Source organism: Papaver somniferum, chromosome 9 (genome assembly GCF_003573695.1).
Source record: "Papaver somniferum cultivar HN1 chromosome 9, ASM357369v1, whole genome shotgun sequence".
Lineage (NCBI taxonomy): Eukaryota > Viridiplantae > Streptophyta > Magnoliopsida > Ranunculales > Papaveraceae > Papaver > Papaver somniferum.
This window is the reverse complement of record NC_039366.1, coordinates 1,529,888-1,601,976: the sequence shown is the minus strand read 5'-3', so window position 1 is coordinate 1,601,976 and position 72,089 is coordinate 1,529,888. Positions and strand designations below refer to the sequence as shown.

At 36.7% G+C, this 72,089-nt stretch overlaps 3 protein-coding genes across 3 annotated transcripts; all 3 read right to left on the bottom strand.

Annotated features, from left to right (window-relative positions):
• Window positions 1-18,588: 18,588 nt before the first annotated feature.
• LOC113309965 (pectin acetylesterase 5-like) lies at window positions 18,589-21,725 on the bottom strand. The gene is made up of 12 exons (XM_026558488.1): window positions 21,431-21,725; window positions 20,859-20,941; window positions 20,406-20,532; window positions 20,206-20,285; window positions 20,011-20,100; window positions 19,792-19,919; window positions 19,644-19,704; window positions 19,498-19,551; window positions 19,308-19,391; window positions 19,119-19,218; window positions 18,800-18,939; window positions 18,589-18,699 (listed from the first exon to the last, which is right to left on the bottom strand). The coding sequence occupies exons 1-12, from the start codon at window positions 21,723-21,725 to the stop codon at window positions 18,589-18,591; spliced, it is 1,353 nt and encodes a 450-aa protein (XP_026414273.1).
• A 6,833-nt stretch (window positions 21,726-28,558) lies between these two features.
• Window positions 28,559-31,946, bottom strand: LOC113313719 (pectin acetylesterase 5-like). Its single transcript, XM_026562517.1, has 13 exons — window positions 31,652-31,946; window positions 31,432-31,527; window positions 31,137-31,219; window positions 30,561-30,696; window positions 30,324-30,403; window positions 30,109-30,204; window positions 29,890-30,014; window positions 29,743-29,803; window positions 29,588-29,650; window positions 29,409-29,492; window positions 29,221-29,320; window positions 28,923-29,062; window positions 28,559-28,810 (listed from the first exon to the last, which is right to left on the bottom strand). The coding sequence occupies exons 1-13, from the start codon at window positions 31,875-31,877 to the stop codon at window positions 28,700-28,702; spliced, it is 1,401 nt and encodes a 466-aa protein (XP_026418302.1). The 5' UTR covers window positions 31,878-31,946; the 3' UTR covers window positions 28,559-28,699.
• Window positions 31,947-53,842: 21,896 nt separating this feature from the next.
• On the bottom strand, window positions 53,843-69,709 carry LOC113309964 (pectin acetylesterase 5-like). Its single transcript, XM_026558487.1, has 13 exons — window positions 69,118-69,709; window positions 58,854-59,072; window positions 56,383-56,465; window positions 55,889-56,015; window positions 55,673-55,755; window positions 55,480-55,575; window positions 55,263-55,390; window positions 55,111-55,171; window positions 54,944-55,006; window positions 54,746-54,829; window positions 54,557-54,656; window positions 54,252-54,391; window positions 53,843-54,130 (listed from the first exon to the last, which is right to left on the bottom strand). The coding sequence occupies exons 1-13, from the start codon at window positions 69,707-69,709 to the stop codon at window positions 54,020-54,022; spliced, it is 1,887 nt and encodes a 628-aa protein (XP_026414272.1). The 3' UTR covers window positions 53,843-54,019.
• Window positions 69,710-72,089: the final 2,380 nt, after the last annotated feature.

The window sequence follows — 72,089 nt, the reverse complement described above, 5'->3', positions numbered from 1 at the left end:
TTTCACTGTAAGGCTGTACCTCTTCCCGCTATATTCTGTATCTATGAATGAGAGGAAGAAGACGGATTAATTTAAAGAACGATAAAATTGTGACCGTAATCCGAGGCTATACCTATGCACCATGCAGGGTCCACGAAAAATAAGATTCCAAAACTCTAAGGGTATTTCTGGACATAAATCGGTATTTACTAGAGTAAAGTTTTAAATCGAAAAATTTATAGTTTCTATTTAAAAAATTGTAGTACCGATACAATGACCAGCTAATAATCCCACCTTAACCTATATACGGCTAGGTTAACAGAACACCTTCTCCCAAAGCCTCCAAAATGTAGGTTAATAGGACCTCTTCTCCCGGAGCTTCCAAAATGTATTTTGAATTTTTAATCTATAAAAATACGTGGAAATATGTATGGAATCCAGATTTGGTTCCTCTGTCTTTCACAAACCATCATTAAGATGGTATATATACGTAGCCAAAAATATTAAATCAAATTCACATTTTCATATCTTTTTGTTGGATCAAATTAGCCTTTATAAATTAAGTATTATTAAATAAGATAGTAATCAAAATATTTCTACTAATAATCGGTCAACCCATTCATTGACATTTTTTTTTTGTAGGTTGTTTCCTTCTTTTTCTCATTTGTATTTCTATAAAATCGTCTAGATTTTTTCCGGTGTTCACGCAATCTTAATTAATTTGTTGTAAACTTGTAATCTCTTTTGTTCTTATGTTTCTTTTCTACGAGTTACTCATCTTCATCCATAACATAGAAAGAAAAACTAAAAAAAAAACGCCTAATAAATCAACTCAACTGTATTAGATTTCGATATGGATACGTATGGTACTTGAAGTTGTTTATGCGATCGAGAACTACTACACAACAACTGACTTCGTCATTTGATCAGTTAAAATAAGTCGTGTGGTTTCGAATCACCTATCTGTTTCTTCGATGTTTTCATTATGGTGAATTCATTACAAATGTTAAGCACTGATCGGTGCCTTCCTATGTTACTGGATTTCTATACGTTTTATTTGCATTTTGATCATTAGATCTTTTGCTGTTTTTTTTTCGTGTTTGTAGGTTTAACTTGAGATAACTATAACCTGTTAAAAACTTTAATCATCACCGGATGCGATGGATTACACCAAGTGAAAACTATAATTTTCAACGAGTTAGAAAATCGAATTTTTCACAATATGCTATTTACTGGGAATCACTTCTTGGGTAAGCAGGTGATAATTCCGGTTTTGGCAATGTTGAAGAATAAACCAAGATACTGTGAAGAAGACAGAAGGGATCAACAAGTATTGTTGATAAGTAGTATGTGTTAAGATGTGGTCAAGATATCATATATCTTGACATTATTGTGTTGTTATTTTGTTGTAACTGCATATATATTCTTGTTTTATATATCCTAGATATTGTTAGGTGTATCTTTTATTTGCCTTATCTAGTTGTGTAAAGTTGTATAAATCAGGCCATTGCCTATCAATGAATACACAAAGAATTATTCTCACAACTACATTAGAATATCTATGCTCATGTTTATCTGGCATCAGATCTAGGAAAGATCTGAGAACCAGTTTCCGATGCAATACAACCCAGAGAAAACATAGTAATCATGTCAAGAGAAGATTCTCAACCTATCAATGTTCGTTTTGATGGAACCAACTACAATCACTGGTCATTTCTTAAAGGAAAGAGTATGTGGAAGTATGTCGATGGTACAGAAAAAGCCCCTACAGCAAGCAGTTCAATTGACAAAGGAAAAGAAATACAAACAAAGGATCCAAAAGAAGAATGGGAGATTAACAACAACATGATTCTCACTTGGATTGGAAATACGGTTATCCCTTCTATAAGCATGCAACTCACCAGTTTTGAGGTAGCCAAAGAAGCATGGGATTTTCTTTCAAAAAGGTACACTCAAGTCAACTTTGCTCAGAGATATAAACTTGAACAAGATATTAGATCTATGAAGCAACCACATGATCAGACTATTTCTGTTTTTCATTCTGAGACGTCTATAGTCTAGAATCAATTAGCACTTATGGAACCAAAATGGACTGTAGATATGGAACTGCGGCAGAAATATAGAGAGGAAACACGTTTAGTTCAACTTCTAATGGCTTTACGTGATGAGTTTGAGTCTGTTAGAGCATTTATTCTTCATCGATCACCTCTTCCAACTGCGGAAGCTGCTTTGTCTAAACTTATTACAGAAGAAACGAGAAAAGGAATCACACCAGAGATATCAGGAGTGTTTGTTGTGCCTACACGTTCAAGTTCAGATAACTTTTCAAGAAACTCAAGTGCTTCAGTGCAACGTGACATGTCTCAAGTTCAGTGTCACAATTGCAGGACTTTTGGGCACTTTGCAAGGAATTGCAATATTCCATCAGCAAATTCCTCACCTTCTCCAATAATACCTGACACACCCACAACACAGTGTGGGTACTGTAAGGAACTTGGTCATTCATCCAGTTTCTGCACCTCACCAACTTCAAGAAACATGAGAAGAATCAATGTTAATGGAGGAAAAAAATCCAGTGCACCGACCAGATTTATGGCATCCCCAGTCTCACCTGCAACAACTTCAAACTCATCTGCATTAGATGTACCTGGTGGTAATCCTGCACCAAATCTTGCTGATATTCAAGAGATGATTAAACAAGCACTCTCAATTGGTAACAATCCTACAGCTGCATCTTCCTTCTCTATCTCCTCGGGTATTTATTCAACTGAATGGTTTCTCGACTCAGGAGCATCAAACCATATGACTTTTAATCAAAAGTTTTTTGAAAGTCTTCATCCTGTCATCACCCTTAAGATTCATACTGCTGATGGATCAACAGTAACTGCAAGTCATATAGGCTTGGTCAATAATTCAAATAACTTTTATGTACCAGATGTGCTTCTTGTACCAGATATTACAATGAATCTTATTTCAGTTGGTAAACTGTGTGATCAAGGTTATAACACATATTGTTTTCCTTTTGGTTGTGCTATACAGGATCTCAAAACCGGGAAGCTAGTTGGGATAGGCCGTAGAGTTGGTCGGTTGTATCTCCTTCAATCTCTTGCTCTCTCAGCAGAATCTAAAAGTCATGTCGTAGCTGCTACTCCCACTGCACCTGTGTCAATATCTCCCTTCATGTTTTGGCATTCTAGGTTAGGTCATGTTTCCTTTTCTCGTCTTTCATATATGATCAATAAGGGTTTACTAGGAGATACGCAGTTAGATAAAGAACCAAATTGCATCTCTTGTAAATTGGCAAAGCAACCAGCTCTTTCTTTTAATCTTATCACCTTTATCTCAACTAAACCTTTCACTAGTCCAGAAGGGGCTATAAATAACGGATGAAATCTGTTATAAAACGTGATTTATCACGGTTTTCATTTGTTATTCGAACCGTTATATATTTGGTGTGACTTTTTATAAATGACAAACAAAACCATTATTTAAAATCACGAGTCTTGTTTGTAATTAAGAATGACGAGTAAAGTTTGTAACCGTTTTTTATTTAGAATGACGCTGGGATTTTGTCATAAATCCCCTGTTTTAATATAAAATATTAATAATTAGTATAAATAAATAAAAAATATGTTAATAATTAATATAAATTGCATTTACGGGTATTCCCAATATTTTTTTTGGTGTAAACTGAGTCATCTAAAGCAAAATTTGAAACTCAATCAGCTGAATCTGAAATGGATTCTGAAATGGAATCTTGCAATTAAAGGATGAATTCAAAAGAGGATGAATTCATTTTGCAATTACAACCGAAAGTCGCACTTAAAAATCTGAACGCATTCACATTAAAAAATCTGAACGAAAGTCGCATTTTAGTTAGGTCTCTTGGTTACAGAATTTTCTGCTACCCAATCATATGACCTAGTGAAACATATCCAAAGTAATCCATATACATCGTATAACACTCCAATTGGATCCACTATTTCATTAGCGAGGCAGTTATATTCGGCACACTGCTGGGTGACGTAGTAAAATCAACAAAATCACTTGCATCAGCTCCCTTCAGTTCCTCAAAAAGAAATACGTAAGGGAGATGTCAAGTAATCCAGTATCCTGTGTAGGCAGATGCCAAAGTTAGTTTAAGAACACTCTCAACAAAAATAAAAGCTATAAAATGTTACAGCAGCAAAGGGTACATAACGAAAACAGGAAGAAACATTTTTTGAGAGAGGTAATGAAAATGTTGAAACAATCTAGGTACGAGCTAGAAAGGGAGACAAACTTATACTCTTCCCCTGTGGGTCATAGACTCTCAAGAGGATTCATTTGTCCAAGTAAGAGAATTATTTACAACTTTTGTGTAGTTTGCCTAGTAGAATTATGACGACTAGAGGGGGATAAGAAACTCTGCATACATGATCGGAAATTCATCTGTGAATCGCACATGAATAGCGACATTGAACTCCTTTGTGGAATTAACCTGCTATCCTACAAACTATTGTGGAATAATATGATACCTAGCAGTCAAGGAAAATTTTTAACAACCATACTACTTGGACGCACATCACTTGACGCATTCAAAAAATGTTACGTGACAGATAAAATCATAATAGTATAATAAGTATTTAGGTATAAATTGGTTGACCTTGCATATTTCATCTCAAATATTATTCATACTCTACCATCAGCAAACGCGTATACCTATTAGTTAAATAAAATTTATATAAAGTTTCACCTGCTGAAAAGAGCTAGTGGAGGTCTGATCATATCTTCATGTGTCTGATTCTGTCTTCCTGCATCTAGCTTGTTTTAAAATAAGATACACCAGCACCAAAGAAGGCAACAGTACTTCAAACTTTGATTCAATAACTTAGGTAGTATTTCGGTACTGTAAAGGAAAAGAATATTCATCAATTTATGAGAAAAACTTCGACCAAAATATACAAAGTTGAAATCAACATACTAAGGAGAGAGGTACCCATGGCTTTCGCAAAAATAACAATTGGCTGATGTGATGGTATGTTTAGCTACATGCCTCGAGAATGTTATGTTCACATCTACAAAAATGAAACTCTTAGAAAGCGCACATTTTTTGGGAATAATACTCAATTTGCTTACATTTTAACCATACTAATTGCAAACATTTTGAAGTAGAATGCAAAAGTTTTATCAAATTTTGGCTTGACCATTAACTTAAGAATCATCAAGACTTGAAGCAAGTTAATGTCAATGAACTCTGGATTTTTTTTTTTTTTTTTTTGCAATTATGTTTATGAGACTCAAACAGTTAAGCAACTAATGGTATTACTAGCACTGATCTTCAATGTCTTAGATTGTCTAATAACCAAACTAACTATCTCACTCTGTTTATGTTTAAGAATCTTCACAGCTACAACTCCTCATCTTTTCCGTTGATTTCCATATTTATCACATAGGTCCAGTTTCACCCTTCTAGAATTACAACACCATCAAAACGAATCAGTACAACTAAAAAACCAAATCAATCGAATGAAATCGAATAGGAAAATCAGTAAACAAAGAGAACGTGATTTGGAAAAATGGATACATACATATCGAGAAGAACATCTTCTACCTCCATTACCCCATCATCTGCAGAAGGAACTATTGTTTCTGAAAATTCAAATAGACCCTTTCTACATTTTTCTGCCATTTCTGAAAACAAATAGGATAAAATCTAAAACCAAACTCAAAAATTAAATCAAGAAAGAACCCCTCAAAATTTCTGAAGGAATCAATTACAGTCCCTAAAGCGAACACATCAAAATCGAAATCAAAATCCAACCCAATTATCTAAAAATTAAAATCATCAAAATCAATAGTAAGAAGAAGAAGGTGGTATATACCTGGTGATGTTGTTGTGGTTTTGCTAAGTTTTTGAGGTGGTGGTATTGCTAGTTGTGGAGCAAGCTGTGGACACGACAAGGAGAATAAAAGAAGATAAGGAGAAAAAAGCTCGATCGTTCATAGTATGTTGCAGATTGGGAAAAAAATTTGATGATGCAAACCTTGTAAATGAAATGATTTTTTTCGACTTGTAGGTTGGTTTTCAGAGAGATACGGCTAGGGTTTCTAATGTTTCTGATAAAAGAAAAATGAAAGCTAATGATACGGGTGTTAAGGACGAGGTGGGAGTCATCTCCAGCAGAGCGGAAAAACAACAATAGGTTTGGGGAAAACCACTTCACTTTTGGTTGGGGTTCGTGAGAATAGGACCAATATAGCACTGCGCCAAAGTTTTTTGGCAAATTAGCCGGTGGCTAACCATTTTCAACCTTATAAAAACGCCATGCTGCATGTGGCTAGTCATTTTTGGGCGCACAACAGAAGATTAGTGGTGAGGGTTTAAGAAACCAAAATATTTATCGGATTTATTCCGTGATTTAATGGTTCATCGTTAAATCACATACCTTGTAAATTACCACGTTTGAGAATGATGATTTTTTTATGTTAAATGATGGATCCCACTAATTTCATGTTATATAACGGAATTTATTTGTGAAATCCTAATCACATAATTAATATGTCATTTAAAAACGTGATTATTAGCCCTTTCTGGACTAGTGTATTGTTGTTATACATTCTAATGTCTGGGGTAAATCTCCAATTATCTCAAAGGGATGTTCTTTGTATTATGTCAGTTTTATTGATGATTATTCGCGTTATACATGGGTATATCTATTCACCTCTAGAGCAGATTTTCTTAAGTTATATGTTGATTTCTCAAACATGATAAAAACTCAGTTTGGTAAAGTGATCAAAGTTTTTCGTGTTGATCAAGGTGGGGAATATATTTCCAATCCATTCAAAGAATTTCTTAAAACCCAAGGCACCATTCTTCAACTGTCCTGTACTGAAACTCCAGAACAAAATGGAGTTGCAGAACGTAAACACCGCCATATTATAGAGACAGCTAGAACCCAGTTAATTTCTGGTTCAGTTCCTTCCAATTTCTGGGGAGAATCAGTCCTTACTGCAGTCTGCACCATCAATAGAGTTCCAACATCTGTCATAGGAGGAATATCACCTTATGAGCGTCTCTATGGTAAGAAACCAAACTATTCTGAGCTTCGAGTTTTTGGTTCAACTTGTTTTCTACTCCTTCCAGAACGTGAACGTCATAAACTTGGACAAAAGAATGTCTTGTGTGTCTTTCTTGGTTATGGTATTGAACAAAAAGGGTATCGTTGTTATGATCCAGTTAATATAAAGCTTCGTGTTTCTCGTCATGTCACATTCTGGGAGAAAGTTCCATTCTGGTCACTTCCAAGCAGCAAATCATCATCTTTTGAGTCTTTCACTTATTCTGATCCATTTCCTAGTGAATCTAATCCTAGCACCTTTCCTATATATACTCCTGAAATTCCATCTTCTCTAGCTATTGATCCACCAAATACTGATGATCAAGACCACTCTACGACTGAACCTGACAGTGCAACTCAGGAACGAGATCCTGATTCTGAAAAAAATTCTTTGCCACCTCGCAATCGAAGACCACCAGCTAAGTATGCATACCATCATTGTTCCTTGTCTTCTATTTTGTCATTTTATGAACCAAAAACGTACAGAGAAGCTGCAGCCATTCCAGAATGACAAGATTCCATGGATAATAAATTAGAAGCACATGCAGAGGCAGGGACATGGGAAATGGTGGATCATCCTCCTGGAAAATCAGTTGTTGGAAGCAGATGGGTCTATAAAGTTAATACCAAGTCAGATGGTGAGTTTGAACGATGTAAATCACGAGTTGTTGCAAAAGGTTATACACAAGAGTATGGTGTTGACTATGAAGAAACATTAGCACCATTGGCCAGAATGGTTACAGTTCGTACATTACTTGCTGTTGCTGCAACACGATGGGGGCTTCATCAAATGGACGTGAAAAACGCTTTTCTTCATGGTGAGTTACAAGAAGAGGTTTACATGCAACCTCCTCCTGGTTTGCCTCATGAACCTAATCAAGTATGTAGGCTTCGACGGGCATTACATGGAGTCAAACAAGCACCTCGTGTTTGGTTTGAGAAGTTTAACAATGCAATTCTCAAGTATGGCTTCACACAAAGCTTCTGTGATTCAGCTATGTTCGTCAGATCGTCAGAAAAAGGAATTGTCATTCTTTTCTTGTATGTTGACGACATGGTTATTGCTGGAAGTGACCTACAAGGTATTACTGAACTCAAATCATACCTCAATGATTGTTTTAAGATGAAAGATCTTGGATATTTAAGTTACTTTCTTGGCATTGAAGTCGGTATGTCATCTACTGGTTATTTCATATCACAAGTCAAATATGCATCTGAGATTCTATAGCGTGCAGGGCTTTCTGACAATTAATTAACTGACACACCTCTTGAACTGAATGCAAAATACAGTCCTACATATGAGACTCTATTGTTTAATCAACCAATTTATCGTCAACTAGTAGGGAGTCTAAATTACTTGACTATTAATAGACCAGACATAAGTCATGCAATTCACATAGTCAGTCAGTTTATGTCTGCTCCAAGGTCTACTCATTATGCAGCTGTCCTCAGCATTCGAAGATATATCAAGGGGTCTCTTCATCAAGGTCTGTGTTTCTCATCCAAGTCTGATCTCACTCTTCAAGCTTACTCAGATTCCGATTGGGCTGGGATATTACAGACAAAAAATCTATTACAGGCTACTGTGTATTCTTGGGAGACTCGTTGATTTCATGGAGAAGTAAGAAGCAAAGTGTGGTTTCTCGTTCAAGTGCTGAAGCAGAGTATAGAGTTCTTTCTCACACCACATCTGAACTCATTTGGTTACGGTGGCTTATTTGTGATATGGGAGTTCAAATTTCTGCCCCTACACCACTGTATTGTGATAACAAGGCTGCTATTCAAATTACACACAATGATGTCTTTCATCAACGTACAAAACACATCGAGATGGATTGTCATTTTACTCGTCATCATTTTAAGAAAGGTACATCACTCTTCCGCATCTCAAATCAGAATTTCAAGTGGCTGATCTTTTCACCAAGACTCACTCTGCAGCTCGTCTTCGATTCTTAATTTCCATACTCAAGATGTCTACTCCACCACCTTGAGTCTGAGGGGGGGGGGGGGGTTCTGTGAAGATATGGTCAAGATATCATATATTTGACATTATTGTGTTGTTATTTTTTTGTAACTGCATATATATTCTTGCTGTATATATCCTAGATATTGTTAGGTATATCTTTTATTTGCCTTATCTAGTTGTGTAAAGTTGTATAAATCAGGCCATTGCCTATCAATGAATACACAGCGAATTATTCTCACAACTACATTAGTATCTCTATGCTCATGTTTATCGGTATGGATCAACTATGAGAGTTGACAGAACGAGGTTGGATCAACTGGTACAGTTGACACGATGTGAATGGATCAACAAGTATTGTTGATACGGTGGTACGATATTTATAAGTTTACTTGGGTTGCAAGTATTACTGGTTTTAAGAGTTTGTTTACGTGCTAGAAGTTTCTTTGTTAGAGTTTGATTATGTTAGGAAAGTCTTTTTACTTGAGAGTCAAGTTTGTTAGTCATATAAATGGGTTGTTGAGCCATGAGTCGAAATACATCAATCAAGAGAAGTTTGTTTGAGTTTAGTTTTGTGTTCTTTCATTAACTCTTTTATATCAAATTTTCAACATCTGGTATCAGAGCACTTGTATCAGGTTATAGGGCTGTGGGTATGAGAGTTTGAGTTAAAGAAGATGATGAGTTTAAGTTCGATTAAAGTACCAGTGTTTGAAGGTAAAAACTTTGAACATTGGAGGTTGCAGATGGAGAATATTTTCACATACCAGGAAGTATGTGATATTGTGAAAGATGGTTATGCTGAACCAGCAGAAGGAGTAGTACTTGAAGGAGCTGCGCTAACTCAATTAACTGAAAACAGAAAGAAGAATTTTAAAGTTACATATATTCTTCATCAGGGCATTCATGAATCTCTCATGGACAGAGTTATCTATATTAAGCAAGTTAAATCAGCATGTGATGGTTTGGTTAGATACTACACAGGGTCTGACAAGGTCAAGAAGGTTAGATTGCAAACTTTAAAGAAAAAATATTAATTATTGCAGATGGAAAGTACTGAAACAATATCAGATTTTTTCTCAAAGATTTTGAATCTTGTCAATGAGATGAAGGCTAATTGTGATACTATAGAAGATTCAACAGTTGTTGAGAAGATATTAAGAAGTTTGCCTGAGAAATTTGAATCAAAGGTGACTGCGATGACTCTTAATGAGTTATTGAGTTCATTACAAGCTTATGAACAAAGATTGATAGAGAAAACAGTTGTTGCAAAACAAGTTGAAGAAGCACTTCAAAGTCAAGTTAGCTGGAGAAGCAACCAAGGAAAACATAATGCTGGAAGGTTTCGAGGAAGATATAATAATGGTGGAAGATCTAATACTGGAAGTTATCAATAACAAAGTGTCCAAAATCTTCACACTTTGCCCCAGAGTGCCCAAAACCTAGAAACACTACTGAAAATAACTATAAAGCAAATTTCAAAGCCAATATTGCTGAAAGTCAAGAAGAAGATGAAACAGAAGAGCAGAAGACTGAAAACATGTTACTAGCATGTCATACCCTAGAAGAACAATCTCAACTTAAGTGGTACTTGGATACAGGTTGCAGCAATCATATGTGTGGCAGAAAATACTTGTTTGAAAGCTTGGATGAGTCTGTAAGATCCACAGTAAAGTTTGGAAACAGTTCAACTATACTTGTTATGGGAAAAGGAAGAATAGGAATTGTTCTCAAGAATGGTTCTAAAGCTTACATCATGGATGTATTTTATGTTCCAGATTTACATCAAAACTTGCTAAGTATGGGTCAATTGTCTGAAAGAGGATATTCTATGAATATTTACAATGGTTTATGCTTCATCAGAGATAGAAGAAGAAGATTGATAGAAAGGGTGGAGATGACGAAAAACATACTATTTCCTTTGAAAATTCAACATCAAAAGGAAAGATGTTACAGTAGCAATGTTCATAATGATACTTGGTTATGGCATAAGAGAATGGAACATGTGAACTTTAACAGTTTGCAAACATTAGCAAATAAGGAGATGGTATCAGGATTACCATTCATTCAAATTCCAGAGTCAAGATGTGAGAATTGTATCTTTGGCAAACAACATAGAGATCCATTTCCAATTAACAAAGCAAGAAGAGCTGAACAACAGTTGGAGATCATTCAAAGTGATTTGTGTGGTCCTATAGAAGTTACATCACATGGAGGTAATAACTATTTCATAACTTTCATTGATGACTTTAGTAGGAAAGCATGAGTATATTTGTTTAAACAAAAGAGTGATGCTTTTCATGCTTTTAGAAGTTTCAAAGCATATGATGAGAAACAAATTGGTAAAAACATCAAGATATTAAGAACTGATAGAGGGACAGAATACACTGTTGTTGATAGTTTCATGGAAGAACATGGTATTCTACATCAGCTAACATCAAGATATTCACCTCAACAGAATGGTGTAGCTGAAAGAAAAAACAGAACCATAATGGAGATGGCAAGAACTATAAGAAGAACAAAAGATTTACCAAAGAATTTCTGGGGTTATGCAGTTGATACAGCAGTGTATCTACTTAATAGATGTCCTACGAATAGTTTGAATAACAAGACACCAGAAGAAGCATGGAAAGGAGTAAGACCAAGTGTAAGACATTTGAGAATTTTTGGGTGCGTTGCATATGCACATGTGTCAAAAGAATTGAGAAAGAAGATGGATGATAAGAGTGAAAAATGTATTCTTGTTGGTTATAGTTCTGTGGCTAAAGGATACAAGCTATATAACCCAGAAACTAGAAAGATAATTATAAGTAGAGATATGATATTTGATGAAGATTCACAATGGAATTGGAATAATGCATCAACAAGGGATGTTGATCCTCATAACAATTGATCAACAAGGGATGTTGATCCACATAACAATGGATCAACAAAGGATGTTGATCCAAATAATATTTAATCAACAAGGAGTGTTGATCCACTTGTTGCTGTCAGAACAGTTCCAATTATAGTTGAGGAAGAAGTTCAAGCTCAAGACAATGTTGAAGAACAACATGAAGAAGCAAGAACTGAAGTAATAACACAACAAGAAAATATAAGACCAAGAAGAAAATATATCATCCCTGCTAGGTTGAATGATTATATTGTATCAAGAGATGATGAAGATATTGATGATGAAGTAGTGAATTTTGCACTATTTGGAGATTGTAATCCTGTAGCTTATGCAGTTGGGTTAGTTAGTAGGTTCATGGAATCTCCTAGACAATCACATTTACAAGCTGCAAAACGAATTCTGAAGTATGTAAAAGGAACAACAAGCATGGGAATCTTCTATATTGTTTCAGAAGATCCAAAGTTGGTTGGTTTTATTGATAGTGATTGGGCTGGAGATACAGAAGGAAGTAGAAGTACATCAGGTTATGGATTTCAGTTGGGAATTGGTTTTTTCTCTTGGTCATCTAAGAAGCAACAAATTGTTGCATTATCTATAACAGAATCTGAGTATATAGCTGCTAGCAACTGTGCTACACGGGCTGTATGGTTAAGAATGATGCTGAAGTAATTGTTTCAAGAACAAACAACACCAACAATAATAGTTTGTGATAATAAGTCGACAATTTCACTAACTAAGAATCATGTACTTCATGGGAGAAGTAAACACATTGATATTAAGTATCATTACATCAGAGAGCTTGTTAGTAACAAGGAGAGAGCTGTGGAGTTTGTTGAAAATGAAGAACAAGTGGCTGATATTTTCACCAAGATTTTGAAGTCTAACACTTTCATTTACTTGCATGGAAAGGTAGGAATGATTAGCAAAGAGTATCTTGCTTTAAGGGAGGATGTTAAAGAATAAACCAAGATACTATGAAGAAGACAGAAGGGATCAACAAGTATTGTTGATACAAGTAGTATGGATCAACTATGAGAGTTGACAGAATGAGGTTGGATCAACTGGTACAGTTGACACGATGTGAATGGATCAACCAATATTGTTGATACGGTGGTACGGTATTCAGGAGCTTACTTGGGTTGCAAGTATTACTAGTTTTATGAGTTTGTTTACGTGAGAATTATCTAGAAGTTTCTTTGTTAAAGTTTGATTATGTTAGGAAAGTCTTTTTACTTGAGAGTCAAGTTTGTTAGTCATATAAATAGGTTTTTGAGCCATGAGTCGAGATACATCAATCAAGAGAAGTTTGTTTGAGTTTAGTATTGTGTTCTTTCAAGTCTTTGATATCAGATTGTCAACAGGAAAGACACAATTGATTCCACGGGTGAAAATAAGATGATCAATAAATTGTAAAATCTGGAAAATAAAAATTATCATTATATTTGAAAAATGTCCTCCTTTTGATAATAAAATAATATGATTTAGCAAAAAAAAAAAAATATTTGAAAAATAGAATTATAAATGAGCAAGCAATAATTGCGGGTTTGATAAAACTTTCTGCTGATGAAAATCACGATTCAATAAACTGTGAAAATTATAACTATTAGTTGTTGTGATAATTATAATTATCGATTAGTCACGATTATCAATAAATTGTGAAAATTATAATTTTCTGTAGCCTGTGATAATTGTAATTATCAATTTTCAATAAGTTGATGATAATTGCCGTTTGCACAAAATGCAAACTATGAAAACTAGAAATCTCATTATCAAATGAGCGTGCACATTGCACAACAACAAAGATTAAAATCAAGTTTCTTGGGAGATATTTTTAGAAGATTTTATTGGTATTTTATGACTCAGAAACTAACGTGATACGAAGGGCTTAAATTTTGGAAGACGTTATTGGTCTTCTTTTATGACTAACAACCTAACGTGATATATGGATTAATTTAGGGATTAGGGAGTTAAACGAGGGGAAGTCAAAATAGTTATTTGATGGAGTTTTTCTAGGAATTAGGATTACTTAATTTTTTTAGCCGGTTTTTTATTGTTTTTTCAAAACTAGTGACAAAACTCCTAGGTGAACAAACTAGTGATAAGAAAAAACCGGTCATATTATTTTTAATAAATAAAAACCGTTTCAAACAAAACTGGGACAAAAACCCCAAGCCAAATAATACTGTGTAAATTTAGTTTTTGTTACTTTTAAAAAAGCCAAACATACCCTTCGACCTTTTCTTCTTCTTCTCTGATTTATTCTTTCTTCTGTCTCCTTCTCCCACCACCATCATCACCATCAGCAACAATGGAACTGCACCAGAAGAACGGCGCTGATTCGAGAGATGAAGAATTCGAGAGACGTTTTCTCTTATTCATTTTCCTAAAACTGAGAAAAGAAGAAGCAGCAGTTGCCGCTGTTTTATCACCTGAAATTGAGAGTAAATATCGTTGCTGTTGATCGAGAAATAGATCGAGAATTGGGAGATGAGAAAAGGGTAATATAGAGATGATGGACTTTGGTAAGATTCAAGATGGGTTGAATCTGAGATTGCAAGAAATTGGATCTGCATCTCGCCTGGGGTTGATTCAGAAATTGAAACTCAGAGTTGAGTTAGATTGAGAAGATGTGAAGATGGGTTCTACTAGATTCTGTTGAATTCAGTTGTGGAGTTTTGGATGAACTGAAATGGGGATCTGGAGAAATTGAGGGTTTGTGTTGGTGCTCTTGAAGAAAAAATTAGGGATTTTCTGTCAATTCGAGAAATGAATGAGGTCGCTGGTGTTGAGGATGGATCTGAAGAATGATGGTGGTGGAATTACGAAACTAAGATGAGAAGAAATCGAAGATGAGCTGCTGTGGTTGCTGGTGATAATGAAATCAGTTATGCGGAAATGGAACTGTAGATGATCGAAATGATGCATTAATGAACTTGGCAAACTACGATTCGATTTGAGATGGGTTCTGGAGTCGCAAGATGTTGTTGCTGGGCATATTCAAATGAGAAAAGAATGAAAAGAAGATGAATGGAGTTTTTGGTGTTGTGTGTTGACTGAATTGATACCTCAGCTGCTATTGAAATTGCAGGTGACGATTGATTGGTGGTACTACAGTTCAGTGAGGTGGTCATGGAAGTGAAGAGAAGGAATTGAATAAGAAGTGCAAGTTGTGTTGAGAACTGGTGTTTAAGAAGATGTAATGTTGATGCTGCTGTTGTTACTGTGGTCTAATGGCAGAGATGTTGGTGCAGTTGTCTGGTGGTGTTAGCTCTAGCGCAAGGACTGGAATTGCAGGTTAAGCCATGGATTGCTGGTAGGATTTAAACCAGTTGAATCCCTGTGTTGGTTGGTATGAAGGATAAAGAAGATAATGGCATTGGCTTGTGAACTGAAATGATGCAGGTGGAGGTTATGGAGCTGTGAATGGGTTAAGAAGCTATGTGTCGCAGTGGTGGAATGTGGAGCTGTAGATGACAAGGAAATGGTGGTTGCTGCCATGGTTCAGCTGGAGCAGTGGAAATCTAAACTTCAAGCACATTATAAACTTCAAGCACATTATAAACTTCAGCTGGAGCAGTGGAAATCTAATAAGAAGAGGATGACAGAAAATGCTGAAGATGTAGATTATATGGCCGTCGCTAGTATGGCAGAGGGGATGGTAGGAGCTTATCTAGCAAATATTATTGAGTTTGTTTCCATTAATATGATGCGTGACGAAAGAACTGAGGTATATATAACCTGCTTTTTTATTTTAATACATCTGTTTGAGTATATAGAATTGGTGATCTCGTAATTGTCTTAGTTATGAGGAAACTGTAGGATTCTTATTTTGTCTAGGTCACGCAAGTTAATGAATGGTAGATGTTTTAGCATTCTCAGTGTACGTTGGCATAGGTTTCAAGTATCTGAGGTGCACATCAATGGAACCCGCAGTATGTTACGAATATTGATACTCTAGAATAGAGCCAGTTACTTGCATATCCTTAAAACACAAACAAAGTTATCTTGTATCTGCTTATCTCTTTTTATTCTTCTCTGACTAAAAAATAGTTGTAGGTCTATATTTTTCAAGCACGAGTTTCAGAAGTTTCTTAAGTTTGATTAACTAATGAAGCTATCGTTTAATGTACCTTAACCAACAGACGATTTAGTCAAATTAGAAGGATCTCTGATGAGTTAAAAAGAGGGATCTGATTTTAAGTTGAAATGGTCAATGAACAGATGGTGCTGTTGTGGATAGACGGAGGCTGAACGTAGAGCTGAGTTACAGCAGATCATGTTGTAAACTAGAGAAGAAATGAAGCTTAAATGAAGTGCAGCTACTGATGAATTCTGATGAAACCAATTATGGTTTCATCTTATTTATGATGAAACCATAATCGGTTTCATCGTATTTATGATGAAACCAAAATTGGTTTCATCTAATTTTTGGTCAGTGGTGGTGGTCGCCGGCGGGTGTTGGCGATGTTGCTGGTTTTAGTCGGTGGTGGTTGGCGGTGGTCGACAATGGTGGTCCTGGCAGTTGATAATATGTATTGTAGCATAGAGCATGGATCTGTGTTGCTATAATGTTGTTGTATAGAGCATGGATCTGTGTTGTTGTGATGTTGAGAGAAAGATGGAGACATTAAGGACTGCTCTTGGGATGAATAAAGTTGATGAAACTTCTTTACTACAGGAAGAAGGGAAACAGGAAACTGTTCTGGAAACAGTGGAATCTGATTATGAAATTAGGTGAAGGAGAGGGTCCAAAAGAAGGTTTAATAGAGAAAAATGATGGCTAGAATTGAAATGGAAAGCAATTGCAGGTGGTGAATTGGATTGTGGAGCTGAGTAGAGTCAGCTAAGAGATGTTGCTGCCGCTACTTTCAGATTGGCAGTGTGCAAGTGTAGCTGCTGGTATTGTTGATATGGTTATTGCAGTGATGGGTTTGATATGGTTATTGCAGTGACAGGGTCTTGTGACGAGTTTCATTTGATGCTGCTAGTAAGCTCCGGTGTCAGCTGAAGTTAATATTATAGAGAAGGTGGTACTGGTGTTGGCTTTGAGTTGGTTCTCTATGAAGAATGGTTTGAGATGATGCTTGAGAATGGTTTTTAAGTACAGTTGCAGGTTGAGAGTGTAGAGAAGAAATGAGATGCCTATGTTGGTGGTGATTATGAACTGCAGCTGGTGATAATCAGAAACCATGGAGGAACTGGTGTTGCTCTGGTTGAATTAATATGGATATTGCAGGTCCGGTTGAAGATCAAACTGAGCCTGAGATGGAGCATTTATGGTGTTCGGGTATGAGCTTGAACTGAAATGAAAGGCAGTAATGCAGTGGGTATGGGATTTGAAGTGAATTTGTAGTTGCAGGTGCAATGAAGTGCTGCAATACAATGAGGAATTGCCTGTAAACCTATATGGAAAGATATACCAGGTGAAGCTGAGTAATGGGTCTTGAGACATAACTTGTGGTATTGTTGTTGAAGCGCAGAAACCAATTATGGTTTCATCTTATTTATGATGAAACTAAAATCGGTTTCATCGTATTTCAACAATGTATTTCTATCCATGAAGATGTATAATACCTCTTAAAAAATTTCTTGCAGATGATTTCTCACGAAACCAAGATAAAACCAAAATCGGTTTCATCGTATTTATGATGAAACCAAAATTGGTTTCATCGTATTTTTGGGAGGTGGTGGTGGTGGGAAGTCGTGGTGCTGGTTTTGGTCGGCGGTGGTGCTGGATGGTAGGGTGGCTGGTATTGGTGGTGCAATTACGTAGTATCGGTGGTGGTGGTGGTGGTGGTCGGAGTTGGTGGCGGTGGTGGTCGACAATGGTGGTGCTGGATGGTAGGATGGCTGGCAGTGGTGGTGCAATTGCGCAGTATCGGTGGCGGCGGCAGGCGGCGGCGGCGGAGCGGTGGTGGTCGGTGGCGGCGGCGGTGGTCAATGGTGGTGGCGGCGACGGCGGTAGTAGCGGCGGTGGAGGCTATGGTCGGAGGTGGCGGCGGTGGTCAGTGGCGGTGGTCGGTGGCTTGTGGCGGTGGTGGCGGAAGGTGGCGTTGGCGGTGGTCATAGGTGGTGGCGGTGGTTATCGGTGGCGGCGATGATTATTGGGGGTTGTTTATTTCTTGTTGGGGGTAACAATATAATAAGAATTAAAGTGTGGTTGATTTTTGTTTTTGTTGGGGTGATTTAAATTTGAAGGGTAATATAGACAGTTTATATTAAATGGGGTTTTTGTGAACAATTTGTTTTGTTGGAGTTTTTGTATATGGATAGTAACACCTTTGAGGTTATAACTCGCGGACCGTTATTTTTTTATATTTTTTTAAAATTTATGTTAAAAGTTATTCTAGTAATTAAAACCATATCATAGATAATTATGAGTTCATCGTACATGAAATCTTAATGATGAGTTTTTATACAGGAAAAAAATAGATTTGGCCCAGAAATAATTTTCCACATAAAAATACCCTAACCTTGGAACAAACAATATACAAGACAAAAAAGGACATACTTAAAAGCATTTTTTCTATTTTACAAAACAACATCCAAGAACGAAAGCAAGTCCTCATTTGTTTATGTTAATGAAAAAATTTCTTTCTGACCGCATCACACCACGAATCTTTGTATTCTAGAAACTCTCCAAGTTATCCTCATTATTCCCATACTTTATTACTACAAGTAGGATTGCAAGGATATCGGCAATTGTCGATATCGTGTACCGTCTTTCTATTGAAATACCAATCCCCTACTTCTTCTGCAATAGTCTGTGGGAGAAAGAAAGAAGGTTAAAAACCTTGTATGGGATTGATAGGTTAATTAAATCCCAATGAAACAACATGCAGAGTTAACTGTCGAAGTGTCTACCTTATTATTGATCCTCGGAGAATTCAAATGCCATTTGTTGCTATCCGTCTGGCAATGAGCAAAGCATGAATCTATGAACATACCCATATTTTTCTTCTCCTGATATTGGCTTAGTACATTTAACATAGAATCTCGGAATCCTATGAATGATAGTACATCAAAGAGCAGATGGATTAGCAATCAAGATGGAATGAAAAAATTAATAAAATGGAATGAAATATATTGCACCCCGCTCATATCTTTTTGTCGTAGTCCCTGTTACTCTTTACTCCAATACTTTAAAACCATATGTAAATAGAGAATATCGAGGGGTTATTACCATGTAATTTATCGAGCTGACTTGGGTCACATTGTGTAATGCTCTTTGTACAATTGGCCCAATAAATGTCTGGAATAGGTGGAAGCAAAACGTATTCCATCTGAATACAAAAGAACCTAAAACATGAGACGTGATTCGCAATTACACGTTTTAAAATGAATGGACATTGATATGTTACAGTTTTTTTACCTGCAAGGCATCATAAGAAGGATTTACGAGGAAAACTGGCGTCTTTATGTACTTGAGATAATTTTGAGGAAATAAACACTGGGACTGGGATATAGCAATTCAAAAGACATAAAGTCCCCATGTTAGGCAATTTTTTTGCACTAAATACTGCAAACGTATATTGACTAAAGAGGCAACGAACCAGGCTTACCGGAGATTCTTTCAGTTCCGAGATACACTCTTTATTCAAACTAGCCTCCATGCCCTGCGGTTGAGGTTAATGTGACTCGCACAAAATATTGAATATGTAAAAGAAAAATCGTAAGAATACGAGTAGGGGTTGAGTTAAAAGCAAACCTGGAATTCTACCACAGTACGAAAGAAAGATCGCATCAAGTATTCACCAGATACAGCTTTCCTGTAGTGGCAGAAATGGGTGCAACATAAATAACAATGAAGAAATGAAAAAGATACAAGCTCAAATATAATCGTGACGTATACATACCCGTCGATGAAAAACCCTGCATCTGAGAGACATTTCACATTAACTTCTCCAGCAGTAAATAATTCTGCAAAACTATCACAGTGTACGAGAGTTGCAATTCCACCGGCAGAGCAACCTGTTAGAAAAGCCTGCATGACCAGTATCCTTAAAACCCATGCACCAGAATTCGAATGTTTGCCAAAAAAACTTTTTTTTTATTAGTTTTTTATATTTATAGACCTGTTTAGCTTTAATCATCCCTAAATCTAACAGTTCGGCCATAACTGCATCCCAGATACGCTGTCCTCTGAAGAAGAGATTTCCTGTAGTCTATACAAGAAAACACAAACAAAACTGGAAGTATTAGTACCTTCCACCATACGAGAATATCTACTTGAAAAGTGCACAATGGATAAGGTTTTGAATGTAAACCACCTCATTTTCGCCGTTGGGACTCCCAGAAAAAAACGCACCATCACAATAGCGTACCTTTACTCTGTTCCAGTTATAGAACTCTACATAATAGAAAACGTTTTCATGTCTAAGAAAATCAAAGTGTTCAATACCGAGTGGTGTATTACAAAAACGGACTCTGGAACACGAGATGGATGACAAGTATGTAAACAATGTTTTACCAGGATTTTTTGACTTGTTGCTACTCAAAATTCCGCCAAAACCCATTTTCTCCATGAACTTCGATGATCCACCCGGAGTCAGCATTCGTCGGGAACATGTCTCTACTTCATTGCACATGCCACCACCCTCCAAAAGAAAAATACAAGATGAGACCGTCAAACAAAATAATTTTGAATGAAAACCTAGTTTGATGATCAAAATGTCAAAGGCTTAAGTTGTGAATAGAATTTGAGAATGAATTCTAAAAACAAAAAAAAAATAAATATCACTTTTGTTTCTGGTGAACACCCTCCTTAATTGATGTTACAGACAGGCTATCGGTTCCGCGTCGATGCAATGCTTAATAGGAAATAAAATAGAGAATGTATAGATGGAGTTATGTATGCCTATTATCAATGGTATTTAAGCATTGCTTGGAATGAAATGAAGTCCATATCAATGGTGTTATGTACCTCAATGTGAATTAGCCAATTATCCGAACCAGAATCAAAACCCTTGCTAAAATGGTACGCAGGTGGGCTTCCATCAAGACAAACTATCTCCCAAACATCCAAATATCAACAACAAAAGATATAAATAAGAAAAAGGAAAAATGTAACTCTAATTCTCAGATAAAGAACAAAAATTCAGAATTTAAAATTACACTCCAAAATGGACAGGTTTACAGTTTACTGCTTGGTTTACCATTTCGATATATAGCTCCTCCATTTTGATATGTACCACCTTTTTTTATTCTACTGGGTCGCATTCGGAATGTGTTTATTCCGGCACAGTTTCTTAAAGTCTAGCAGCTAAATACGATTTTTAATCTTTTCACTTAAAGTCAAAGCCAAAATAAGACGTATTTTGTTTCGTCATAAGATATTCTAACGTGGCTTCTCGACTAAAATAATTATGGTTCATTAATAAAAATTACTTTGTTCCCAAATTAATTTAAAAATTCATTTATGGTAAAAAAATTAACTAGCATGGTTGGCCAAAAGAAGAAATTATAAGAAACAAAAGAGTTGAAGATTGACATTACCAGCGCCTATTCTGGTAGCATTACGTAACAAAATCAAATCAACTTTAACAGGATCATCGCCCGATGGGTTTGAAGTTGGGTTGTAGGGTGGAGGAACTGGAGATGGTGCATTTTGCTCCTCCTTGTGATGTTTCTTGGCAGTCTTTATTGTATAGACGATCAAAAAGATTGCAACCAAAAGAACCAATACAACCAAGACTTTTATACCATTTTTTATGTAGTCCTTTTTTCTCAAACCTTGACTTCTCTCTGCTTTTTGAACATCTGTCTTTTCGGAGAACTCTAATTTTTCCATTACAAGATTAATGGAAGAATTTTCAGAACAGATAATTTGGTGCTATTATTTTTTAACAAAGTGATTTGTTCGCAAAAAAAGAAAAAGAAGGTAACTTATACGGAAGAAATATAACAGACTAATACAGCCAGTACATGATTCACAAATTAAAGAGTGTAATTACTAATGAATTTAACTGTGGTTTTAACAACTTGTATTAGCTGTATCTTAAAAAGAAATATGATGAAGGGTTCACGTTATTTTGTGTCAACAACATCTTAAATGAAATGGTAGAGTGTGATTCACCCAAGCCAGATCCTTCAACAGAAAGTGAATCCATTTTTATACTTGACATGTTCATCTTAGTTGAATAATATACGGATGTTCCCATAAGACAGTCCGAATATATTAAATTAGACATATCCCCTATACAGCTATACTTGCAGGTACGTTATCCGAAAAATGATTGTGGGACAAATTAAGCCTTGCAAGTCCTTTTAACCAACCTCTCTGTTGGAATATATTGCCATGAAGCATATTGCAACATCCAAACCTAAGTGTATATCTTTTGAAATTGTAGCATGATCCCTTACTGTACCAAATGAATATCATACGTTTCATACCCATACCTAGGCACCTCACCGGCTTTTCTCTTCCACTACCATCCTAAGTATTTAGGAATATGGCCTGAAAGTTTGTTGTGCTATAAACTCAAAATATTAAGTTTATTCAAATTATTCATTTAGTTTATGAAAGATAGGCTTGTTTGGCTTTGCTCAAAAATTAAGAAAATTAATCATTGTACAATCATTTTTCATACTTTTACTTTTTTCTAAGTTGTTCTTTGTCCCATTCATTTGATATTAGAGACAATAGGACATGACTGTTCAATTTTTTGTGATAAGAGATAAAAATAAGAAAAATGTGGTCCCTCCATGTGTAAATTAGTAAACTCATAACATTTGACTTTTCATTTATGGAAACAAACCTATCTTTTCGACATACCCAAATGAGAAAACCAAGCATATCTTTTAAAATCAGAGGGAGCATATATTTCATCAGGGATTGAGCGGTTGAACTTGTGACCTAAAAGAAATGATATTGATATTTACGCCAGAGTATTTTAGACCAGATAATGATGTGGGTATACTGTCTTAAGAGATTTTTGACGAAAAAGAATTTAAAAAATGGCCAAATTCGCATATATGGCCAGCGTAATGCTGAATTCCAAAATCAGCACACATACCCAAAAGGGGAAAATATAACAAAAATAAATAAATACCACCCACGTCCCTGAAATGATGACGTACACGACTACCTGATAAATGCAATAAGAACTATTTTCGGAGTACACTAATAGTGCATTCGAAATATTAATCATTCAACTGGATCATGTTCAGTGGTTAACGGTCAATCGATACGTCTTCAAGTGTCCGGTATGAGTACACCCGAGTGCTTGGATCAGTCAACTGGATAAATCAATGGTCAATGTGACAATTGTGGTAGGAAACGAGACTCAATGAATCCTCGTTTGGCCAAAATGGTTGCTAAAAGTCTATTTCAGACGGCAAAAAGGTATAAAACGATTGCTAAAAGTCAAAAATGTTATTTTTGGAATTCCTGACCATAACAGTAAGTGCAAGAATTTCACCCTCTTTTGGTTCCCTGGCTGACCGCTCCTGCCTTAATGTTGTCGAGAAAGTTTAGTAGCTTGATGGATTGGATAATGAGGAGATCGATTATAGCCTGCAGTGTCAGAGATTGTATTTAAGAAAGATTATAGATTGAAGACGTAAAGACCCACTAATTGAACAACCACTAGCAAAAAGACTGACCAGTATTGGTGCATTTGAAAATTGAGCCTGGGATTAATCGATCTGCTCACATTAGTTCCTGGTATGGTAAGTTTTTGAAGGCTAGGCCATTGATGTTGAAACATCCTAGTTAAATCAGGATTATAACTAATATCAAGTTACTACTGTCACTGTAGTACAGTGATAAAGTCACTGGGTGATGATACCAATGATCTGAATTCGAAACTCGCTAAAACCGAAAATTCAATTAGTGCAATGACGTAATAAATAATTAGTATTCAATTTGGAACAATTTTCAATGTTGGTAAACCCTTTTGTCATAGGTATTACCATAAAAAAGAAATCAATAGTCCATTATAGAGATATTCAAAAGGTTCAACTCCAAAACATAACAGAAAATAAATCTTAATTATTTTTTGGCAGCCTACAACCACCTAATTAGATCCAAGTTAAAAATTCTAAGATATAAATTTGTCTCCTTCGAACTAAAATTTTGGCTCTTTAATCACATGTAAAAAGCCTCATATTTTGAATTCACCGAGGAGCACCACAAGATTGTTAGATGACCCTGCTCTTACAAACCTCGGAAGATTTTTTGGTGTCAAAATCATAGTTTTGGTTTTAATCAAATGATTACTTGGGGTATACCAGAAATAATTGGCTATTTTGCTGGTTATATCGGTATGGGTTTGGATGTCAGAAATCCAAATCGGCATGGTTGGGCATAGTTTTTCATCACGAAATGAACAATAAAATATGGGAAGATTATTTAAATACTCTTATTATAGGACCCCTTCCAAAATACCCTTATCAACTTATACAAATAACCCTAAGCTCAATACATTACTAAAATACACTTTTTATATGATTATACAAAACTACTACCACTACACTATTAAAAAAACAAAAAAGTCTTCTGCTCACCACCATTGTAGACCACCGCCGTCGTCCACCAACCACCACCGCCATCCACCAACCACCACCACCGTGCACCACCGCCGGTGCCGACCACAACCACCGTCCACCGCCGCCGACAACCACCATTTTCCACCACCGCCAACCACCACTTTCCGCCACCGCCGACCATCAGCCACCACCACAACCAACCATCAACCACCACCACTTTCTTCGTATCCACCACCCACCGCCGGCGTCAACCACCATCACCGCTGCCAACTACCACCGTCATGTGGAGTCAACTTGCTGAAGTTGTGTCCATATCAGAGGAAACTAGCTCAAGTTGTCTCAAAAAATGGACGCAACTAGCTCAAGTTGTCTCCAACAAATAGTGTACAGAAACAAGTTGTAAAACAAAATGGATCCAACTAGCTCAAGTTGTCTTCAAAAGTGAAGGTAACTAGTACAAAGTTGTTTTCAAAAGTGAAAACAACTAGCCCAAGTTGTCTCCAAATATGGAGGCAACTATCACAAGTTGTCTCCAAAAATTAAAATATATACACAAATGAGTGAACTTAGTGTGAGTCGAACACACATCTTCTGACATATAGTCAGTTGTGCTACCGTTGCACCAAAGATTCGCCAATACAAAACAGCATATCAAAATCACATATAATTAACAGATAGATAGTAATACAGCCCAAACATTTCAACCAACAAACAACCTAAAACTATCTCCTTAACCTAAAATCTTTCCTTCAGGTCTGGTAGGATACGTGTAGGCCTGGTATGATACATCTCGACCCGTCGCACAGTAACAACAGTTCTAATAAGAAAGAAGTGATATATCATCAGGCATATAAAAACAAGCCAACCACAAAATTCTGGCGCTACTACTACTATAACACCACCAGCATTACAAAACCCGACAAATCGACATACACAAAATAAATATTCATTTTGGTGGTACGCAATTCACGACAAAACAAACTCAAAAAAAAAAAAAAAAAAGAAAAAAAAGAACGAAAACAACAAATAAAAGTTGTCTCCGAAAAAAAGGAAGCAACTAGCACAAGTTGCCTCCAATAGTGAAAGCAACTTGGTCAAGTTGTCTCTAACTTGGAGGCAACTAGCAGAAGTTGTGTCTAACAAAAAGTGTACATGAATAAGCTTCTCAAGAGAAAAGAATCGAGAAGATGCCGGAATGTCACATCAAGACCATTGCAGATAAATGAAATTTAAAATCAAGAGTATTGCATCACAAATGAGGTGGTGTTTCTGATATGATGCGGAACCTTCTGCTTTCTTCTCACTGGGTTTAAGAATCTGTACTCCACAATAATTTGGGGCAAAAAATATGGTCACCAATTGTTGTTTTGTAAAGAACTCATACTCATCTTGCACAACCTGATTACCATACAATAACAACTAAGACTATACAAGGGGAAATCTCTGTTAGATAAGGTGATGCAATACTTAAGAACACCATCCCGTTAAAGGTATATGGAAAATGGAAACCGTGATAAAAAATTTAACGGCTATTCACATTTCCCAAAAGTCCCCTTATAGGGAGCATTAACTATATCATTTTGGTCATGCAATCATTATTAAATAGTCCCACATATACCTCGACACCCACTGCAATGCGACTTATTTGGTTCCAGCAAAATTGGGTAGTCAACGATCTTCTTTGTCAAAGCTTGGTTAGGAGCTTGCACATTTTACAATAATTTCACAAAATCAGCACATAAGAGTTAGAAGTAGAACGGTACAAAGTAGAGAGCTGTAGAGCTCACATAGAGCAAATGAGTTGCTCCGCCAGGGATCACATTGTCATTGCGCTTGCATTCCTGTCTGTAAAGCAGATACACTTCCTAAACTCACAGAAATATTGTTCATTCAATTGAATCACAAAAACATAATAAAAACACCAAAATTAAAGCTGGCCAATTCCTACCTAATAGCAGAAATTGATAACAGCATCAAAATTCAGAAATGTAATGAAAAAAAAATGTTTCTTACCTACTAGCCACCCCAAACTTTATGAAAAATGAGAATTTACACTAATAATTTTCTAACAAGTTCATATATGGAACGGTTGTACCTCCACAAGCTTAATTTTCTCAAATAATAACATATCACAGGGACGCATGTCCAGATTCATAGTTTCATGAATAATAGACGACAACAAAACTTAACATTACGCATTCAAGAGCCTCTCACAAATTAACATATAAAGCCAATTTATTTAGTTCATAAAAGACGCCAACTTAATTCATACACAAATTAAGCAAGGGCATTTATAACATTCCCACGTAAAACATACCCCAATTAAAGGCTAAGAAATTTTCAGGCTCCTTGTTGAAATGGCAACGAAAATTTCAAGAAGGAAAAGACCTAGAAACGAGAAAATGATGAGATCTTAAATTTAACATTTTTTATTTACCGTTTCTCTCTCCATTTTTACTGTAACTAGGACCTGCTGGATCAAGGCAAAATGCATATTTTAGGGACGCCTCGGTAGCTTGGCGGAGAACATTTGGTGTCCATATGTACTAGCATTTTCGGTAGGTAAACTATGCGTTGGCCTATCTTAACGCCACCTTTCTTTTTAGACCCATGTTTTTTACACAAGGAATGTAATTGAGTGCCCAAAAATATCCAGCTTAAATTGGGCTTATTCCAGTTAATTTGGGTACCATCACAGGACAAAAAAAGATTATTAAGAGATGAAACTACCGATCTTTTATTAAATACTAATATTACAAATGTGTCCTCATGAAATCCTAGTAATAAAACTAAAGACTTCAAAACTAAAAACTAAAATCAAAATCAAAATTAAAATCAAAATCATAAAACTAAAAACTTAAATCAAAATTAAAATCAAATTCATTTCCATCTACATATCCAACCGATTCTTCTCCTCTTCTTCTACCCTAATACGAACCAGCTTCGATTGTCATAGAAGCAGATGAAATGTCATGAATCAAGTACTTTTTTTAGCAATCCAATCCCCTAAATTAGGTTTTAGTAATATGCAATCGCTCAAATTTGGATTTTTTCGAAATCAAAGTGTTCTGGGTTTATCAGAATCGGTTTACGTCAATGTACGTATGAACCGTTTTTATTTAGAAACGGATTTTTTTCATGCCGACAAAGACCGATTGTATTGAATGTGTATTCTGGTGGGAAATATTGAACCAGAATCGGTCTATGTTAATGTCCACATAGCGCTATTCTGGTATGGAAGAGACCTGTTTTTATTAGTATATTTTTTTTTTGTTAGAATCGGATTACATGTACGACCACATAACCCGATTGTACAACCTTTTATTTATTAACTGTGATGCCCACAATCGAATTATTTAAGGGTCCACATAAACCGATTGGTATTGATGTTCCCCAAAATCGGTACATATGGTACACCTACATAAACCGATTCTGGGTTGATGTGATGAACATCAACCACAATCGGTTTATACTGATGCACACATCAACCGATTCATTAACCATGTTTGATTTTTTGCACAAATCTTGAAAATTTTATCTTTATATTATAGAGCATGAAATTTGGAATTGAATGCAAAAAAGAATAAGGTCATTCCGACATCGGACGAAGAAGTTATGATCAAAACAGTCGACGAAATGCACAAATTAATAATCGGTTTATATGGGCATTAACATAAACCGATTCTGGCAAAAAAAAATCATAGAAAAACTCATGAATTTTACAATCGGTCTATGCTGTAAGTATTAGAAACCGATTCTTACAGTTTGTTTATGTGAGCGTGAACATCCACCGATTCTGGACGAGTTTTTTCAAAAATAAATAAAAAGATTCACGTTTTGACGGAGAATCAAGATTGGTTAATTTGTAGTTTAATTTGATTAAACATTAATTAATCATCTGATTAACGCTGATTAATCAAGAGATAAATTAACCATTTTTTAGAAGAATTGGATAAGGAGTGTTTTTTTTTTTACATTTCAATGACCTTTTTAATGACCTTTTTTTCCTGTAGTAGAGGCCCAAATTAATTGGATTACCCCCGATTTAACCAGAAAAAACATACCATCGCACCAACTATGTAAATTGGACAAAAGAATTGATATACTATTATGTTTTTAGACATATATCCCACCAACAAGCGACATACAAGAATAAAAGAAAAGCTTTTACATACAATCATGAATACCACAACCGACTCGATCGCCCAATACGAAAGGATCTCATATATAACCTCGGCATTCTTTGTGTAACTTTGCCCGGACTATATATTCTTATCATTCCCACACTTTATTGCTGCAAGTAGGATTGTGACGATATAGGCCATTATCGATTTCATGTACCGTTTTTCTATTGAAATACCAATCCCCCACTGCTTCTGCAATGGTCTGTTAGAAAAATCAAAGAGAAGGTTAAGAACAATGCGTCAATGCCGGCATTAACATGATAGGTTAACCTCCGATGAAACAATGTGCAAAGTTAACTGCCGAAGTGTTTTACCTTATTGTTGATCTTCGGAGAATGCAAATGCCATTTGTCACTATCAGTCTGGCAATGAGCAAAGCATGAATCTATAAACATACCCATATTCTTTTGCTTTTTATATTTCGTTAGCTCTTTTAACATAGAATGTCGGAATCCTGTGAATGATAATACGTACATAAACAAGCAAATGGATGAGCGATCAAGATGGAAAGAATAGATATCTAATAATTAACTGGTATGTTGTGGTCTTCTTGTCACTCTTTAATACTCGGAATCATAACCATATGTAAATAGACGATCAAGAGGTTATTACCATGTAATTTCTGGAGCTGACTTTTGTTACATAATGCAATGTCGTTTGTACAATTTACCCAACCATCGTTTAGGGTAGGTGGATGCAAAATGTTTCCTATCTGAATACAATCAAACCGAAAACGTGAGACTGTTTCGCAAACTAAAGTTTGCAAATGAATGGACATTGATATATTACGGTTTCTTTACCTGCCACCAATCATAGGTAGGATTGACGAGGAAAAGTGGCGTCTTTATGTACTTGACAAAATTTTGAGGAAATAAACACTGGGACTGGAATATAGTAATTCAAAAGACATAAGGTCAACATGTGAGGAAAATTTATTTATTTTTACTGCAAATGTATATTTTGTAAAGAGGCGACGAACCAGGCTTCCCGGAAATGGTTTTAGTTCTGCGAGACAGTGTTTGTTCAAATTAGTCTCCACTCCCTGCATTAGAGGTTGATGTCAATCACACAAAATATTGAATATGTAACCGAAAATTTGCAATAACAGGAATAGGCGTTGAGATAAAAGCACACCTGGAGTTTTACCACCTCATGAAAGAAAGATCGCATGGTTAGGCCACCAAACATATCTTTCCTATAGTAGCAGATACGCACAAACAATATAAGTTAAAATGAAGAAATGAGAAAGATGCAAGATCAAACATAACCGTGTCAACATACTCATCCATGAAAAACCCAGCATCTGAGAGACATTTCACTTTAACTTCATTGGGAAAAAATTCTGCAAAACTGTCACATTTTATAAGAGTTGACAATCCACCGGCAGAGCAACCTGTAAGAAAAGCCTGCATGATTTGTATCGTTAAAATCTGTGCAAAAAGAATTCATCTGTTTACGAGAACAAAATAAAATAAAATTACATGTTTTCAACGAACGGACCTGTTTAGCGTTTGACAACCCTAAATTTAGGAGTTCGTCCATAACTGCATCCCAGATGAGCTTCCCTCTGAAGAAGAGGTTGTTTCTTGTTGTATTCTACGAAAGAAAACACAAAGAAACCTGAAAGTATCAGTATCTTCCGTTATACATGAATATCAACTTGAATAGTGTGCACAGTGAATAAGATTCAGTTAAAAAATTTGAGTGTAAACCACCTCATTTTCGCTCATGGGAGTCCCAGAAAATGACGCACCGTCGCAGTAGTGTACCTTCACTCTGTTCCAGTTATAGAAGTCTACAGAAGATAAAGCGTGTTCATGTCTAAGAAAATCAAATTGCTCGGTGTCTGAATGGTGACTAACCGAAAATCAACTCCGGAAGTATAGTTGTTAAGTGATACTATGCAACTTGAAACGCGAAATGGATGGAAAGTATGTAAACAAATGTTTTACCAGGATTTTGTGACTTGTTGCTACTCAAAATGCCGCTAAAAGCAATTTCCTCCCCCATGAACTTTGATGATCCAAACCCATACGGACTCAGTGTACGGTTATAACATGACTCTATTGAATCACACCAGCCACCACCCTTCAAAAGAAAAGAAAAAGAAGCCGTCATGAATGTGCAAACAGCACGAATAACAAAATGCTTTAGCTAAAATAGCTAACGAGTAGTCCCGCAAAAACACTCTAATACACTAAAGCATTTTAGGCTGCCATATATAATTAAGCAGGCGTTTGGATACATCATCGATACATCATCGATACATCATCAGTAATAAATTTTGGATTTCTGGAAGTAAAAAAGTCATAAATTAGACTGGCAAGCCAAATTTGAGAAGAGATCACTTGTAGAAGTTTTTTTTCTTTTACTTCTTACTTCAGGGGTTGACATTTTTTTTCTTATATCTAAACACCCTCCTGAATCACTTGATGTTACAGATGGATCTTTGGTTCCTACTAACGTAATGCTTAAAAGGAAATGAAATCCAGAAAGAATGTAAAAGGATAATAGAGTTATGTGTGTACCTCAATGTGAATAAGCCAATTATTAGATCCAGAACCGAAACCCTTGCTGAAATAATACCCAGGTTTACTTCCATCTAAACAAACTATCTCCCAAACATCCAAATATCAAACAGAAATAAAAATAATTAGAAAAAACAATATATAACCTCAACTTTCAAGTTATAAACAAAAACATCAATAGTTAACATTACTCTAAAATGGACAGTCATAAATTATTTTACGATAAAAATTTACTAACTGCATGATTGGCAAAAATATGAGATGGAAAAAAAGAAGAACGTGATAATTCGCATACCCGCGCCTAACTCCTTGGCATTTTGCAGAAAATGCAAATTAACTTTATTAGGATCATTGCCTGATGGGTATGGGGTTGGCTTTGAGGGTGACACACCTGAATATAAGAAACACAGAAAAATCGTCAATTTAGTTTGAAGGTTATTTGACGATAAAACTTTACTAATTGCTGATTGGAGAAAATAAGAACTGGAAAAAAAAAAGTTAATAATTGGCATTACCGGCGCCTAGTTCCGTAGCATTATGCAGAATAATAAAATCAACGGATGGGCTTGAGGGTGGAGGTAGTGCATTGGTAGTCTTTGTTGAATAAACGATTACCATGAAAACAACCAAAAGTCTGATACCATTGTTTACATAATCCTTTGTTCGCCGGTTTGCAACACAACCTCTATTTCTCTCTACTTTTTGGAAATATGCAGTTTCCGGCGTCTGTAATTTTCCCATTACAAGATTAAGGGAGAAAGAATTTAGAACCAAAGATTTGGTACTATTATTATAAAGTACCAAGTTCTTCGTTTTTAAAAAAGTTGAGCACCAGAGTTAGATTTATATGGGAGAAAATATAACAGACAAACAGCTAGCAGAAAAAAACAAATTAAAGAATGCTATTTTTGATGAGTTTTGCCGATTGTTTAACAATTTGTACAAGTTGTACCTAAACAGAACTATGATGATGCTTTAATTAGGTGAATGTGATACACCAAAGCTAAATCCTTAAATAGCAGCCAACGGGATGGTTAATATAGAATGATTTTTTAGGGACCATGGTTTTTTTGAGGGGACCATGGTTTTATTAGGTCATATTCCCTATAGTGATAAGGGGTGTCCTAAAACGTTGAAATGACTAACCTATCGTTAACCTAATTTAATTTAAAACCAACGTAATAACCACCTATATATATATATATATATATATATATATAACCACCACCACCGCCCACCACCGTCGATTACCACCACCACCACCTCCGATTATCACCATCACCAATCACCGATTACCACCACCACCACCACCTCCAATTATCACCACCACCAACCACCGATTACCACCACCAACACCTCCTCCCACCACCACCACCACCGCCTATTTAAGAAATGTAACAACATCAATGCAATCACAATTAAGTTCGGTTACATAATAATTTTATCGAGTATAAAAGACGCCAGCCGCAACCTGATTCTGCCATGGGACCACTCCGGAGGTATTTTCCAACAAACACTTCGCTTTAATTTGATTTTGATTGCTTCAATCGAATAGAAATCATCAAAATAGGGTTTTAATGGGAGTTACAGAACCATGTTCGGTTAGGTCGATTTTCCAAAAAACCCTAGTTTACTAACCGAACTTCTTGAAAATGAAGAACACGGAGAACAGTTCGGTTCTATTGGATTTAAAACTAAGTCACCGAACTCTCTGTTCGGTTGTTTCACAAAAAAATTTAAAATTATAAAGTAACCGAACTCCACCCTTAGAACCGAAAAAAAACAAATCCATTCTAAACGAACCGTGTTCTTGTGGCCAGTAACCGAACTCCACCCTTAGAACCGAAAAAAAAACAAATCCATTCTAAACGAACCGTGTTGTTGTGGCCACTATGTTGAGTTCCAAAATAACCGAACTTAGCCAATAGAGTTCGGTTTGTTCGCAAAAAAATTTAAAACTACAAAGTAACCGCTTAGCCAATAGATGCTGGAACTTCACATTTTTGTTTGTTTGTTAAGTTCGGTAACTTCACAATTTTATCGCAGAAACCGAACTCAGAGTTCGGTTGGTTAGCTGTTAGGTTCAAGTTTACGAAAGAACCGAACTTTGTAAACTTATATACTCTTATATTACGTAAAGTTCGGTTAGATCAAAAGTGCATGCAGTTTGCGAACCAACCGAACTTTGTACACCAAAGTTCGGTTAGTTGAGAACCAACCGAACATAACGCTGTAACTCCTAGAAATTATTAGAGAGTTCGGTAACCTGCATGTTTGGAACAAGTAACCGAACTACACTTTCAGATGAGTTCGGTTACTTGTTCATCTCACGGGGCAACCAAACTACAGCTTCAGATGAGTTCGGTTACTTGTTCTTCATATAAAGTAACCGAACTGTTCAAAATCCAGTTCAAATCCAGATAACTTTGAAGATTAAAAAATATTCTAGGAGAGGATGGAGATGAAGAATCAAATGAGTTTTCATCATTTGAATACTCAAACTTAGTGAATTGGAAAAAAGATTTTATTTTCCATGTTTTTCTCCTTCATCTTCTCCAACTCTACTCTCTCAATAATTCTACTCAACTAATAAACCCATCTTTTAATTTGATCTCACTAATTGTTTTTAACTAAATCATTCACTAATCATTACCTAAAATTAATTAAGAGGATAGATTTGGTATTAAATAAATAACTAGATATGGGGTGACCTAGAATTACTTCTAATGCCTTTACCCAAAATAAAACCATGGTCCCCAAAAAAACCATAGTCCCCAAAAAAATCGTTCTTAATATATGTTCCCAACCCCATAACCATTCGTGTTTATAATTTCGTCTTATATAATTTCCAAATGAAATTAACAAAGGATGTTGAAATGTCACGTTAAGAGCATACTATTTCCCACAATAGCCACATTAGAGAATACACGCATGAAACCGGACTCCCTAGAGGTCCTGAGCCAGTGGCGGAACCAGAGGTAGGCTACACCTGCAATTTTCAATGGACATCATCTCACCACATGCATGGTTTTTTAACGGTAAAATCTGCCATAAAAGCAAAATATTTTTCATTGCGTTTTGTATTTTTTTGGTGAGAGTTTGGAAACAAAGGAATTCCTTCACTTTTCAAGGGCTAGTGTACCAAAACTTGCATTAACATCTGGGATCAAATTCAGTCTCTGAAATTTGCCACCCGGATACTATCAAAGGAGTTCCTGCACTATTCAAGGGCTGGTGTACCAAAACTTGCATTAACATCTGGGATCAAATTTAGCTTCTGAAATTTACTACCCGGTTACTATCAAATTTAATCTAACAGGCACGCTGACGGTTGGCATTTCGTAATTCTGAGAAGGAAAGACTAACTGAGCAATGGCGGCATATCTGGTGTTTCAGTTATTAACTGTTGCCATGACTTAAATGAAGCTCTACGATCTACTTTTAAACTGGAAGCTCGTCTTAATGAATTCTAGAAATGTTTTGCGGTATTATTATTCAGTTGATAGCAAGCTGTATTTGGTTTGTACATCTAGTTTTCGCAATGTCCCCATTGGTTTCCATGGTTTGGAGGTTATAGCTTAGGTCTGAAATGAATCTTGAAATTTTAGCTTCGGCACATAATTGACGTGCCTTCTATTAAGAATACAAAATCCATTTGGTACAATATGTAAGAATGAGAATAGTTTTAAGATTATCTACACCCCATTTGGTTGTATTAGGATATGTAAGTGAATGTAAATTGACACTTGGGTTACACCATGTGCAAGTACTATAAATAGTATCTCTTGACGTAATGAATCTAGGGTTCTCATAACAACAATGTAAGGAATTCTATCATGGTATCAAGAGGGTTCCATCCCTCACTCTTCCGCCGCAATAGCCACCATCACCACCCAAACCCTCAAATCCCACCACCACCTCAACTAGATCTTCCAGCACCATAGTTATCATCGAAATAATCATCTCAATTGTTTAGTTTAAAAAAAAAAGGAAAAAAAAAACCTAATCGAAAACCCAAATTGCAGAATGGGTTAATTTCTTTGATTTCATCTCCCAAATACTATTATTGTTGGAAAATCTCTCTAGAAGTTTCTTATTCTTTACCGAGTCATGAAACCGCAACACCACAAACTTAGTTTTAGTTTCTTTCTTCTTTCGATACGTTTTGCAATTTCAATTTTCAAATCTGATTTGATGGAATTACATAGTTTTACTTCATGTTCAAGACCCTTCAGATGCTGTGTTCAGTTTCGAGTTTGGGATAGAGGAAAGATTCAGGGTCTCCTCCTGATTTTCTAATAAGATACGGCCGTAATTTATTTTTTTATTCTCGATTCTTCTGTTTGTTTCTCAACTCAGATTTAGTCCATACTTCATGGGGGTTTACTGTTCTACTCACTGTTGGTGGTGAGTCTCGTCCATTCTTGAGTTTCAAGAAAGTAGAGTTACAATCAATTGGTTTTGTCCTGTGCAACTCAACAGTGGTAAAGAATATGCACTAATAGTTTCTTCCTATATGAGGTTCATGATATTTGAGAGATTTTATTCTTCAAAGTTTGCAGTCTACTACATTTTGTTAATGTGTTTTCATTGCTATTATTGGTATTCAACCTATATGTTAGACTCTTCTACTGGATGAATTTTTAAGTGCATTGAGTCGCCAGTTCCAAGATGATACAGCATCCACTTTGTTTCAATGCTCATTGGGTCAACTTTTTCATGGTTTTGGTTTGTTGTTAGGAGAATACTTTTTATGCATATTTATTGTGCTTCATTTATTGGACTTTTATTCAAGTGACATGTTCCTGCTATGAGAGATGGGTTGTGACAGAAAGCCAATAGTCCTTGATTTTTGATGTCACATCAGACGATTTGGACAAACTTTTGTTGGTCAACTATATTCATACTATGGACATTACAACAAGTGACAGGTCTTTTCAAGGAGTGTCAACTGTCTTCTCCTTCTAACTGAAGCTACTTTCTTAAGACAGCAAAAGTTACTGGAGGTTCATGTGCTGCTGGTGTGCTCCACACCAAGAAGTTGTGATTAATGTGCAATTCGGTCCTGTTTGTTCTACAGAATTCCTTGTAGAGGCGGTGTGTATCCAGTTGGTGCTCGTCAAGGTTCATGTTAGACCAAGCATCTTTTCTGCATCGTTCTCAAGGTCATTGCTCATCACAACAAACTTTTGCACTATTCTATTGCTCAGTTTGAGGGAGGTGTTAGACCAAGCATCTTCCAGCTTATTTCCAGCACCCACTATCAACCAATTCTAAACACCTTCCGATGATCAATACCTAAACCATTACCATTAAAATTACCACTTGTGTCTGTTAACCAATACATAACATCATTACCATTACCATTACAACTTGTGTCTGTTAACCAACACAGAACATCATTACCATTACCATTATAACTTGTGATGGGATGATTAAGCTTAATTTAATAAATAATGGTTCTGCTTATACTATTGACTCTGTTGATTTATGGCATGGTAGATTAGGACATGTGAATTATGGTTCTCTTAGAAACATGAAAAGATTAGGATTAATTTCTGATAGCAATTTTGATAATGTTTCTAAATGTGAAATCTGTGTGCAAGCAAAGATACATAGAATCTCCTTTAAATATGTAGTTAGAAACTCTACCTTGCTTGAATTAGTACATAGTGATGATGTTGGTGATTTAAAAAGCCATATGACTCGTGGTGGAAACAAATACTATGTTACTTTTATTTATGATTGCACTAGATATGCTTATACTTACTTGATGAAATCTAAGGATTATGTGTTTGACAAATTCAAAATATACAAGGCAGAAGTAGAAACACAATTAGGACAGAAAATTAAGATTTTACGTTCTGATCGTGGTGATGAGTATTTTGCAAATAAATTTAAATTATTTTGTCAAGAGCATGATTTAATTCATCAATTTACTGCACCTTATACACCTCAAAAAAATGGTCTTGCTGAAAGGAAAAATAAAACTTTGGTAGAGATGGTTAATGCTATGCTTATTAGTTCTAATTTGCCTAATTCTTTGTGGGGTGAAGCAATGTTCTCTGCATGTTATATTTTGAATAGAATTCCTTTGAAAAAGAAGAATGTATCTCTGTGAGGATAAAATATCAACTCGACACATGTCGCAAGATCTAGACGGGAGCACCATATTATACTACAAGCAACTACACAATAATACAACCTTTTGTAATCCTTATCTTATCTAGTCATAACCTAGTCAGCCCTAAGGGCATAAATGTAATTCAATGTACAACATATCTCCTATATAAAGAAACGAGATATAGGTTAGAGGGGGTTCCTTCTTCTCTCCGATTTTCCCTTCTCTCTCGGCGAGCTAGAGCCTAGCTTCTCCTGTTCTTCCATGGATGGAGTTTCAAGTCCCATGAGGACCTCCATTCATGGATCTTTGTGTATCACCACCCATAATAGTGAAAACAAAGTGGATGTAGGTCTTTAATGACCGAACCACTATAAAATCCTTGTGTCAATCTTTACTTTCTTGCTATTTATTTCTTATTTATGAATGAATCTAGCTTGTTAGTAGTTTTCTAGTCTTTAAATATTGTTGGATGTAGTGGTCAGATTTTATGCAACTACATTTTGGCGCTAGAAACAGGGTGGTATGAAGATATAATCTACCTCCCTAATAACAGCTCTATATTGTTTTCATAATCTCCATGAGAGAAATGGATCTCATACCATTGTGTAAGAGTTCTGTTAGAATCTATGAGTAGAGCTGGGGCTCATTCACGATCCATGCGATCTGTGGAGTCTTGAAGACCATCGAAATCAACAGATCTACACCTTTTTAGTTGATTTTATTTAATTTTTATGTTCTTTTAAGATTTCATGTATCTCCCTCAAGATGCTCAAGAGAGTAGAAGATCACGGTGAAAATGAAGTTTCAAACACTTCGATACTTAAGCGATCTCCTCCATGAAAGGGGCCGGGAAGAATTGTTGGCAAAACAATAATTATCGTTGTCCTCTCCGATGTTAGAAGACATCCGCTTGATGTAATTTTTAGATCTACAATTTTTTGAACAAAAACTTTGAAAAACAAAGCTAAAAATGAATATTTTGGCTGGTCATAATCTATCTTTCTTAGATGAGAACCGATTCAGGTTACATTTCTTAGATGTCACCGCCATGATTGGAGAAATAGTTGTATGGATTTAATAATCATCTTCTATTGTCATGGTCGAAGGAGAATCAAACCAGTCACAGAGAGTTCCAATGGCGTTAACATGAGCTCATCTCGTGCTGTTAGTGGTGACATACCAATGGAGGAAAAGAGATCACCCGATCTCGTGCAGGCATGATCCTGTATGTTACAAAGATAATTCTATCTCGTAAAGGTAAGATACCAAAGGCGATAAATGGGGTCATCTGATCCCATGAAGGCAACACCATGATGAGTAAAGGAGTTACTCAACCTCGTGAAGGCATGAACCTAATGGACGAAGAGATCATCCGATCTCATAAAGGCAAAATAGTAAAGATGGCCAAAGAGCTCATCTGCTATTGTCAAATACCACAAGCCCGTTGACGAAATGAATAACCTCGTGAAGCAAAAAGCCAACGGTGGAAGAGATCATCCGATCTCGCGGTGGCCTGAACTTAATGGCGAAAGATTCTCCTGAAGACATAAGCCCTATGACGTGACAAAACTAGTCATCTCACAATGGAAAAATCCAAATGGTGAAAGAGATCATTGATCTCGTGTAGGCATGAATCTAATGGAGAGAAAGACCACCCGGTCTCATGGAGCCATAAACCAGATGACACAAGTCATCTCAAGAAGTTCAAATATCACCGGCGGAAAAAGATCACCGGTAAAAGAGATTATTTCCCTTATTGGCCTGATTTCCGGTCAAGATATTATTCTATGTAGTTAATGACTTTCATATGATAATAATATATATTGAGAATCCGATTAAGGGATTACTCAAGGAAGTTTATTCTTCCATTATGGTATCATCCTAAAAGAGATCCTCCTTCTTCTTCCCCCTATTTTCTTCTAAAAAAAAAAAAAAAAAATATCCATGGCAGGTGATAAAAAATCCCTGCATCCAGCTTTTACTGTCAATAACATAAAAACCCTAATCCTCATTCTTCTTGATATCAAACAAGATGAATACTCATCGTGGGTTTTTCTCTTCGAACTCCATCTCCAGGCTCACGGACTCCTTTTCCTCATCGACGGATCAGCAACACCAACAGAAATTGACGCCAATACCTCGCAACAACTAGACGCTCTCTGCCGTCAATGGATGTTCTCCACCATGGCCAAGGATCTAATGCTCACGGTTCTAAAATCGGGAAAAACTGCTAAAGAACTTTGGGATCACCTTCAAAAGCTTTTTCAAGATAACAAAGGTAATCGTGCTGCGACCCTTGAAAGTAAGTTTGTCAATCTAAAGTTTGTTGATTGTGCTAGCGTCGATGACTATTGCGATAAACTAAAATCGTTGTCGGATCGACTGACCGATCTTGATTTCCCCATGAACGACAAACGATTGGTTATCCAACTTGTCAATGGACTCCCGGAGGAATACAACACTGTTGCATCCTTTATACAACAGTCCATGCCTACTTTTGACGCTGTTCGTTCTCAATTGCGCACTGAGGAGATTCGTCGTGCACAACAAACTAGTCTGTCGTCATCAGCTGCTCTTGCTGCCACAGCCTCATCGACTGATCGTGGGACTCACCGTAGCCACCGTTCAGGATCAGGCAAACGCGGACCTCGACAACCACAGCCTGTTCATACAGTAGCCTCTCCGTCGATGGATCCACCCCTACTGCCAACACCGCAGCAATTCCGCCAAGCATACAGACCTCCAGCAGCGTATTACCCTCAATGGAACTCTTACTGGGAAGCTCCTCCGTGTCCTTACCCAACAGCTCCTCATTGGCAGTCATCTTTCTCCCCACGTGGATCAACACATGGTCGCTCTTCTGCTGCTCAGAGTCGTCCTAGGCCCCCTGTTTACGACCAGCCTCAAGCCTACCTTGCTCCATCCAACGAGCTGCTACAGCCAACTGACTTTGCTCAAGCATACAGCTCGATGACCTTACAGCCACCTGATGATACATTCTATATGGATACTGGTGCGACTTCTCATATCACTGCGGATTCAGGTACGCTACACACTGTTTTTAACACTAGTACTGTACAATCCATCTTAGTTGGCAATGGCAACTCCATCCCAGTTACAGCCAGAGGCACTAAATCTATAAATTTCCCTTCCCGAACTCTCCACCTAAAAAATACCCTGGTTGTCCCTGATATAATCAAAAATCTTGTTTCCGTTCGTAAATTCACCACTGATAATCATGTGTCCGTTGAATTTGATCCATCTGGTTTTTCTGTGAAGGATTTGAGTTCGTGGGCGATCCTTCTTCGATGTAATAGCTCTGTGGATCTTTATCCTCTCAACATCTCTGCCGTGTCACCTTCAAAATCATCCGCATCTCCTCCCCTGTCTCTTGCTGTGTGCTCGTCTGATCTCTGGCATGCACGCCTCGGCCATCCCGGCCATGCTATTCTAGATAATTTACGTTCCAATTCTTATATTCAGTGTAATAAGAAACAGTCTACCAAACTTTGTCATTCTTGTCAAGTTAGTAAACATGTTCGTCTCCCATTTTTTTAATCGAATTCCATGACTTTTTCTCCTTTTTCTCTTATTCATAGTGATTTATGGACTTGTCCCGTACATGTTGAGACTGGTTTTCGCTATTACCTTATCTTGTTGGATGACTATACAAATTATCTATGGGTATATCCTTTAAAACTAAAATCTCAAGTCTATACCAAGTTCTTAGAATTTCGCTCTTTTGTCAAAACTCAATTTGAGCGGGATATAAAATGTTTTCAATCCGACAAGGGTCGTGAATTTGATAATTCCTCTTTTCTTAATTTTTCTCAAACAAATGGCTTGGTTTTTCGATTCTCTTGTCCTCACACTTCATCTCAAAATGGGAAGGCGGAACGAATGATTCGTCGTATTAATGACATCACTCGCACCACATGTCGCATGCTTCCGTACCCTCTAAATATTGGGCCGATTCTCTTCATATGGCTGTCTATCTCCACAACATTCTCCCCTCTAAAGTGCTCAACTTCACTTCCCCCGTTTCTATTCTTTACCAACGCCAACCAACCTATGACCATCTTCGTACGTTTGGTTGTCTCTGCTATCCCAATCTTTCCGCTACTATCCCACACAAACTGGCTCCTCGTTCATCTAGATGTGTCTTCCTTGGATTTCCTCTTCACCATCGTGGTTATCGTTGCCTCGACCTATCCACCAACAAAATAATTTTATCTCGCCATGTAACGTTTGACGAAACGTTTTTCCATTTAGTGAATCTTCTCTTAGTAATCCTTCCACTGCCGATAATTCTTTGTCACCTACTTCGCCCTTAATTCCAGCATCTCTGGCCTACCCATCCTCCACCTCTTCTGGACCTCATTCTCCCACTACTCAACAGTTGTATACTCCCCCACATCGTCGCTTTCCAACTACTTCCGCTGCATCATCATCTCCCACCTACAGCACCTACCTCATCTCCTGCTGTCATTCCGTCTCTGCTCCCTACAGCAAATTCAGCACCTACATCATCTTCTCCTGCCCCACCTACAGCACCTACCTCTCCTTCCTCTCGTCCAGTGACACGCTCTACCACTACTTCTATCTTACCTACAGCACCTACCTCTACTCCTTCTCGTCCAGTAACACGAGCTTCTCGTGGTATCTTCCGACCAACTCAAAAACTAAATCTTCACATTCAAACGAACATATCCAGTCTACCTAGGTCTCATCTCTATGCCCTTAGGGATCCTAACTGGAGTCAAGCCATGCAAGATGAGTACAGTGCTACGTTAAAAACAAACACTTGGGATCTAGTACCGAGACCTCTTGGTGCTCACATTATTCGCTCCATGTGGCTTTTTCGCCACAAATTTCATGCTGATGGTTCCCTGCAACGATATAAGGCTAGACTTGTTGCCAATGGTAAATCTCAACAGGTTGGGGTTGATTGTTTTGAGACTTTTAGTCCGGTGGTTAAACCTGCAACTATTCGCACTATTCTCGCCATTGCTACTTCGCGATCTTGGCCCATACACCAATTGGATGTCAAAAATGCTTTTCTCCATGGGGATTTGACCGAGACAGTGTATATGCATCAGCCTCCAGGTTTTGTTGACCCAACTCTCCCTGACCATGTTTGTCGTCTTCGCAGATCCCTTTATGGTCTCAAACAGGCGCCTCGGGCGTGGTTCCAGAGATTTGCGAGCTTCATCACTCGCTGTGGTTTTCGTGGTAGTATATGCGATCCCTCACTTTTTATATATCAGTCAGGATTGGACACCGCGTACTTACTGTTATACGTTGATGATATTGTCCTCACTGCTTCCACTGATGTTGTTCTGTGCCGTTTTATTGACATGATGAAACGAGAATTTTCTATGACTGATCTTGGTCCGTTACGTCATTTTCTGGGTATCTCTGCTACTCGCTCATCCTCAGGAATATTTTTATCTCAGTCACTATATACGAAGGACATCATTGCTCGTGCATCCATGACGAATTGCAATTCGGTATCTACTCCGGTCGACACTCAATCCAAGATCAGTGCTGCATCTGGTCCTTCAGTTGCGGATCCTACGTTATACAGAAGCTTAGCCGGGGCATTACAATATCTCACTTTCACTCGACCAGATATATCTTATGCAGTTCAGCAGGTTTGTCTATTCATGCACGATCCTAGAGAGCCTCACATGCACGCTCTCAAGCGCATACTTCGTTATCTTCAGGGTACTATTGATCACGGTTTGTTTCTCTCCGTTTCCAATATTTCCGGCTTAACTGCATACTCTGATGCTGATTGGGCGGGCTGTCCAGATTCACGTAGGTCTACCTCTGGTTATTGTATCTTTCTTGGAGACAACCTAGTCTCTTGGTCCTCCAAGCGTCAGGCAACAGTTTCCCGCTCTAGTGCTGAAGCAGAATATCCAGGGGTTGCCAATGCTGTTGCTGAAACAACCTGGCTTCGGAATCTTCTTCTTGAGTTACAAATACCACTACGGCGTGCCACCTTGGTTTATTGTGACAATGTGAGTGCTATATACATGTCTGGTGATCCGGTTCAGCATCAACGTACTAAACATGTGGAAATTGACATACATTTTGTTCGTGAGCGCGTTCGTATTGGTGATATTCGTGTCTTGCACATTCCCTCTGAGAATCAATATGCCGATATCTTCACCAAGGGTCTCCCTAGACAACTCTTTATTCGCTTTCGTTCTAGTCTAAGCGTTTGCTCCTCTCACGCTAAGACTAAGGGGGTGTAAAAGAGATTATTTCCCTTATTGGCCTGATTTCCGGTCAAGATATTATTCTCTGTAGTTAATGACTTTCATATGATAATAATATATATTGAGAATCCGATTAAGGGATTACTCAAGGAAGTTTATTCTTCCATTAACCGGATCTCATAAAAGAACGAGTTCTGTGACTAAGATTTATTCAGTCTAATGAAAAGTAACTACTATGGTGTTGGTCATCCGACCTCGTGAAGGAAAAATTCCAACGGAGTAATAGCTCATCCAACCTCGGGAAGGCATTATCTTGCTGGATAGAGAGATTATTTTGTTGTAGGTTACAAAGATAACCCCATCTCGTGAAGAAAAACTTCCAACGGAGAAAGAGATCATCCGATCTCGTGAAGGCATGATCTTGGTGGCCAAAGATGGACCCGTCCGATCTCGTGAAGATGAAGTCCCAAACGATGCGAATATGGGTCCAATCTCGTGAAGACAAAGTCCCAAACGATGACAATATGCGTCCGATCTCGTGAAGACGAAGTCCAAAACCATGCAAAGACGAGTTCAGCTCGTGCTGCCAATAAGGCAATCCAAGTAACCATCCAACAGAACAGTTGGCTGGAATTAACCACCAACTACTGTCATGGAAAATCAAAACTTGTTAATTATGGAGATAAACTCACTCCGTAAATGATGAACTAAATTTCCTAATGGAGTCTCGAAAAAGCAATCAACATTGCTACCATCCTGATATGACAAACAGAGAAGTATAACCCCAAAACACGGAGATCCAAACAACACATGATGCCAATGGTGGAGAAGAAACAACCTAATGGATATGCACAGAAAGGACTAGTCCGTAACCGCGGTCCATGAACCGTAAAAGAGAGATCCACCACCGATATATGATCGTGGTGCCGAGTGTGCTGCCAGTCAGTTGATTTAGTCAACCTCATCCGAGGAGCACCAACTCGTGGGGACAATGGAGAAGCCAGAGGCACTCATCGGAAGAGCACCAACTCGTGCTGACAATGGAGAAGCCAGAGGCACTCATTGGAAGAGCACCGATTCGTGCTGACAATGGAGAAGCCACTCATCGGAGGAGCACCAACTCGTGCTGACAATGGGGAAGCCAAGAGGCACTCGAGCTGCACATTGTGCATGCACTTACGAAGTAACCATGACGATAAATAACGGAGTAAAGGCTGACTGCCATAAAAATAGATTGGAACCAATAACCAATCTCTATCACTATGGTTCCAAGACGAACTGCTGCATTACTTCCGAATTGACAAAGTCATTACTATGATTAACTCGGGAGAACCAATTCGTTATTTCCCATCCGATCATCGGAAAGATAATATACTAACTCAGAGTACTTGCTCGGAGAGGTAATTTATAGCCACATCCAAGGAGGACAGCTTAACTCGGAAGAATGAGCTCGTCCAAGAACAATTCATTCCCATATCCCATGACGAAAGATGAGATGTACCTCAAAACAATGACGAACAATGATGGCAATCCCAAACGAACAAATTGGAGACAAAAGGGTGATACTAATGGTCATACAACCAAGCAAATCCTAAAGGCGCCGAACCAAAGCAAGAATTAAGATAAGGGCGTACCATTACAAGGAGAAGTGGTTCATTGGATTTTGTCACCAATATCCAATACCGTGGAATACCAACTCGAGAAGCTCGAAAACCCGAGTCCAAATTTACCATGCTACGAACTGTCTGGCTAACACAAAGTCAGCAAAGACGAGATGGCATCGCCATCAACAACTCTTGATCAAAATATCAAGTCGACATGTCTCGACGAAGGAAGGCTAGACCAAGTAATGGCAGTCTCAAATCACCCAGAACACTTTCTTTCCATGTACAGGGAAGGATTCAAAACGACGTTAAAACCCAACAGACGAGTAACCTCGGAGGAGCAAGAAACCACTGCCATGACGAAAGAGTTGATTGGATTTAAACACCAATCACCATAAATTTATAAATGATGATAGTAACTGCCCTATTGGAATTTATTGCCAATCAGCACTATAGTAACGTATAGAATAGGTCTACTCCCAGCCGTAAGGGCCTTGCATGACGAAAACACTTGATAAAGTACGAAGGATGTCTGTTAACACCAGACCAAGCCATGAAGATATGCGATCCCAACAAAGAGGCGTGAACTGAATAAAATCAACGATGTCATCCTATGGAGTCTCATTACAGCATAAAGGAGTAAAGGGACGAACTCTCATATTAATTAACAAAACTAGTCATAAAAACTCAAGGTGACCAAATTTGTGGTATAAAAATCCCATCCAAACGTTGGGATCCATTAAAACTCCATCGTAAACAAAATTGATACAAAAATCCCAAATTTTTAAAAATTGATACAAAAACTTCAAATTTAAATGCTGGTTTCATCAAATTTTATTTTTGTTTCATCATAAAATTTGATGAAACCAACATTTAAATTTGGGATTTTTATGTTAATTTTGTTTTGATAGGTTTTTTTGTGAAAGGATGGTTACACCTATGGAGTTATAACTCGCGGACCGATTAATTAAAGGCATACAAATTCCCACCAAATTAGCCAGTGAAGAACAGTCTTCTACCTCACTAATGATGACAAGAAAACATTAAGGATTTTTGAATCCAAGGTGTAAATAAATAGCAGATGGATAAGGACTACGGTCTATCCCGAGGCAATAATAAGGCCATTGCAAAAATAAATTACGTGATGGGGCATCGATGCTTCAAAACTCGAAGTGAATTCCGTAACAACAGACAATGGTGGCAGAACCATTATAAACGAAGAGCGTCGTCACCCTACAACGGTGGAAGGAGCTTAAATTTCTTATCCCACTTTTGTTGTACTCACAACAAAATAAAAACCATGAAAAGTTAAGTTATGTACTAACTTGCAGGAGCATCTCATAATGAAGGGCCATGTACATTGTGATAAAATTAAAAAGACGAAACAATTGTTAACATAACAATTCAGCTCTGTAACAGACGATGACTCCCGTGATGCACAATCCTGATGCCAGAGGAGAAGTCCATGCTTGAAGTTACAGCAACAGTAACCATAGCCTATTCTTACTAATAAATAAAGGTGAAACTCAAGCAGGAAACCATGTCCAGAGCTACATCGCTCAGTAATCCAAGGCGTCCCCACGAGAAGGCCGGACCATCCAAAAGATGGGTGATGGCCATCACAAGTCAGTATACACATTAATGTCAAAATAAGACAACATAAATTGATGATGAAGCGAGTCTCGTAGAAGACAGACGAGCCCGATACTCGCAGTCTAAGCCACGACATGACGTGCGGCCAATGGAGCCAGATAATCATCTACCAAGTAGTCCTCCACGAAAGGAAAAGGTTGCTAAGAAGGTCACTACCCAAAGCAACAATAGACATCTCTAAGATGAGATGGGGGAGTACCTTATCATTCTAACGAGAATGACAAAATTCGGAGGATACATTCCTTCAAGACCATTAAATATGGAGTATACAAATTGCTAGAGGAGGCTACAAAGTTGAACTAGCAAAGGCTATATGCCTTGAACGAGATTCCATTTGGAACAATAATATAAACATTTCTTTTGAACATTTTCGTTTTGTTTGTTTGAATTTTTTCGTATTAGGATTCGTTTTTGTATTATTTTTTGCATTGCATATAATTAGAAAATTTGGATTCCAAACAATATTCTTCTAAAAGCCCATAAATATCATGGCACGGTGCTATCCACACCTTCCATTCTACAACGAATGATGCGGGTAAAATACCTAAGCTACCTAACATGGAAACAAATCTAAGGTAATGCCATCACGATCATGAAATCGGATGATGTCCTGTCATAACAGGAGATATCCAAAATTGGGGTACTTGTCTCTGGCTAAGACAAGAATCACCTAACCGAGGTATCGCCCTCCAAAAAATGGTTAAAAAGCAAGTGACTCAAACATCTGATCCCTCGACCAAGGAGCAAGTGTAACCTAAACAGGACACCATTAAAATCACAAAGGCGAGCAAGGAGATTCGCTATACACAAAATCCAACACCGTAAGAGATGAACCAGTTAAGGAACTGATCACTCCTTGGCCTTGTCACCCATGGTTGGATTATGGCATAAACGAAAAACATCCTCAGAGCCACGAAAGCAAACACATATTAAATTCAAAAACACATGATGTTCAAAAAATTGCCTCGGAAGGAGCACGAATATTTACAATAAATAAATAAATATATATATATATAATTACTTATTGAATATCATCGCCTCGGACGATAAACGATGACGTATCGAAGAGAATCTATACCTCTAGATACTGCCTCGGATCATACACGAGGGATTACGAAAAGCATAACCAAAAAGGGTGGGACATCGGGCTCCCCAAATATCAATCACATGGTGAGAAAGAAGAAATTCAAAAATGGAGCATCATTCCATCGCTATCAACACTTAAAGCAACACAGGCACATGAGTGAAAATGTTCCATCCCGACGATGCTACCGGGGCATTATTACAAACAGTAACCATCAACGAGGTGGACACGCTCCGAGTCCGAGATGCTAATAAGACAAATTCCTTCCCAAGACGGATGAACAAATTGGAGTCAAATCCAATACTAACGTTCCTACATAGAAAAATGAAGAAAAGATCTCTACTACAAATACAGGAAAAAGGCCACGATACCAGTCCGAACATGGACGATGTATCAAAATAAATCAAAAGTTTGGCAACTTGGTGTGAAGTCCCACACACGCAAACGCAAGGAGCAGAGGCATCTCAGTCACGTTGACGAATAAACTAAATAAATGAATTTTCTTGTTTGAATTAAAAATCAATGAATGGCCACTACTCAGCATGAAGACCAATATGGTGGTTAAATAAGGAGTACAGTTCAAACCATCAGGAGGGCCACCCGATGCAAGGAGAAAAATTAACCCTATGAAGTAAAAATTCTAGCGTAATCCAAGGCGAGGCGCGACCACCCAAATGAGAACTTATTACAGTATATGCAGGCAGGGGCATGCGCATTAAACAAAATACCACCTCGCCAGCACAACCATATATTAGCACCGATGGACAAATTGGAGTATATAATCCTATAATGTGACCAAAGGATGAGATGACCAAAATCCAAGAAAGGCACACCCATCGCTATCAGGAGGATAGCCATACAACAATCCAATTGAAGGAGCACGATGTCCATCGCAACCATCAAACAAATGGTGGAGCACGATGTCCGTCCCAACCAATCCTTGACAATAGCGTCTCGAAGAAAAATGGTGACCGAAGGGAGATCGGAGAACACCCATTTCAAAGGCGAAATAACCGATCTAGCAGGGGCACCACCTATGTCTTGGAACTGAATATGAGAATAGGGAAAAGTATGCATACTATAAAAGAGCAAATCGTATTCCCCTACACAGTTCCTTCATCAACGGTAGTGCCAAAAAATGGAGCAACAAAAGAAGAGGGTCGTCACCCCACAACGATGAGTGATTATTAAATTCATATTTTTATGAGAAAGGAGAATCCTTAAGAAGACCCGTCAACGATGGAGAATTTCTTAGCTATGTAATGAGCACATCACAACAAAAAATGTGGAACTCATAAACTCACAGCAAAAACGGAGGACATATACTTGATAAAAGAGGTTAATAAAAAAATTGACCTTAAGGGTATTTCACATCTGGTATAAAAACCCACGATGACGACTACGATGAGACGGTAGGCGCGCAGGGGCAATTCCCCTCTACACACTATGAACAAAGGATCAGGGCGGTTAAAATACAATCCGACCCATCATTCAAAGACGAACTATAAACGAAGGAGAAAACTTCACTCCACCAAGGAGCAAGATGATAAATAAAAATGGAGAAAATGAAATTTTAAAGGACCAAGTTACCTTAGAAAAAACACCCATGGGAGATACATCTCGGACCACAAAAAAGAAGTGCAAGCCTACTTTCTCATAAGCATCTAAGGCACATCTGGAGAATGCCATAATGGAGCACGACGAAGGAGCACTTCGCGATTGCTATTCAAAGCACTAATGGTGGAAATATTACAAAAAACAGAGAGGGTCGTCACCCTAAAAAGGCGAATAAACTAAAATTTGATCTTGTATGTTTCAGTAAATAATATGACTTCTCAAAATCTTGTTCGGCCACTCGTGTCTCCTTAAAAACAACACCTAAAGAAGATTTTCATGAAGGATCCTTCTTCGAAGAACCTCCAAGAAAAGGAGCAAAATGTGAGGGTAAAATATCAACTCGACACGTGGCGCAAAATTTAGACGGGAGCACCACATAATACTACAAGCAACTACTCAATAATACAACCTTTTGTAATCCTTATCTTATCTAGTCATAACCTAGTCAGCCCTAAGGGCATAAATGTAATTCAATGTACACCATATCTCCCATATAAAGAAACGAGATATAGGTTAGAGGGGGTTCCTTCTTCTCTCCGGTTTTCCCTTTTCTCTCGGCGAGCTAGCTTCTCTTGTTCTTCCATGGATGGAGTTTCAAGTCCCATGAGGACCTCGATTCATTGATCTTTGTGTATCACTACCCATAATATTGAAAACAAAGTGGATGTAGGTCTTTAATGGCCGAACCACTATAAAATCCTTGTGTCAATCTTTACTTTCTTGCTATTTATTTCTTCTTTGTGAATGAATCTAGCTTGTTAGTAGTTTTCTAGTCTTTAAATATTGTTGGATGTAGTAGTCAGATTTTATGCAACTACAATCTCCTTATGAATTGTGGTTTAATAGGAAACCATACTTAAGAAGACTTAAAGTTTGGGGTTGTTTAGCATATGTTAGGAAGCCTGATCCTAACAGACCTAAGTTAGGAAATAGGGCGTATAAATGTGCTTTTGTGGGTTATTCACTACACAGTATTACTTACAGATTATTAATCCTTGACACTTTTGAGATTATAGAATCGGTAGATGTGGAATCTTTTGAGAACTTGAACATGAATAGTTCCCAAATGCAACCCATAGAAAACCCGTTGTTACCTAGTCTGGAATCTGTAGAGACTAATGAAAATGATGAACATACTTCTCCTACTCGAAATATAGAACATACTTCTGAAATTGTAGAAGATGTCAAACCTAGAAGAAGTAAGAGACCAAGAAAGGCAACAAGCTTTGGTCCAGAATGGGTTCTTGTAGAAGGTAGTAAGAATGAAATTCTTAGTGTTACTAAATATGTTATGCATGTTGACGATGACCCTACGACTTATGATGAGGCTATGAGTTCCAGATATGCTAGTTTCTGGAAAGAGTCTATCAATGATGAAAAGAATTCACTTTTGATTAACGGTACTTGGATATATTGTAATTTACCTCAAGGCGTAAAGCCTATTGGGTGTAAATGGATATTCAAAAAAAGATGAATGTCGATGGTTCCATTGATAAGTTTAAATCCAGATTAGTTGCTAACGGTTATAAGCAAAAACATGGAATTGATTACTTTGATACATATGCTCCTGTTGCTCGAATCTCATCTATTCGTTGTTTGATCGCACTTGCTTCTATTCACAACTTAATTATTCATCAAATGGATGTCAAAACTGCTTTTCTAAATGGTGATTTAGATAAAGAGATATATAAGGAACAACCTGAAGGTTTCATATTTCCAGGCCAAGAAAAGAAGGTTTGCAAGTTGGTTAAATCTCTTTATGGCTTGAAGCAAGCTCCCATGCAATGGCATGAGAAGTTTGATAAAGTAGCTTTGTCATATGGTTTTGTTGCGAATGATGATGATAAATGTATCTATAGTAAACATGATAGTTCTGTATGTGTAATTCTCTGCTTGTATGTTGATGATATGCTTATTTTTGGATCTGACATATCTCGTATTGAAAAAACAAAAAGGTTTCTCAGCTCTAATTTTGACATGAAGGATTTAGGAGAGGCTGATGTGATCTTAGGAACTAAAATTCTAAGAAAGGGGAATGAGTTGGTTTTAACCCAATCTCATTATATTGAGATATTTCTCAAGAAGTATGGTCATTTTGATGACATCCCAGCCGTCACTCCTATGGATCCTAATGTAAAGTTAATGAAGAATATTGGACGTGCTCATAAGCAATTTGAGTATTCCAGTGTTATTGGAAGTCTTATGTATGCTATGTATTGCACAAGACCGGGCATAGCCCAATCCGTGGGAGGCTATGTCGTTTCTCAAGTAACCCAGGTGTTGAACACTGGAAAGCAGTTTCAAAAGTATTGGATCACTTGAAGGGAAGCATTGATTATGGTGTGCATTATCAAGGCTATAACGTTGTATTAGAAGGATACAGCGATGCTAATTGGAATAATGTAGAATCGAAATCCAAGTCGACTGGTGGATGGATATTTACATTAGGAGGTGCTGTTGTGTCTTGGATTTCCAAGAAGCAAACCTGTATTTCCGATTCAACAATGTTGTCAGAATTGATAGAACTTACGGATGCATGTAAGGAGGCAGAATGGCTTATAAACTTACTTGAGGAAATCCCATTTTGGAAGAAGCCAACTCCAGCAGTCTTGATTAATTGTGATAATCAGGCTACGATTTTTAATGTCACTAACAAGACATATAATGGGAAGTCAAGACATGCAAGTCTTAGACATCAAATTGTGAGACAACTACCCAAGAGAGGAGTAGTTTCGGTTAGCTTTATTGAATCAAAGAAGAACTTGGCAGACCCATTCACAAAGAGTCTACCAAATGCAATGTTTTCAATAAAATGTGAGGAAATGGGACTAAGGTGTGTGAAGGAAAGTTGACCACCTATAGCAGAAACCCAACCTATTTTTTGAAAAAGATAAACAAGGTTCAATGTGGTACCAACAAGTTATGGAAGTGGTCATGGTGCACTAATAATAAACTTCTGATTTCAAATTAGTGCCATGGTTCTGCAAGAAACAAAGGATGGATGAAAATCCTTAATAAGTCTATAGTTGTTTATAGGTGTATCGCAGAAGCACCTTAGATACTTACCTGTATGAGTATGGAAATCAAGCCGTTTCCTAAGATAAAAAGACCGCTCTCTGAGTGACTCATGAATTCAGGATAAGCACAGAGCCATTAATGTGCTGGCTACAGAACACACTACCATAGAAATCAGTATGTGTGGAGATTCCGGTTTTATCACATGGGGTACTTGGTTCAAGACTGGTTTCACCATTGAACCCCGATAAGGCTTTGAATTTCTTACACTAAGTGAATGTTCAAATCCAAAAGATACCTATCATTTATGTATTGATTTCGAAGAAGATGCTTATTTCCCAACTAAGCGTGAACTACGTTGGCTGGATCCCACTCGGGTACGTAGGCAGTCACTTTGGTGATGCAGCTACTCTGATTTAAAAGTTTTTACTTTGTTTTTGTGCTTGATCCCACTCGGGTACGTAGGCTGTGTTCGGTTAATGAATTTGAAAACCTATTCGGTTTTCCAGAAATTTCCACAAAACATTTCTGTTCGCATAGGGTTTCTTCAAGAGACACCAATAATGGATTCCCGTTAAAAGCGTCTGTTCGTGATACAAAGACATCATGAAAAGGCATGAATACCTCTTTAATTAGCGAAGGCTTTCTCCCATTTCAATCATCAAAAACTCTTTCTCTCTAAGCATCTTCAGAAACAAATACAGTGTGTTCTTGGTTGGGTCAAGGGAGTACAACCTTTGAATCCAACAACGTTGTTAGGGCTTCATTGTATCCTGACAGCAATATTTCGCTGACCGATTGTACTCGCCAATTTATTGGGAAGGGTCGAAATAATTGCTGAAAAGAATCGCAAGGCCTTGAAGCTCCAGTGATACAACATTCTTTTCTTTCTTGTTTTCATCCTCTATTACCCTGATTTTTCCAACCGTGGAGCAGTCTGTCTTCCTGAAGCCAGGATGCCATATTGGCCAGTGAAGCTCGCCAGAAGATCAGACATGCGTATCCAACTCTAAATATGGAAGCTGATGAAGGGGATGATTATATACATCTTACGGATCATGGAATTTTTTGCGGTGGACCCAAGGTTACAAGATGATCTATTGCTGAGCTTTTGGATTTAATTTGTTCTTCATATTTTGTGAAGGCGTTTAGTTAAAGCTGATAACATTTATATTAATCTTACAGTTAGATTAAAATTCCCATGGTGCCATGATAGTGTTACCTTATTTGATATGTATTCTAGGAATGGACAGAGTACAAACGAGTTTGTAGAAAGTGCATTTTATGGAACTTGTAAATATGCCTCAAACTTGTAAGGAACAACATACAAGACAATAACTGGATTATTTGAAAGCGTTGTTTCTATTATAACAAACAACACAAGAATGAAAGGAAATCTTTATTTATTTTTTTGTTTTTTTAAAATGAAAAAACTCTTTCGGTCGAGCCCCCTGCTGATGGATGTCGTGTAGTTAACCTCATCATGCTTTGTGTAACTTCGCCCAGATCTAACCTCACCACCAAAATTCATATTGTAGTACTCCTCCAAGTTCTCCCGATTATTCCCACACTTTATTACTACAAGTAGGATTGCAAGGATATCGGCAATTATTGATATAATGTACCGTATTTCTATTGAAATACCAATCCCCTACTGCTTCTGCAATGGTCTGTTAAAAAAAATCAAAAAGGTTAAAAACATAGCATGGGCTTGGATCATCAATGCCGCCATTGATTGATAGGTTAACCTCCAATGAAACAATGTGCAAAGTTAACTGTCAAGGTGTTTACCTTATTGTTGATCCTTGGAGAATGCAAATGCCATTTGTCGCTATCCGTCTGGCAATGCGCAAAGCATGAATCTATGAACATACCTATATTTTTTTTCCGCTTATATTGGCTCAGTACTCTTAACATGGAATCTCGGAATGCTGTGAATTATAGTACGTTAACAAGAAAATGGATGAGAAATCAAGATCGAAAGAGTATATTGTGCGCCATTTCTCATATTTGGTTGTTGTAATCCTGCTCACTCTTTATTCTAATACTCTAAAACCATATGTAAAATAGACAATCGAGGGGTTATTAGTTTATACCATGTAATTTATAGAGCATGCTTGGGCTACATTGTGCAATGTCCTTTGTACATTTCGCCCAATAATCGTATGCCGAAGGTGGAAGCAAAACATTTTCTATCTGAGTAATCAAACCGGAAAAAAATGAGATGTGTTTAGGAAATGCAAGTTTGCAAATAAATGGGCATTAATATGTTATGGTTTCTTTACCTGCAACGCATCATAAGAAGGATTTACGAGGAAAACTGGCGTCTTTAGGTTCTTGACAAAATTTTGGGGAAATAAACACTGGGACTGGGATATAGTAATTCAAAAGACATAAGATCCACATGTTAGGTAAAAAATTTTGTGGCAGCTAATAGAAGAAAATACTGCAAATTTTATATATTTAGTAAAGAGGCAACGAACCAGGCTTCCCGTAAATGGTTTCAGTTCCGCGAGACACGCTTTGTTCAAACTAGCCACCATACCCTGCGGTTGAGGTTGATGTGAATCACACAAAATATTGAATATGTAACAAAAAATTTGTAAGAATACGAGCAGGCATCAAGTTAAAAAAAAAAAAAAAAAAAAACCTGGAATTTTACTACACCATGAAAGAAAGAACGTATGGTGCGGCCACCGGATATATCTTTCCTTTAGTGTCAAAAAACGGGAGCATCATAAGTTAATTACATGTAGAGATGAAAAGATTCAAAGCTCAAACATAATTTTTTCTTATACATACTCGTCTATGAAAAACCCCGCATCTGAGAGACATTTCACATTTACTTTTCCAGGAGTAAAAAGTTCTGCAAAACTATCACAATGTATGAGTGTCGCCAATCCACCAGCAGAGCAACCTGTAAGAAAAGCCTGCATGATCTGTGTTGTTAAAATCTATAGAATTTAAATGCTTAAAAAAAAAATTTGATGAATAAAAATACATGGCTTCACTGACGGACCTGTTTAGCATTGTATATCCCTAACTCCATAAGTTCGACCATAACTGCATCCCAGATGAGCTGTCCTCTGAAGTATAGTTGGCCTGTTGTATTATACTACGCAAGAAAACACCAACAGAACCGAAAGTATTAGTTGTGTTAGGAATGCGTGAATATCTACTGGAACCATGGACATAGTTTTGAATGTAACAACCTCATATTCGCCGGTGCGAGTCCCAGAAAAAAAAAAAGCACCGTCACAATAGCGTACCTTTACTTTGTTCCAGTTATAGAACCCTACATAAGAGAAAACGTATTCAAGTCTAAGAATATTAAAATGTCTAATGGTGCAAACAAAGAAAAATTAACTTGAAACAAAACCGGACTACTGAACTCAAAATGAATGGCAAGTATGCAAGCAATGTTTTACCAGGATTTTTCGACTTGTTGCTACTCAAAATTCCGCCAAAACCCATTTTCTCCATGAACTTCGATGATCCAATCGGACTCTGCTTACGTTCAGAACATGACTTCATTGTATTGCACAGGCCACCGCCCTGCAAAAGAAAAGAAAACGAAGCGGTGAATGTCAAACACCACAAATAGCTAATTACTCCATAAAAATTTGTACAGTAAAATATGAGTTGCACCACTCTAATACGCTGAGGTATTTTAAGCTTCCACATGGGAGGGATACCCATTACAAATATTATTTTTTTTCTTTTGAAATAGTAGACATTAAGAAATAGTTTTTTGACTCATGAAAACAAAAAGTTAGAAATCAGGTATAGAACAAAGTTTGGATATCTTTTACTTATAACTTCTGGGATTGACTTTGTTTCTGCCTTCTGGTATGTAAACACTCTCTTAAAAGGAAATGAAATCCATAAAGATTGCATCAAAGAATAATAAAGTTATGCATACCTCAAGGTGAATAAGCCAATTATCAGCACCAGAACCAAAACCCCTGCTGAAATGAAACGCAGGTGCACTTCCATCTAGACAAACTATCTCTCAGACATCCAAAGATCAATTAAAATGAATTGTAAGCGAAAAACCAAAAGTTCAAATTGCTCCAAAATGGACAGTTTTATTGCTTTATTGATCATTCTGAGATATAGATCCTCCATTTTTGATATGTATTACCTCTTTTTTTTTATTAGTTATTTTGGCACAAGATCTTAAAATTATTCTAATTATTAAGCAGTTAAAGCAATTGCCAGACAGCAGTAACAATTTTATAAATCTTATGGAAAGGACAGATTTTAGATATAGTTAAAATTAAAATAAGACAAACTTTGTTTCTTAAACGGTAGTCTAGATGTTCTAACGGTTGTTTGACAAAAATAATTATTGTTGGTTAATAAAAAATCGACAAATTAATCTAAATATTATTTTCCAGAAAAGAGAAAATAATTATGTTTGATTTTCATGGGTAAGAAAATTAAACAATTGAGTATGAGAAGCACAAAAAAATAGACAAATTAATTTAAATATTATTTTGAGACTAACAATTGACCGTTAAAAAATAATTAACTAACAAATTTGATTTAGCCAAACACCTGGAACATAGTCGACTACCGTTGACAGTTTAGATATTTTTAAAATATTTAGCTCAATCGTCCTATTCCATCTTCTTCCAATTTTCTCGTTCTTCAAATTCCTTTTGCTAACGTTAATTTTAGAGTCATATGTATTCTTCCTCTTTAGGGATGGCCATTTGCTCCACCCAAACCCATCCCCGTGGGTACCCGTCTCTATTGGGTAAGATTTTACCCGTACAAACGGGTTTGGGGTAGGATATGGGTAATACCCTAAATTAGTGAAGCGGGGATGGGATTCTAGGTCCCCGCCCCATACCCACCCCGTACGTTCCCATTTTAGGATTTTATATTTTTATTAATTATTTTTATTATATTTAAACTTTTAACAATAACTTGTACATTGAAACTATCATTAATCCCATCCCCGCTTATTGAAACTAAGATATTATATTATATTATAAAAGAAAAGGTAAAGGTATAAAATATCATTAATTATTTATATTATATTTAAACTAAGAAATTATATTATATTATATTATAAAAGAAAAAGATATGCTGAATGGTAATGAAATTCTTTTTTTATTGAAATGTTTTTTTTTTACATTTAATACATCATTATGGTTATATGATACACTTTCTTATTTTGGCTATGTGGATCAAAATTCGATGGTGAAACATTTTGGGAAGAAACTGAAGCAGACGATGAAGTGGTCAACATGGAGGAAAATACTTCATAAGAAATAATTAAGAACTAAAATGAGTGATGCTCGTTTATAGACCAATTTGTTTTTCTTTGCTTGTTTTACGATGAATTTATGAGTTTGAAATTTTAAATTATTATTATTATTATTGGTTGAACTTAGGTATTGATTATTAAATTAACTCATCATATTTTAGCTTAATGTTATGGATAACCCGTAAAAAACCTGCCCCGTACGGGTATCTCCCATACCCACCCCGTCCCAGATCAAGCGGGTAATGGAGAGGGTGTGGTTTTTTTTTTTTTAACGGGGCAGTGATTAGGATACAAGATCTCCGCCCCATGACCATCCCTATTCCTCTTCTTCACCTTTCAAGTTCCATCGTTTTCCTTGCCACCTTCTTCCCCTATCAAGTCCATTGTATCCGTTGCCACCACCGCACAACCACTACGATACCCATTGCCACCACGTTTATTGAAACATCAGTTGATCTAAAATAAATTCAATAAAAACCTTTTCAACAATAACACAGGGAGAAAAAGAGGTTCTAAAAAGCTTCATCCTTTAGACCTGAACTCCATCGTTCACCTTTATCTTAAAAAAGAACAAGTACCCAATTTTGGAAAACCTCATTAAACCTAAGCAAATCAATTACTTTATTGCAGCTGCATGGAAAAATGGAGGGAAATAAAATCACTTCAAACCCCAATTTTGTATCATTTTGTCAAATATCTTTTTTTTTTTGAATTTACAACCTTCCCATAGAGTCCTGGTTTTGAATACTACGCTCTAAGTGGTATACTCCGTATAAATCTCATACTCGTAAATTAGTGGTGCTATATTACGAGATTTGGTTATTGTTTAAAGCGAAGATTTGCTGTTCATTAATGAGTATGAAAATGTAGGTAACATGTTCAACGAAATGTCTGTAGGGCGTGGTTAGTATTTAATTTGGTTAGGATATAGCATCATTAACCTTTTTTTTATAAGGGCATTCCCGTAAAGTATGCAAACGGTCAAAGTCAATCCACAATCCTAATGCATCAACTGCACATTTTACGACCCAAACTCTAATTAGGTTCTAAACATGCGACCATTTTACAAAATATCTCTATTATTTTCCAAAATATAGAAAAAAAGATGCCATTACCTGCTCCTATTTCTGAAGCACCACGCAATAGAGTTAAATCGATTTTAATAGGATCGTCGCTTGGTAGTGAGTACTGTGCATTGACAGTCGTTGTTGTATAGATGATGGCAATGACAACCAAAAGTGTCATACCGTTTTTTATATAATCATTTGTTCTTCGATAAGCGAAAGAACCTCTACTTCTTTCTTCTTTTTGGACATCTCCCATTTGGTAAGTCTCTAATTTTTCCATTACAAGATTGCTGGAGTGAATATCAAAGTTGGGATTTTGTTATTATTCCTTTTGAAAATATTAGTACCAAATCTTTGTTTCTAAAAAATGTTAAGCAAGAGAATTAGGTTTTATATGGGGAAAAATATAACTGACTATACAACTTGCACATAATTCACAAAGTAAAGAATGCTATTTTTAATGAAATAGTTCTTTAACCACTATATTAGTTGTAACTAAACAACTCGATGTAAGAATGTAATCCACCCAAATAAGATCCTCAAACAACCGCCAACGAGGAGAATCTACTTTGGTACTTGACATGCATGCATGTTTATCTGATTGGTTATTGGTTAATATGTTAGAGACTTATGGTTGGGTCGTGGATTCTGGTGCCCTTTTCCAGTCAAACAAAGTTAACGTCACATGCTTGATTTGAGCAGTTAAATGATTTGAATTGATGGCTCAGGGTTATCCACTTGTAAGGTGAGAGATGTGTTTAAACGTGCGTTACGTGCGTGGGTCATTCAAATTCAGGTACACCGTCAACCAGGATTAGAACCACCAACTGCGCGCTGAATCAGTTAATGGACGATAAGCCAACAGACCGAACTCAGTTTAAGAGTTCAACAGTCAACTGATCGAGTGGATGGTGCGTAATATAGAAATGTTCGTGAACCGGGATCTTATTAGTAGTAACCTTGATATGCTTGCATTCTTTTCCAAGTTGATTATTTTTTTACAGCTAGCACCCATTATTACTCTCCGTCTTCATTGTTGAGTTCAATGATATTTACATGTAGAGTGCACTTGCTTTGCACGACCAGCACCGAGTTTTGCATACTCCTCCGTATAATCCTTAGTGAGCATCTGATTCTTCAGAGTTTGTGATGCAGATGAGCAGGCTATATCCTATTTGGAGGCAAAACATCCAAGTGTCGTAATTTAAATCATTAGGAGTCCATTTCGATGGGAAACAAGCCAAAGAAAAAGACAATCTTCAGAATTTAGTCAAATTCCATCGTTTAGGGCATCAAACAGGTGTTTTTGCTATTTTAGGAAAGTTCTTATTTTGTTAATAACTTCTTCTTTAGGAGTCTGTTTGGGTCGCCGTTTGAGGCGGATTGTTTTATTTTATGAGTACTTTTATTATTTAAGGTCGACCAAAATTTGCCAAAAATAGCAAATTAGGATCTGAGTCGGTTTAGGGGTTTTTTTCATCCTTTCTTGACTAGCAAGTTAGGGTTTTCCCCCAAGTCTATAAAAGAGTCCACCATAAATTGTTTAAGGGAGATAATCTAATTAATATATCTTCTTTATCAAACTTTGTTCAAGTTTAATCGATTTTTTATCTAAAGTTGGGAAACCAAAGTCTAGATATCAATCAATGTCCATAGTCGATATTCCTAGGAATATTTGAAGTCTGAACAACACCTCTCTTTTCTTTACTTTCGCTAATATCCGCTGCATCAGTTGGCATCAGAGCCAATTCGATTCTAGGGTTAGTAATATGCCAAGACTAGCAATTGGTCGAGGTCGTGGACGAGGTCGTGGTCGAAGCCAAGGAGTTGATCCAATTGATTATAATATGATGAAGGAAGAAATATTGAATGAAATCCGAGTGATGATGGTCAGAATAACATTCGACATGAAGAAGAAGACGAAGAAGAAGGAGATAATCTAATTAATATATCTTCTTTATCAAACTTTGTTCAAGTTTAATCGATTTTTTATCTAAAATTGGGAAACCAAAGTCTAGATATTAATCAATGTTCATAGTCGATATTCCTAGGATCAATTTGGGAATGGTGATGGCTACCAACACTCCAACCAGGGAAGGTATTGGGGGTGTCTTAGGGGTCCTCCAGCCACCCCCAAATCCTAAAAAGACACCCAAAAATCAATTTTTCATGTGTAATTTTTGGAAAAAAATAATAGCCCCCTAGAAATTTAATATTTAACCCATAGTGTTGTTTTAGTCCACCTAGTCTTTCAAACCTGCTTCCGTCGTTGACTCCAACTTCTCCGTATATGTCATAGAAGAGCTTGTTCAAGGCAACATCACCTTCTAGCTTATATTGTTTCTCCTGAAAGATAGGTTCGGTGACGCATAATTCAACAGTTGACCGAAAAACTAGAGATTCGTTAAAATGAAATGTTGCTATTGTGTATTGGATTCCATTAAGAGATAACTGAATCATTGTACAACCAAATTCAGCAGTGTGGGAATTAAAACAATGTAGAATTAGAGCAAGTCTTATGGTGGAATCCAACGTGTGGAAAAACCATGGAATGTTAAGTCTAATGGCTTCCAAGTTGGGGTTTTCCACAGAAAATCCAAGCAAGGTTCCACCGTTTCGTGGAAGGGTTCGTGGAATCCATCTGAACGCCAATAAGAATAGCGTTAAACGCTATTAAGAATAACTTTTTTTTGTCCGTAGATTTAGGATGACTTGTTGAAATCTAACGGCTGAGAAAAAAACGCTATTCTTAATAGCGTTTTCACTATTCCACCACTACACTTGCACTTCCATCCACGGTTCCAAATGTTGAGGTGGCGTGGAAGATGGAAGATGGAACTCTTCTACCATAAGACTTGCTCTTATAGTCTGAGAACCCTTAGTTTTCTAGTATTAAAAGTAGGAATTGAGAAATTCAAATTACTAAAATCACAACATTGTACATTTAAATTAGAAGCCTTTCATCACCCAGACAGTTTTTCTCCAACTCAACTTCAGTAATGATGATGGATGGCGAGGTAAAATCTGCTCCTGCTGATGCTTCGAATTGATTATTCTCAATAAATTGTTTCAGATATTTGTTTTTTTTTTTAAAATAAAATCATCAATAATACATAATCCCACTTATCTTGTTCAAATTCTTTGGAATCTATTCCTTTCCTTATTAATCTTCGATGAAGAGCATCCTCATCGCCATCATAAACTTGGAAGATATTTTCGTTAAATTACAAACCCTTCAAATCATTCATAAACACAAATCAAATAAAACCACTAAAATTCACAAAACCCTAGAATTTTTGATTACGTTAAGAACCATTTTAATACTGTTAAGAAATGGACATAACTAGCTAATCAAATAAGACGAAAACAATCGATTGAATTCCTGAACCCCAGAATTAATTTTACAAAACCTAGTTGAAGATTCAGTTCGTGAGATTCTTAGCTATTTTGAGAAGAGTAGAGGGAGAAGAAGGATTATCGAAGAGAAAGAAAAGAAAGGAAAGTGTTAAAGCTTTCTTATCTTCTTTTGGTCATGATTAGGTTTTTGCGGAAAGTGTTAAAGCTTCTCTTTGGGAATGGCCTAATAAAAAAGATAGAAATATGAAGAAGAAATTATGAAGTTTTATTCCATTTGCAGGCCGATGGACGATTTGACAAGAAAGAAATGCCAGATTGTATGGCGGAAGGAGAAGAAATTTTAATCAACTTAATATTGCGATAAAGTGTACCCTCTTTAACTTGGCTATGCCTTTTAGGATTTTTGATGACTACTCTTTAAGTACTCTTATTTGTAACTGGGAGGCAGTGATCGGCAATTACCAATCAGTAGCTTTTTCTTTTTCTTTTGGCAATTGTCACTTTTGATGACTTTTATCTCTTAGTATAATTTGCCCTTTTGTGTTAAAAAAAAAAAGAGAATTGTTGATGTATTGTAAACATGGCAGATTTGTAATTTTCTTCTTCAGTCGGATCGGATGCCTTTATTTAAAGATGGAGATAATCCAAGGGCGTATATGAATGAAACATGCAAGAAACCAAAAATACATGCGACGTACAAAAAATACGTGCGGGAATGAAAAAAAAAACGAAAATGACCTATGACATCCGATCTATAGCACCCATATGCACCCAGTGTTAGGTGGGGTTCCACGTGGCTTTATAATTTCAAAAAACAATCTGTTTGAATTTTACGACCATGACATGTCTTGATGGTGGATCAGAATCGACAGATTATGTTTGATAAAACCTTTTAGATTTCTCATCGGGATGCTCACCACCCATGAGAAATAAACTAGGTTTCACACCGTTCACAAAAGAAGAAATACGAAAAGCCACCTTGGGTAATATTTATCAGGGAAGATGAATCTCGGATTCGTCTTCTCCTCTAGATCTCATATGTACAATAGCACATATATATATATATGTATATCAATGCTTCATGATTGAATCATCAATAATCATGAATAATGATTGTAAAGTAAGTAAAACGAAAAGGGGAAATCAGGTTGTTTTCTTTTTAGAAACCAAAATCAAGTTGTATGATGATGTGATCGATTTAGTGAAATTTCGATTAAAATTTTAAAATCCATGATGATTTTGTTATTTAAAAATTTTCAGTGATCTTGCAAAACAATAGGACAAGTGATTGAGATTGAATATGAACTTCGGAAAAAAAAAATCCAATCCTTGTACAAACATATTTTGTAATTCAATTGAGCCATTCATCCATTCATAATTCAATTTAGCCATTCATCCATTCATCTAATGATATCCATTGTCGAGAATTACTCGTTGAAACAGAGTTTTTCTCACTTTTCATTAGGTGTGGATGACATGGCATTTAAGGTTTTTTCCTTCGTAATGCCACATGGGCGACACCTAACAATGGGTGCATTTGGGTGTAATAAATTGGGTGCCATATATCACGGTTGAAAAAAAAAGCTAGTGTTTTCAAGTAAGCGAGGGGGTAGATATGCATTGTATCCATTTTCATTTACATGCAGATGATGGGTAGATATGCATTGCATCCATTTTCATTTACAGATGATGTGGGCAGGGACGGAGGTAGGGGTGGCTTACCTAGGTTGTACCCCCTCCCACCCCCACCCCCACCCCAAATTTTATGAAAACATGAGTAACGTGCTGTAATTGGGGAGAAAATTTTATGTAGCCCAAGTAAGGTTTGGAGTTAGCCCATTAGTGACTATTACGAAAGCCCATCCAGCCATTTCATAATGTGTATCGTGTTGTATACTTGTATAAGCAAAAACAAATCTCTCGTAGTTTTATTTTTCTGTTTCGTCTTCGTAGTTCTTAGGTTAATTACGGGACAAATCTTAAAAATGCAGTACATGTGATATAGGTATTGCTCCAAATATTTCACAAATTCAAAATATTTTGTGAAAAAAGAATCAGGGAAAGACTGCATGCACACTTTAGTTATGTTACTGCATTTATCTTTGTGATGGTTTAGACAAATGAAATTGAGATCTATGAAAAAGAAAAATTTAGCCCACCCAGACATTGAATCCTGGTTCCGTAGCTGGATGTGGGGAAAGGCGGTGATGATATTGGTTTTGTGACAGGGAGGAGAAGCACATGATAAATTAAGACATAATTCTTTGTGTTACCGTTCTTTTCTTCTTGGAAAAGAAGAACACCGCTTCTTCATTCTTCAAAAATTAAGGTTAACGTTGACCTTGTTGACTAACGGGTCAATGGTCCAAACCTTAATCTTATCGACTAATTTGAACTTCCCGTCAGTTTAGGATTTCATCTTTACTTATATAATTCCCAAATAAAATCAATGAAAGGTATTGAAATGTTATGTTAGAAGAGCATACTATTTGCCAATTCCCACAATCATCAAAGAAATTAGATTCACATGAGGTTCCGAGTAATATTATTAGAAAATCCTTTGAAATTTTTGAAAATATTAAAAAAAATCTCACTGGATTTGTTCGATAAAGTAGAAAACATACTGAAACCAATGATATTAACACTTTAAATATATATTTATTTTAGGGACTTTTTGTACACACTAGGGCTTAACATGGTTTCGGTTTTCCGCGGAACCGGACCGAACCATATCAATTAGGAAGAAACCAAACCGAACCATTTATTAATGATTGATTATGGTGTAGAAAGTGGAAAACCGATAGTGTTGGTTTTGGTTTGGTTTGACCTCTAAAACCGAACCAAAAAACATTGGAAAACCGATTAATTTTTAAACTTAGTTTCTACAGTTGATTTACAAGCATTAGTAACTACCAATTGATTTAGAGGATAAATAGAAACACTAAATATAATATTTCATTATGATACTCTCCCTCTTTCTCTTTCTCCTTCTCTCAGTCGCCTCCCTTCTCCACCCCCAACTACAGCAGCCACTGCTGCTAATCGACTTTCTTCTTCCCGTCTTCCTTCTTTTTTGTTTGTCATTAACTAAATCAAGATATATTATATATATTCTTTTGATTTCTAGATTTAGAGTAAGCTTTAACTATTCTTGATATTCTTTTTTATTTATTTTTTGTCTGTAAATTTCTGTAAACCAATAATATCTGCAGCTACGATTTTTTTTTTCTGTAAATTTGTATAATATTTTTTTTTTGGTTTGACATAATATTGGTTAACCAAAAACCTCAGGGACAAACCGAAACCGTTGGAACCATTTGGAAACCGAACCAATGGTTAATGGATTGGTTTGGTTTAGATTTTTAGAAACCGATAGTATTGGTTTCGGTTTTGATTTGGCTAGAAACCGAACCAAAACCGACCATGAACATTCCTAGTACACACCCTCTTAAATATGATTAGCACTCAAGCCGGTTCACAACAAATAATTAAAATTGAATTTTGGCCTAAAACTAACCGCCACGTCCGTCCAAATAAGTGTTAAACTGTGTGCTTCGCAATGTCACATTCTACACTAACTAAGACATAAAATACCCTACGATCAATCTTATGTCTGCTACATTTCCTATAGCCACAACTGTGCAGGCCATATTGAAGACTCTTCGCTATTAAACATAAGTTTCCTCTAGCGAGTATTTATGATGAAGGTCTTCGTTCCTAGAGGAAGAGTATTTATCATGTACACGTTACTTCAGCAGATGAGGGGAAAGAAGATGTGGAAGTTATAAACATTGTAAGTTCAATTATAGGAAAGAGACAGGGGGTTTGGGACTCTCCTCCTCATCCTATTTTATCACCCCTCTCTTCTTACCAAGAAATTTCAGATCTAGACTTCAAAATTCAGAAATCAGACCTTTTAAAAGATGTGGTAAATCAGATTCTATTTTATCCTCCGCATAATGAAAATTCCATACAATTGCAAAATAAATTGGTTCAAATAGAGGATTCGGTCGAATTATACATTACCCCCGAAGAATATATCTCTATGCACAGTGATCTTCCAAAACCGGCTTTTTGCATTACATTTTCTAATTCATCGGTTTCTATTGATTCTCCTAAGTCGGGTTTTTGCATTTCAATTTCAGACTCTTATGTCTCTACTCTTATGTCTCTCTGGACTATCCACATCCTTCCAAATAGAGGATTCGCTATTTTATGCATCCCACTTCATAATTTGAATCAATTTGGTTCTTGGTTCTTTGGATGTGGCGTCACCATGACTATCCAAGGATACACTCTCCATAAATGAAAATATTGAACAGTTACAAGTTCAGGATGCAGAAAGAGGAAAGAGAAAATCCATGTATGTCTCTCTACCTTATGTCAATCCTTTTCCACTATTATCTCTCGGTATATTTGAAAATGTTGGAAATTTTGGGTTAAACAAGAGGATGAAAACAAAAACAGAAAATGGTGTATCCCTGACTTCAAGGCTCTTTCGATTCTTTTAGACAATAATTCGACCTTTTCCAATAAATTTGGCGAGTACAAACGGTCTCTCGAATTATGCCTTCAGGATTCAGTGAAGCCCTAACACCGTAATCGAATTCAAGGATTGTACTTCCTTGACCCGCCCAAGAATCACACTGTATAAGGTTCTGATGATGCTTTTTAGAGAAGAAGAAAACAGATTGTTTTTGATGTGTTGGAATGGGAGAACATCTTCGCTACTTATAGTGATATTCATGCATGTTGGTAGTGTCGTTTCATCACCAACATACGCTTCCAAAAGCCATTAATGGTGGCTTATGGGAAGAGACGCGTGTGTTCAATTTTGAATGGAAACTTCTAGGTTTTACAAAGTAAAACCAGAAAAAATTTCCACGAGACGCTGTCTCGGGAAACCTTGAAAATATCCAGGCCGATCACCGTATAACTCTGCGTAGCGGCAAACCTTGAAAATATCCAACATTCTCCCCCTATTTTCAAAAATGAGAAAAACACAAAAACACAAAGTAAAAAAAAAATAAAAAATAAAATAAATCAGAGTGGATGCATCACTAAAGTGACTGCCTACGTACCCGAGTGGGATCAAGCCAACGTAGTTCACGCTTAGTTTGGGAAATAAGCATCATCTTTGAAACCAATACATAAATGATAGGTATCTTTTGGATTTGAACCTTCACTTAGTGTAAGAAATTCAAAGCCTTATCGAGGTTCAGTGGTGAAACTAGTCTTGAACCAAGTACCCCTAATGATAAAACCGGAATTTCAACACATATTGATTTCTGAGAATAGTGTGTTCTGTAGCTCGCACATTAATGGCCATGTGCTTAAATCTTGGATTCATGAGTCTTCTTTATAGAACGGTATTCTTCTCTTAGGAAACAGCCTGATTTCCATACTCATATAGGTAAGTCTCGAAGGTATTTCTGCGAGACACCTTGTGATAAAAGTTAGACTTATTAAGGATTTTCATCCTTCCTATTTTCTTGCAGAAAACCAGCACTAATTAGAAATGGGAAGTTTTGTTTATTGCTCCATAATCACCTCCATAACTTGTTGGTACCACATTGAACCTTGTTTATCCTTTCCAAAACATAGGTTGGGTTTCTGCTATGGGCGATCAAACTTCATTCACAGACCTTATTCCCATTTCATTACACTTTATTGAAACCACTGCCTTTGGTAGACTTTTTGTAAATGGGTCTGCCAAGTTCTTACTTGTTTCAATATATTTTACTGCATACTCCTATTTTGAGTAATTGTCTTACCATTTGATGTCTAAGACTTGCATGTCTTGACTTTCCATTATAAGTCTTGTTAGAGACATTATAAATAGTTTCTTGATTATCACAATTAATCAAGACCGATGGACATGTCTTCTTCCAAAATGGGATTTCAAAAAGTAAGTTTCTAAGCCATTCCGCCTCCTTACATGCATCGGTTAACGTTATCAATTTTGACAACATTATTGAGTCAGAAATACAGGTCTTCTTCTTGGAACTCCAAGACACAGCAGCACCTCCTAATGTAAATATCCATCCACCAGTCAACTTGGATTTGGATTCTACATTGTTCCAGGTAGCATCACTGTATCCTTCTAATACAACAGGATAGTCATTATAATGCAAACCATAGTCAATGGTTCCTTTCAAGTAAGCCAAAACTCTTGAAACTGCTTTCCAGTGTTCAACCCCTGGGTTACTTGAGAAACGACATAGCAATCCCACGCTATGAGCTATGTCCGGTCTTGTGCAATGCATAGCATACATAAGATTTCCAATAATACTAGAATACTCAAGTGGTGCATGAGTACGCCCAGTGTTGTTCATTAAGTTTATAGTAGGTTCTAAAGGAGTAGGGGCTGGTTTGTCATCAAAATGACCATAATTCTTGAGAAATTTCTCAATGTAATGAGATTGGGCTAAAACCAACTCATCTCCCTTTCTTAGGATTTTGATTCCCAAGATCACATCAGTCTCCCCTAAGTCCTTCATATCAAAGTTAGAGCTAAGAAACTTCTTTGTTTCTTCCACACGAGATATGTGAGATCCAAAAATAAGCATATCATCAACATACAAACAGAGAATCACACATCCAGAACTATCATGCTTACTATAGATACATTTATCATCATCATTCGCAACAAAACCATATGACAAATCTACTTTGTCAAACTTCTCATGCCATTGCATGGGATCTTGCTTCAAGCCATAAAGAGATTTTACCAACTTGCAAACCTTCTTTTCTTGGCCTGGCAATATGAAACCTTCGGGTTGTTTCATATATATCTCTTCTTCTAAATCACCATTTAGAAAGGCGTTTTTGACATCCATTTGATGTATAATTAACTTATGTGTAGAGGGAAGTGCAATAAAACAACGAATAGATGAGATGCGAGCAACAGGAGCATATGTATCAAAATAGTCAATTCCATGTCGTTGTTTATTACCCTTAGCAACTAGTCTGGCTTTGAACTTATCAATGGAACCGTCTGCATTCATTTTTCTCTTGAATACCCATTTACATCCTATAGGCTTTACGCCAGGAGGTAAATCACAATATATCCAAGTACCATTAGAAAAAAGTGAATGTTTTTCATCATTGATGGACTCTTTCCAGAAAATAGCATCTCTGGAACTCATTTCCTCATCATAAGTTTTAGGGTCATCATCAACATGCATTACATATCTAGTCATACTAAGAATTTCATTCTTACTACCTTCTACAAGATATTGTACCCATTCCGGACCAAAGCTTTTCGCTTTCCTTGCTCTCTTACTTCTTCTAGGTTCGATATCTTCTATACTTTCAGAAATATCTTCTATGTTAGGAGAAGAATGTTCATCATTGTTAATAGTCTCTATATATTCTAGACTAGGTAACAATGGGTTTTCTATGGGTTGCATTTGGGAACTATTCCTATTCAAGTTCTCAAAAAATTCCACATCTACAGATTCTACAATCTCAAAAGTGTCAAGGATTAAAAATCTGTAAGTAATACTGTTAAGTGAATAACCTACAAAAGCACATCTATACGCCATATTTCCTAAATTAGGTCTTTTAGGATCAGGCTTCCTAACATATGCTAAGCAACCCCAAACTTTAAGTCTTTTCAAATTTGGTTTAGTATTAAACCACAATTCATAGGGAGAAACATTCTTCTTTTTCAAAGGAATTCTATTCAAAATATAGCATGCAGATAACATAGCTTCACCCCACAAGGAATTAGGCAAATTAGAACTAATAAGCATAGCATTAACCATCTCAACCAACGTTCTATTTTTCCTTTCCGCAATACCATTTTGTTGAGGTGTATAAGGTGCAGTAAATTGATGAATTAAACCATGCTCTTGACAAAATAATTTAAATTCATTAGGAAAATACTCACCACCACGATCAGAACATAAAATTTTAATTTTCTGTCCTAATTGTGTCTCTACTTCTGCTTTGTATATTTTTAACATATCAAAGACTTCATCCTTAGATTTCATCAAGTAAGTATAAGCATATCTAGTGCAATCATCAATAAAAGTAACATAGTATTTGTTTCCACCACGAGTCACATGATTTTTTAAATCACCAACATCACTATGTACTAATTCAAGAAAGGAAGAATTTCTAACTACAGACTTAAAGGAAATTCTATGTATTTTTGCTTGCACACATATTTCACACTTAGAGATATTATCAAAATTGCAATCAGAAATTAATCCTAATTTTCTCATGTTTCTAAGGGACCCATCATTCACATGTCCTAATCTACCATGCCATAAATTAACGGAGTCAATAGTATAAGCAGAACCATTATTTTTTAAATTAAGCTTAATCATCCCATTACAAGCATATCCTTGTCCAAAAAATACACCATTTTTGGACAATACAAACTTATTAGACTCATAAGTCGCCTTGAATCCGGCCTTCATAACGAGGTCTCCAGAAACAAGGTTTTTCACAATGTTAGGGACATGTAATACATTAGTAAGAGTAACAGTCTTTCCTGAAGTAAAGGAGAGATCAATAGTGCATTTTCCAATCACTTTGTTGTGTAAGTTGTTTGCAGAGACAACTTCGTTTCCTTCGCCAGTAACCGATTCATATGTCTTGTAGAGATGCCTGTCTTTACAGATATGGACAGTTGAACCATTTTCGTACCACCATCCACTCTCATTGTTAGAAACGGCGTTGGCGGCTTGCACTACAATAACAAGTTTGTCATCGACCATGTTTGCCTCCTTTTTCTGTCCTTGTTGTTTCTTTTTGAGACGACAGTCACGAGAAATATGGTTGGGTTTATCACAGAAGAAGCAAGGCCCCTTCTTCTTACTCTTCTTGTTGGGATGTTGCTTCTTAAACTGAGTATCATTATTAGGTTTCAAAGCATTTGGTGTCTTAGAAAAATCTACACTGTTAACCTTAAAATGATCCTCAGTTTGCTGACTATCCTTAATTTCTCGTTTACGAGAGTCCTCTTCTATACGAAGATGACGCTGTAAACCTTCTAAATCATAGTTAGTCTCAGAATGATTAAGTTTCTTCTTATAACCATTCCAAGAAGGAGGAAGACGAGAAATAATGACTCCGACAATAAAGGCAGAAACAAGTTCAATTCCAACATCCTTAAGATGATTAACAATGAGTAAAAGTTCACTGACCTGGGAAATAATTGACTTACTGTCAACCATTTTAAAATCCATGAAGTTGCAAATCAGGAATTTCTTGTTGCTTGCTTCAGAAATCTTGTATTTTTTTTCAAGCGTAGTCCATAATTCCTTTGCAGATGAAATACTTCGATGGTCATTGTAAACACTAGTTCCCAGGGAGTACAAGATATGACCACGACACATAAAATCATCTTCCTGACGCTTCTTTCTTCTGGCCTTCAAATCATCAGTGTCTTTGTCTGATGGTGCAGGATTTTCATCCAAACCGTCTTCAAGTATGTAGCACAACTTGATGGTGATCAGGAAAAATTTCACAGTCTCTTGCCAACTAGTAAAATTATCACCATCAAAACGTTCCAATCGAGTTACGGTTTGGTTCATCATTTGCAGAGATTGAGCAGTTACATTCGAATTTGAAGATTCACCCTCCATTGTCAGAAATTTATTGTCTAAAACTGTTGGAAATTTTGGGTTAAACAAGAGGATAAAAAAAAAACATAAAATGGTGTACCCCTGACTTCAAGGCTCTTTCGATTCTTTTAGACAATAATTCGACCTTTCCCAATAAATTTGGCGAGTACAAACGGTCTCTCGAATTATGCCTTCAGGATTCAATGAAGCCCTAACACCGTAATCGAATTCAAGGATTGTACTTACTTGACCCGACCAAGAATCACAATATAACTCTGCGTAGCGGCAAACCTTGAAAATATCCAACAGAACATACTCCTTGAATTTTATGTGCATCGTATTTTAATAT

Bases quoted from the DNA above. Each gene is read 5' to 3' on its own strand.
- LOC113309965 (XM_026558488.1), bottom strand. From the start codon at position 21,725: ATGGAAAAATTAGAGTTCTCCGAAAAGACAGATGTTCAAAAAGCAGAG. The intron at 20,533-20,858 runs GTACATAACACC...TTTCTTTTGGAG, and splicing joins ATTGGCTAATTCACATTGAG to GGTGGTGGCATGTGCAATGA. The intron at 18,940-19,118 runs GTAATAACCCCT...TATCATTCATAG, and splicing joins TCAGCTCGATAAATTACATG to GATTCCGAGATTCTATGTTA.
- LOC113313719 (XM_026562517.1), bottom strand. From the start codon at position 31,877: ATGGGAAAATTACAGACGCCGGAAACTGCATATTTCCAAAAAGTAGAG. The intron at 30,205-30,323 runs GTGGTTTACACT...TTTCTTTCGTAG, and splicing joins CTCCCATGAGCGAAAATGAG to AATACAACAAGAAACAACCT. The intron at 29,804-29,889 runs GTATGTTGACAC...CTGCTACTATAG, and splicing joins GCTGGGTTTTTCATGGATGA to GAAAGATATGTTTGGTGGCC.
- LOC113309964 (XM_026558487.1), bottom strand. From the start codon at position 69,709: ATGGCGTATAGATGTGCTTTTGTAGGTTATTCACTTAACAGTATTACT. The intron at 55,391-55,479 runs GTCCGTCAGTGA...CAGATCATGCAG, and splicing joins GGATATACAATGCTAAACAG to GCTTTTCTTACAGGTTGCTC. The intron at 54,392-54,556 runs GTATAAACTAAT...TATAATTCACAG, and splicing joins CATGCTCTATAAATTACATG to CATTCCGAGATTCCATGTTA.